We start from the raw sequence: 72,089 nt of genomic DNA on the forward strand, positions 1-72,089 counted from the left end.
TTAGGCTGAGCCCAGGCTGAGGCCTTTGCTGCGTCAAGGCTACTGTATCCTGTTGATGCCCAGCAATCTGGAATACCTCGGGAACGTGTCAAAGGTCAAAGGATGTGTGTCACTGTCACTTCCCCTCCCAGCAGCCCCCCAGACACTGTAGGAAGACACACAGCAAGGAACCACTACTACCACATGTACAAACAGCCATGCTCTCACACACATATCTGCATGTTCACAAGGCCGTACACAAGGCTGTGATGAACACACACATCCAGGGAACACTGTGATGGAGGATGAGAAGGAACAGAAACATAGATGTTACAGAAGAGCCAGTGACCACAGCCCACCATAGCCCACACTTTCTCCAAAACACTACTCAACACAACCATAATCAGTTTCTATGCTTATTCTCAGTCACCCTCACCACAAATCCCACCACTGACTGACCATATTGATGACCCAAAACATACAGTAATATAGAGTCACTTTTCCTTCGCCACTCATACACCCAAACCCATGCTGTAACTCCAGACTCAGCAAAACACAGTCTATCGTTGATATTCAATCCATATCAGTGTTGATAATTAACATTGTGTGGTGGCATTGCTGAGATCCCTAGACATCAGTGGTCCAGGGAGGGCAGCTTTTAAAGGGTGTGACTGTGAGAGGATGCTGAGAGGATACTGAGAGGATGCTGGTCGAGGGAACAAACAGAAACCTTGGGAAGGGTCTCAGGGCACTGAGGGCAGTCAGTGTCACAGCAAAGATCAATGGGGTCATCTGTCGTGTGTGTGTGTGTGTGTGTGTGTGTGTGTGTGTGTGTGTGTGTGTGTGTGTGTGTGTTCACGCCATTCTGTCACCACAGACAGAGATATGGTCACAATGTCGCCTCTGTCTGATGACCCCCTGGCCTACACTCATCTGACCATCTGCCTGTCTACATTAATTAGTGTACCCCTTGGGGAGAGGAAACCGAAGACACTAGAAATACAAGAGGCACAAGTCCCTTATTTGTTTTTGGAGAGGTGGGGGAGGCATGTGGTGTGTACGCGTGCCTCCCAGTTGTATATCCAGGGGAAACGTGGGGAAGCAGAGTGGGTTCCTCCGGTGTTTACCTTGGGAATGTTGGGAACGTCCGAGACAGGATGCATGGGTCCAGGAGGAAGCCCTGATACCCGGGCCAACCCAGAGTACATTGTGCCACAGCGATCTGGTGTGCAGGGACATCAATTATACTGCTGGGCCGGGTGTGGAAAGAGAGCCTGACACTGTAACTATCTATACATATCCTTCGCCTGCTAAGGGGAAATTCGCACTAGAGCACTGCACAGAAGCAGGAAACATCCTTGTACTTTGACTGTCTTGGCCTCGTTAGATAGCTGAGAAAAGAAGCATACATGTAAATCACTGTATGTGCTGCCAGTAAAATATTTTTTTTCTACTTTAGTTTTACTTTTCATTCTTTCTATAGAAAGTGTCCTATTCCTCTCACCGACGTTAAGGGGAGGAATTTGTACAAACGTGCGAGGGGTGAATTCATTGCTACGCCGTTAGAAGGACCGAGTAAGTGGACGGAGGACAGAGAGAGACAGAGAGAGAGGGATCGAGAAAGAGAGAAGGAAAGAGAGAGAGAGCGACCATGATGGAGCTGACGATCCAATTGATCCCTACAGGTGAGATCATCCTGTCCCCTGGGAAGAATGGAGAGAGCTACTGCCACAGCTGCACCAAGGTGAGTCCATCCAGTCAACCTGCTCCTCATACGCTTTAAATAACTAGATATCCAAGAGTAGGATTTCTTTAGCCTGGTCCTAGATCTGTTTGTGCTGTCTTGCTAACTTTTCCAACCTTGTCGAGACAACACAGACATATCTGGGACCAGGCTAGGATTTGCCTGTGGATTTGAAAGTAGAGCTGATGTATCATTTTAGAGGTTCACTGTGCATGGGAAAAAAGTTGTTTACCTTGGCCGCTCACTCTGGTTATCGCTTGACCACAGGAGGATGGTGGCACCTTAATTGGGGGAGAACAGGCTCATGGTAATAGCTGGAGCGGAATTAGTGGAATGGTTTCCACATGTTTGATGCCATTCCATTTGCTCCGTTCCAGCCATTATTATGAGCCGTCCTCCCCTCAGCAGCCTCCAAGCGGCTTGACTATGTACAGTAGATTTGTTTGTACCAAATAGTTGGCTTGATAGAGTGTAATCAATATCATCCTCATTCGATTTTTCCACTCAGTGCCCGCAGTCAGGAAACACGTGCTAGGCCATTGATGTTGATTATGCATACCGGTCCAGCAGAGTGCCAAGTGAAAAACGTTACATGTGGCTCATAATGTGCTGGCTACTTCAGTGTGTTTGGAGAGTGTGAAGAAGTGTGAAAACTTCATCCAATGTAAATGCAGATTCAGAAAAGTATACAACAGAAAATGAATGGTGGACTGGCACTATCTTAATTTCAAGATAGAGAACGTAATTTGAATAAACTAATTATAAACAATAAGAAAATCCAAACCAACTGAATGGTTGATTGCCACTTAAATAACTATATTAACATAACACATTATCAATTTAAAGAAGGGTTACATGTTTCTCTATGGAATGGGGAGAGCATTATTCTCTGCCAATAAAATTGTCTCGAATCACATTTTTGTTGCACAAGTTCCTGGTGAATGTGAGCGAGTGGTAATAGAGGGGGTGGGACTGGGTCTCCAGTTCACACAATCTAAAGAATGCAGGGTGTGGGGCTTTAAATCAGACAGCACATGGTGAAATAACAGGCTGTGCCATAGAAAGCAGTGCAGGTTAAAGGAATGTTGGACTAGTACACAAACCAACTTTGACCAACTTGGATCTTAAGAATAAAGTACAACCAGACATAATTAACATGATCTGATAAATCATAATTTATCAACTTTAGTTTGAGCCTTGTGTTAATTCAGTGAGCCGGAATGGCTAATGACGTGAATGGTATGGAATGTAGGTGAGTTAAATACAGAGAAATTCCTGAACAGCACATGCATTTCCCATGTATCCAAACATTCCGCCATGGTCACATCACCCTCCTGTGCCTCTGATTGTGTGTGTGTGTGTGTGTGTGTGTGTGATTGAACATGTGGACTTGTGAACTGAAGGCACGTGTAGTGTGCGAGTTAATGAGTAGGCATATGCATATTTTCTCATTCCTTATCGAGAAAGGAACAACGCCCTCATCCAGTTTCACACAGACTCTATGGTGAGAGACAGAGACACTCCCTGGAGTACAGTCTGTCTTTCCAATGAACAGGGCCTTGTCAACAGGATAGAACCTTTCCTCCCAGCATAGTTAAAGCAGGGTGAGGAGGGCTTGCACAGCTGGGTTGTGTGGGAGAGAGTGTTTGTGTATGTATGTATGTATGTGTGTGTGTTGTGTTTGAGAGAGAGAGAGAGAGAGAGAGAGAGAGAGAGAGAGAGAGAGAGAGAGAGAGAGAGAGAGAGAGAGAGAGAGAGAGAGAGAGAGAGAGAGAGAGAGAGAGAGAGAGAGAGACTATAGTACTGAATCAATCACTACCCCCTCTGGCAGGGGTGCCATATTGCAGTCCATTAGCACATACATATATGGCACCAATAAGGCAATGCTGACAGTGGACTTTTGTTACAGTGTACATGCCTCAGACATATAGCCTACTATGACAGTAGAATGTGTATAATAGACTAGAATAACATTAACATTTATAGCAATAGCAAATTGTTCATCTCGCTGCCACAGATCTGATGAAAAACGCGCATGTGGCCACACCCTTTCCAAGAACCATGCAATGCATGGCAGCACACGGCCAGAAGGTGTAGTGACAGGTCTATTGACAGTAGAGGGTAGAAGAACACTACTACAAAGTCAGCGAATGGAAAGTGAGTTGAATGCCGTCGGCGGTTTTTATTTTCTCGTTCAGGATCATTTTCAACTGCATGTTCTCACCAGTACAACAATATTTACAGACACTCTCAACCCTTGTTGTTCTTAGGGTAGGAGCTATAGGCATACATCCCTATAGGAATACAATCCATATAGGCAGACATTGAATAGGCTAATCAAAGCAAGGAAGTGTGCTCTCAAAGTGCAACATTAGGTTCACACAGGGTTGTCAAATGCAAACATTGCGTAGGCTACTCCCCATATAGCCTATTAAGTGTTACGCCTGTTGAAAACAGTTTTAAAAGAAAATAGTGAAGGCATGATGTAAAATAAATGATATCACTCCTTAAGTCTGTGGGATGGGTCTCGAGAACTTCCTGGTATCAATGCTGCGTTCATAACCAAGTGTGAAGGTAGTATTTACCATATACGATTGGGGAAAATCCACTTGAATGCCCCTTCAACCCATAAGTGAGGAAACTCGTCTTTTGACGCGTTCATGTGCTAGTCGGAACTAGGAAACTCCGAAATGTCTGACTTGCGGCACGTGCATAACTATAACCAGTTAGTAAGTCGGAAATGTCAGAGTTCCGACAAGCATTTGCTGCATATAATTTCTGCGCTTCGAGTTCACCCACTTGCTGACCTCTGTCGTCACCTTGTCACTAACTAAGGAAATTACCTCTTGATAACATAATTTTCAAGAGTTTAATGTAACAAAAGATATTCATAAAAAGTAATCTATTAATATGGTTTTCGAACACTATCATTTGTTTACAACCATTACTTTTTTATTATTAACAACAAATATGACACAATATACCAAACAACACAGACAAACTTTATACACAGGGGTATACACATTTAAACTAAAATACATAGGCTTCACGGGAATTTAGGATTCGCTTTCCTTTTACAAGCATGATAGCTGTTCTTTTAGTTTATATTTAATGCAGCAGCTTGTTGATCATTAGCCAATCGGCGTTTCTCAACGAGTTCAAAGCACGTGAATGCATCCAACTTGTATTTACGACTTCACAACTTGTAATGACCACCTTCCCAATTAGTTATGAACGCAGCATAAGGGCTGTTGCGTGTTTGAAAGAAGGAGAGGAAATTACTGACATTTGTTCCACGATTCACCGGGGGACTGAAATACTGAGTGTCTCAGAATAATATAATTCTATTTTTTTATGGCTTAAAATGACTGTTGTTGTATACTTGAAGTATATTTGCTAAACAACGTTACTCTTAAAAAAAGAAAAGAAAGTGTAAGAATTTAAAATAGATGAATAGTGGTGGATAGTCTATGCTACTAAGGCTGTCGAGAGTTAGCCTATTGCATTTGAGATAAGAAACCTTCACTGTAGAATTACAGCCGTCATATTGGAGTTGCTTGTGGGGTCAGTAACGAGGAACCGCTGACAGGACTGGTCACACAGAGACGGAGTTGAATCTGGGTTTTTCACTGTTTTGCTGGTCTAACGAGAGAGAGAACAGCTTGCTGTCTTTTTGTAGCCTACCGGTGAAGAGACATCAGGGCGAAGTAGCCTACTGTGTCGTATTGACTTCGGCTCATTGAAGGTAGGTATATCTTGAGGTACCTTGTTTCGCCTCCGTTTCCTAAACAGGCTGTTACAAGGTTATTTTATAGCCGGAGGAAGTTTGCGTGCGTCATATTTGTGGCAATGTAGCAAGTCCGTGACGAGGTGCACGCTTGTGTGTTGAAAGTCAAGTGCTCGTGCTGTATATGGAAACAAGTCTGTGAAAACAATCACTAACCTTTGATATCGGGTTTAGAGCTTATGTCTGATTAACAAAGGTTAATTAATTTAACTTAAGACACCTGGTGTAGCCTAACATAAAATAGTGGTTTAGTAGACAACTATGTTTTAATAGATAGGCCTACTCACACACCACCAGGCAGCTTAGACTAGGTAAGTTGTAAAGTATCACTAAATAGGCTATCTGGTTGTAACTACTACGATAAATATTTTAATTCGCCAATGTATGGGATCCTGAGGCTATTAGGAGCGGCTGTCAGTCAGGGAAGCAATACCATGCATTATGTAAATTAATTTACCACCTGAACAGCTGCCAATCCATGCCCTGCCCTGATTTATGTGAGCTAGCTGTGTGTATGTCTCTTCTTGGGTGACCTGGGGTTATGTCAACAAGACTGTGAGTGTCCACCTGTCCAACCCCAACTGTATATAGGGTTGAGATTTGTCATTGCTCTCCATCTTATGACTGTATATGTACAGATACAGTAATTAAAAAGATAAGCCTACAGCTTCATCTTGATGTTTTTTTAGGCAAGCACTAAAACCAATCGATGGTGTTGTCAATACTGTTTCCCACAACATAACTTTTGTCTGCTGTTTAACTGTAGCCGAGACTTAACATTAGACTAGCTCGGAGGGATGCTATGATTTCCCCCCCCCCCTAAAAAGAACTCATTGCTACTAGGATTCCAGTTTTAGTCCACGGCAGAACAATTTGGGTTGAGCTTTTTCCCAGCTGTCTGCACTCTACAGATAGCTAGGCATCTCCCAGCTCTGTCTCACACAGCTTGAGAGACTGACAGTGGCATTCACAGAGCCAAACATAACCCACTGCTTGAGCCCATCACGTTGTTAGCTTAATATCCTGTTTGCATGTATCGCTCTGCCATTGGGCAATTCTGTTCTGTTTTATGTTTTTTAAAGACCCCCCCCCCCCCATGCTTTTGTCATCTGCTGCTACATTTGACCAGCCAATACGTGTTGTGTGTGACATGGATGCTCTTGTCATAGAGCCAGCTGTCAATGCTGCAGAGCCTTACCCCAGGAGACTTCAAAGGATACACCTGCCTCAGTGCCTTGGCCTCTTCCACCTCTAACAGGAAACTCTCAGGGCTTACCACTCAAACTTGGCCAATATGGCTGCCTGGCTGGTTGCCCTAAACCATTTCGTCAACCTCTTGGACTTGGTCTCTGAAGACACCCCCACTAAACACTCACCACCAAAGTCACCAACACTGCAGTTTGTTGGATAACCTTGTTAGTTGGAACAGATGATGAACGGTTGGATTTGTACTAGAGACTAATGAACAAAGATTGAGAGGCGATGAGAAGGGAGATTATGTGAGTATTAGGATAGGAACATGCTAGGTCAAATAATATAAGGTCTGGACAACATTCGTCCAGGCCTTGTGAATTAGTGGACCTAGGGACAGCTTGCAAAAGTACTGTACATTCTCAGTTGCTATGGTTTCACAGGTGTGGCGTTTCACACACCCTGACCGTGACTATTTTGAACATGGTCTTGGTGCCCAGAGTTTGAAACCCAAGCAACAGAGATATGGGGCATGTCTGGGACAAGCTGCCCTGATAACAGCCACATTGATGTAGTTCTGTCCTTGAGCTGTTCTTGTCTATTCATGTTCTGTATTATTTCATGTTTTGTGTGGACCCCAGGAAGAGTAGCTGCTGCTTTCGCAACAGCTAATGTGGATCTTAATAAAATACCAAATACTGTGATGGATAGTGAGGCCAGACTGATGTTTCACACCCTGGTAGAAGTGGAACTGACAACATTCATGAATTAGTGGAGGAGGACATGGAATCTGGGATCCATAGCCTGCGTATATTTAGATACCAGAAGTATATGGTCATCTAGGAAGGGGGGTGGGACAGACAGACAGACCGAGACTACTTATTGATTTGGAAGCTCATGTGACAAGTCTGTGAGAGTGAGGGAGCAATAGGCCAAAGTGAGGAAGGAGAGAGCGAGAGAACATGTTTTGTGGGCATTTGCTTTATGTTTGTTTTGAGTCTCGCTCACGTGAACATACTATTGTTTAGTCTGCTGTGTTTTGTATGAGAGCAATTTGGAGAATGAAGGAGAGGTAGAGGCAGCGCTTGACTTGGGAAAGAGCTCACTGGAGCTGAGTACCGGCACCTCAACTGTTCTACTGCTTGAGCTCCTGTTCCTCTTATAGAATATTAGCTAAAAAGTATTGTGGAGATCCTGCATCTAAATATAAACAGTACCGGAACCCAAAATGATTTCCATCACCAATTTCAGTCCAAGTCAAGCATTGGGTAGAGGGGTGTATATAAGGAGTGAGTCAGTCTGGTAGAATGCGTGTCTGGTAGTGAGTCAATGTAGAGTGCTGCATCTAGGCCGGTGAGTCATGAATTGAGCTGGTTGGAGGATCTGGAGTTTGTCTCCTTTTAGCTGTGGCTTTTCCACCAGAAATGTCCCAGCCTTAGAAGAGTAGAGAGCCCCGCCCTGGTACCAAGTCCTGCTTTGTATCAGGAGCAAACTCCAATCAGACTGGAAAATCCAAACCTGGATTGTGTTCATTAAGGCACACCGTAACAAACTTTTCACAAATGATGTGGAACAGAAAATGAAAATGGGCTTTTGTTATTAGATGGTTTCAGATAGTACCTCCCTGTTTTGGTCAGTTTTCTTCCATTTCATGCCAAGTGAGCATGACTAGTAGAGTATGATGTGTCTCAGAATTCGAGACCTTCACAGTTGTCTGAAAATGTACATAACATTTTGTCTGTTGAGCTGCTCAGTCATCCATGTTTACCTGTTTAAGCCCAGGCACTGTGCTGACTAGGTATGTTTTAGATCTCAATCCCTCTTTGCCCCCCTCCCCCACCACCACACACACACACCGTGACTCACACATTCACACTGATCAGCCTGAAGCTGTGAGATATTTGGTTAATCCTCTCTCTCTCTCATTCCCCATGGCCTTCACCGTCAGGGCAGATGGACAGGGGTAGAGTGAATGTCTGTGGGAAAGGAAAGGGGGTGGAGCTTAGAGATCCTCTTTCCATCGCTAATCCTTCACTTTGTGGTAATTCTGCTCCATTAAACTAAACATAGGAATTGGTATTAGTTGACCTAGTAAGCCTAGCCTATAACATCCATGGGCATGATGCCATGATTTAATTGTGGTATTATTGCGATATAGGCGTTATAAAGCCTTGATGAATGAACATTTTGTTCATGGTTAACTCTCACCTCACCGACTGAAGTACATAGTAAAAGCATTTTAGTGATAGTTTGTGCATGCATCCTTGTATCACGATAACCACCACGTCTTCTCTAACAAATGGGCAACACTTGGACGCAATGCATTATCCAGACTGGAGACTCCTGTAGTTTCAGTACTGCTTTCCGTAACACTTTACTTAAAGCATGCACGTACAATGCTTTATAATTTGCTATAAGCATGTATGAGACTTTATAACTACTTCTCATTAACTTGTGCCTCGTTGTATTCCAGCCCTCCTGCTCCACTCAGATGAACGAGGTATGTGCTCACTAAGAAAATGGCCCCTTTCTGTGGTAGATAACCTGTAGCCTTATGGAACTATCTCTGTGGAACTGCACCTCTTTATAGGGCTGTGACGATACCATTATCGCAATATTTTGTCCATGGCAAAAATGAAAACACGATGCAGACAACTCTTTGGTCCTTTAAAGACCTGCTGTATGTATAATATTGTGTGCTATAGCTTGGAAAATAAATGTGACTCTGGATGACAACATAATGATGTTTGTTTCCAACATCAGGGCCGTTTTCCTAAAGAAGTTAAATCCTCTTTGTGTTTTGTTTCCCTGCAACGATTCTAACGAGTATCGCGATACTGGTCTCGTCCCGGCCTTATCTCTTTACCCAATGACTGTGACTCTACCACACCCATACCCTGAGACTGTGTCTGTAAATGGTCCATGTGCTCTCTCTCTGCTGGCACACCTACCTATTGTGACCCACTGTGTGTGTTTGTTCCCACACTCTGTGTACCAGCCAGAGCCCTACTTGTCCACCTTCCTGTTGTGTGTATTGTGGTCCTCTGAGAAGTTAACCTGGCATGGATATAGCCTGGTTCTAGATCTGTTTGTGTTGTTTTACCACCTCCTCATTGTCATGCCACGTTTGGTAAGACGGCACAAACTGATCTGGGACCAGGCTAGCATGGAAAGTTGGATACAGTGACTGTACATAAACTTTGTTCCTTTCAGTGGTTGTCAGTGCTGGGACCTTGGCCAGCAGCACTGTGCCTGCCTGCCCGCCCATCCCCCCTCTCTCTCTTCCTGATTGGCCAGCCTGCCAGCCCTGCACGTTAACCTTTACCCAGGTCCACTCCATGACTGCCTGGGCCATAAGCTGACAGCAATCCCAACGAGGTGTGTCCTTGTGTTGTCCCAACTCAACATGGTAGAGGAAGGGTAGAAGAGAAGAGGAGGGGAGGAGGGAGAGTATGGGTCATAGGATAAAAAAATATTCAGGCCGGATGGATTGGAACAGGGCTGCGTTCAGCAGGACACAACGTTGTGGAATGTTGCAGATAGAAAGGTCACAAATAAAGCTGACGTGATTCCATACACTACATGTCAGAGAGGCATGGTTGTAGCCTGATCAAGAGAACTGACCATTTCGTTGAGCTATTGCGCGATCAGGCTCGTTCCACCAGTGTAGCATGTTTGTTCTACGTCATATATATCTATATCTGAACGCCAGCCACCCACCCACCCACAGGTGGCGGTGTAGAGGGGGATAGTAGTAAAACTAGTAGGAAGTGTCTCCTCTGTCTGTCAGTTAATTGATTGATGAATGTCAATGCAATTACTGTAGAGCCTCTGGATTGGCAAACCCATTAGCCAAACAATCACAATGAGTTTACCACTGATAGGCTAAATTAAATGTAGGGCTCTGAATTAGACAAGGATATTGCATAGTTCCTATGTCAGCACATACAGACCTCCTCTATTCTGATACATGTATTGTCAGTTCAAACGAGACTTTCCAAAACCTCAGTTCCAGTGTTATATCACATACTCTATGAAATAGTTATTCCAACGGGCCAAGCTCTTATCAGCTGCAACCAATGTGGGAGTCTTTCGGTCTCAAACAGAGCAAGGCATGATAAGAGCTTGGCCCGTATGGGAGGCAAAGAGGGGGAGCGTGAAAGAATGCAAACACTGCCAAGGAGATTGGGTTGATAAAAGGAGGTGGAACAAAATGGAGTAACACCTGGCATCATCTCTATCAATCCCTCGCCCAATGGCCTATGTGTTGCTCCCACTACACAAATCTCTGTCTATACAGAACTCCCATGCAAACACATACTAGTCTCAGCTTACATGGGACACATAGCGGTACATTCATACCACACCCAAGTCTAAGTCCAGGTTGGGTTTAACTATGTGCTTGGATGGATAGCCTGCTTAGTGCACGGAGCAACTGTTCCATTAGTGTGGTCCACCCATACTGTGCTCCCTATAGGCCTGTATCTCTCCATAAGCTCCTGTCAGCTGTCATCTGATCCTCTAATAACTCTGTCCTGATTGGTCCCTTGGGAGAGGAGCGAGCTAAGCCCTGTGTATTCAGGCCCTCTGTCTCTCTCTGCCTCGGGGGCAGTGTGTGTGAGAGAGAGAGGGAGAGATATGGCATCCAGTAATTAGGGGGATGTGATGCGTAGAATGAGAGGGCGGGGAGGGCGCTTGTCTGTGTGCCATTGTGTTGTAATGATTACAGAGCTGTCTGGTCATTCGTGGGTAGTAATAATACCCAATGACCTGCCACAGAGAAGGGTGTGTGTGGAGAAATAACTGTGTGTGTGTCATTGCCTCAGCTGTTGCCGCCTGACCCCTGTCTCTGCTCTGGGAATGGTTAGGGACAAGATTCCAGAGAAGTTGCAACGTGAAGTGTGTTTGTCCCCAGACGGTTGAGCTCTTCCGTTGGGAAAGAGGCTGTGCTTGCTTATGCCTACTCTGTGCTCTGTGGGACCCCTGTTAGGCCCAGTTCCAAGCCTCAAGTTTCATCATTCCTAGATTGCTGAATTTGTTGCAAAGTCAAACCACACACAAACTCACATCATATGGTGGGTTTTATTTTAAGTCTCCCTCCTGTAAAGTATTGATCTAGTGTAGGCCAATGGTTGAACATGTGTCTGTTGTCATTGCTTTGGACAATATGTATACTCTAGTATTGAACCATATTCACAAAGTGTCTCAGAGTAGGAGTGCTGATCTAGGATCAGGTTAGCCTTTGAAATCATAATGAATGAGATTAGATGGGGACCTGATCCTAGGTCAGCACTCTTACTCTGATACACTGGATGAATACGGGCCCTGCTCTGTTAGGCTTCTGTTCCCTTGTCCATAAGCTCCTGTCCTAGATGTTCCTATGAGCAGCTGAGCACCATAAGGATAATCAGAGCCTGTGTGTCTGGGTGTGGCCTTGTGTGTGCTGCATGTCTGGCACGGTGTCTGCGGTTAGGAGTCAATGCGGTATGTTGTAACAATGTTTTGGTTAGAGAAGTGAGGAGAAATGGTTGATATATGGGATGGGAGAACTGGTTACATCATTTGATATGCTGTAGGATAGATAGATTTTTGGCAGCAGTATGCGAAATCCATTATTTAGTCCTTTGTGTCGGGCAGCAGCGCAGTTGTTATTATAATAATAATAATATGCCATTTAGCAGACGCTTTTATCCAAAGCGACTTACAGTCATGCATACATACATTTTTTGTGTATGGGTGGTCCTGGGGATCGAACCCACTACCTTGGCATTACAAGCGCCGTGCTCTTCCAGCTGAGCTACAGAGGACCAGCATAAGAGAAGCCATACTGAGAAAACAGGAAAGGCCGCGTTAGACATTTTGACAATTTGTGGAAGTGCTTCTGATTCAATCCATTTACAGTGGATCTGTGATAGTAAGCAAAGCATTAACATCTCCAAACAAAGTGACGCCACCCGCCGGCCGACAGCACACTACCTTTCATCAGAGCTGCTGGAGAAGAAGAATAAATGTCCTCACTCCTCACATATTGAGCTTGGGGAAGATCTAGGGACAAGGATAGTTTGTGGACAGTATTTTTCTACTATCTCTATAGAGGACATGGAGCTTATAGGACAAGAGATGGAGCATATATGACTGCAGTGGGAAGCCTCTGTAGACTGTACTGTATACCCCTCAGCCTGCTGCCTGTAGTGGGAGATGCCCATATAAGGCCTTGTGGGTATAAAGAAGCCTGAGTGGGCCCCTCTAGCATGGGGAGGAGAGACCAGGGAGGAGGGAGGACAGGCCCAGCTGCCCTATTTGTACTGTACTTGTACGAGTTCCAGCTGGATGGAGCCAGCCAGTGGTGTGCACAGCAGTCTCCCAGATATTGAGACAGGGACGAAAGAGAGGGTGAAGGGGTGTTGGGGGTGGGGATGAGGATGAGAGAAATGTTTGGAGTTCCTCCTACTGCAAGTCTCCGCTCGCCCCTGCTGACTCGAAAGGCTTGTTTGCTGCGTGTGTGAGAGAGAGTGTGTATTCCCTTTGTTGGGTGATTGCCATTGCCCTACAGCCCCATTCCTCACACGTCTTCACACTGGACCTGTTGCGCTGAGGGCAGGGTCAGGCTCACCTCAACTGAGATGATTGGTGTGGGAAAGGTGGTGATTAATCACTTGTCACTAAGGATCAGTTTAGCAGTGTAGCCTCTAATGATGAAGAGTAAGAAAAGCTGATCCCAGACCAGGGTGTAGCCTTGTTGTGAGGTAGATGGCTGCCCCCTTCACCTCGCCCACACAGAGGAATCTCCACTGATTGATTTAGAGACTCTGCTTGCGTTTGTGTGTGTGTTCAAACCACTTCCTCCTCCTCTTTCTTGCTGGGGTTATGGACACAGAGAGAGAGAGAGTAGGGCTAACCAGGGCTGGCTGGCTGGGATAATGTCTTTATGGAACACTGGAGACACTTTAGGAAATGCCTGCACGGCCCAAAGTGCTGGCTCCGCAGAAAAGAGGATTGTATGGCAGGGTGTCTCTCTGGGCAAGAATGAGAAGCAATCGTGTGTGTGTGTGTGTGTGTGTGTGAGAGAGAGAGTAAGAAAGAAAGTGCTCTATTTTGGTCTGTTTGCTTCCGTTACCCTAGCAAGCGAATTGCTGTAATATTGCTTTATTGAACTATCCTTGGTGACAAGATAAACATTGATGCTGTTGGCGGCAGTAGATTCCTCTGTAGATCGATACCTGGGGGCTGTAAATGGCCCAGAGATTGTAAATGACCCAATGTGTACTATAGTTACAGTATATTTGCTGATGCCACCAGGTCTGCAATACATGATGCCAAAAGCAAAGATGGACAAGGATGCTTTATTCTTTCCTGCAGATGAGCATTACACTACCTTGTGATCTTAGTGAATTATTTGTTTGTTTCCATGTTTTATCTGCTATATCCAATACTTTCCGTGTGCATAATGAGCTCCCTCAGAGGAGGCTGGTGGGAGGAGCTATATGATGACAGGCTCATTGTAATGGCTGGAATGGAATCAATGGAACGGAGTCAAATGCGCTGTTTCCATGTGTTAGGTGTGATTGGTACCATTCCAATAATTCCATTCCAGCCATTACAATGAGCCCATCCTCCTATAGCTCCTCCCACCAGCCTCCTCTGATCTCCCTGTTGTATTATGTGTACTTGACCTGCAATAATGTACGTCTTTGTGAGCTGTTAATGTATATTATATATTTTTTTTATTACAATTTGTATTGTTTTTACTTCACTTGGTCTCCCCACCCCCTCAATGGTCATGCTGCTCCTCCTATGGTCATTCCCTCACCCCCTCAAATCTTTACTCCTGTTGGGGCTCGATGCCTAAGATGTTCACTGTACCTTGCAATCACACCTGTGGGGACTTTACTACTCCAGGTTTTGCTCAAGTCAGATTAAAGTGAGCCTCCTACAGCAGATGCTCTGTACTATAGTCACTCAGGCCTACTAGCCTGTTTACTGTGGAAACATCTCCCTCTGCTGTGTATGGAAAAGTAGACGGCATCAGCACACTCACACCCCGGTGCTGCCACAATGATTCACAAAACCCAGAGAGGAAGAGGGCCACAGCAAGGGAGTCAGACGAGAGAGAGAGAGAGGGAAAACAGGTCAGTTTGAGTGTATTCGTGAATGGTTCGGGAAGCCCCGTGTCAATATAACACTGAGACAGCGTTGTTATGTCACAACAGAGTATGATCTCATCAGCATCCTCTTTGACCACACACTCAAGCTGTGTGACTGAGGCTACAGCTCTCTGCGTTTCCCCTCTTGCTCTCTCTCGCTCTCTGATTCTGTCTCTCTCTCTGTTGGTCTCCCCTGTCTCTGTCTGTCTCTCTCTCTGTTGCTCTCCCCTGTCTCGGTCTGTCTGTCTCTCTCTCTGTTGCTCTCCTCTGTCTGTTGTTCTCGCCTGCCTCTGTCTATCTCTTTCTCTCTCCTTTTCTGTATTCTTCCCTCTTTTTTTTCTCTCTCTTTTTTTAACTAGCTCTTTCCTGCCCACATGGCTTACATTCTTCTGACCTGACATCATAGTGGTCTTTCATCTTCTCCTCCCCTCTCCTCCATCATCCCCCTTTCCCTCCCAGTCAAGCCTCCTCACATTGGGTTCTTTAGCAAACTGAAGGTTACCGTCCCTCTAATATAGATGATTCACCTCCCTCTACCTTTCCCTGTTCTTTCAACTGATAGAGACGAGCATAAATGTTCACACACACACACACACACAAGCATACCACACACGCACAAATCCATACGTGCACAGACGCACGAACATACACATACATCCATGAGACAAGACCGAGACGGAGTGTGAGGGTGAGGGAAAGGCGAGTGAATAAGAGCCTGACAGTCAGACGGTCTGGTTAGTGTCATCGTGGAGGAAGGTGGCGCTGACTTCAGTACAGTTTTACTGCAGTCTAGAGCTAATGGATCTATTGTAGCATTGCAGAGGGCTGTGTTTGCAATTAAATGGAGTTGGATGTGTATCTAGTTAAATAGAAACTACAGTGGCAATGTCAACAGTGGCTATCACTAGAAAGATGGCAGAGAGTGGCTGTGATATGTTTCTGGCCAGGAGGGTCCTGGGTCTATTTATTCTCCTCTGTGTAGCAGAGCTGCATAACAACACAACAGACACTAATAGTCTGATCACACAGCCAGAGAATCTAAACAACCCTAGTGACCAGCCAGACGGACAGGAGGGAGGGAGGAAGAGACTGAGGGAAGAGAGATATAATAAGAGAGATGGGGAGATGAAACTACTTGAGAGTGTAAATATTCGCCTAGTGCTGCAATTCTTCATACGTGACTATTAGAATGTTTGATTTAAGAGGCCTGTCTTCCTGTTTTTCATTCCGAGGCTACAGAAGACACTGGTCGTGTTCCAGGCAGACTATACAATGCAGTCGCCTGCTAGATGTCATATCATAACTCCATTTGTAGCTGCATGCAGCTCGACTGCGTTTGCACCAGGCCCAGCTGAATAGAACATGGTGGATGGATGAAGCAAGCAAGGCCGTGTGCCTGTGTGTGTTTCCTCACAGAGCTGCAATACTCTAGCTCAGCGGAGGCGGAGGGTCATATGTACTGTATACACAGTACCAGATATCATCATCATCATCATCATCATCATATTAGCCTTCAACCATATGTTGATTTAAGCTGATAAGTCACCGGCAATAGTTGAGGGTTGTGTACTAGCGGTATGGGTTTGCCCCTACAACAGGGGTAGAGAGAGGAGGGTAGGGGAATCGTAGGTTTATGGGTTTGCCGCTACAGAGAGAGAGAGGGAGAAATAGTGGGCCTAGATGAGGGATAAAGGAATAGGGGAGGGGAAGAAAATACAGAGGGTTCCTCAGAGTGGGAGTAAACATAAGTTCTCATTGCTGATTTCCCACGGATGCTGGGTCCCATGACTTTGTCAGAGAGTGGGATTGTGTTTTTTTCCCCCCCCCTCAGCATTCTGTTTAGTTTGGTGTGTTTTCCCTAAAGTGGTGTGACCAGTGGTTGGAGACAAGAAGTGTTTCAACTCTGGGAACCAATGAGAGAGGAGCTGGACCATAGTCACCATGTGCGTCTACTGTCCTCCTCTCTCCCAGATGTGTGTCTGTACAGTATGTCCTGCTGTGTGTGTGTGTGTGTGTGTGTCGGTTCTGCTGCATTAGCTCCAGCCCTGGTTCTGGCAACGCTGTTGAACTGAGACAGTCTCGCACAGTGCTTGGCTGCTGTTAAACTTCATAATGACCCAAGTTGTCCTCACTTCAGACACCCTTGGTGCACATAGTCGATCTTTGGAATTGAATCTCTTTAATTCATCAACTCTTTAATTTCAGACTTGATCCAGCAGGAGTGCGAGTGAGAGGTGTAAGGGAGGAATATTGAATGACAGAATATTACAAAAGGAGGTGTAGTGTAACCAAAGGAAGATAAGAGGACACTACATAAGCCTGCATATCAGACTCAAATAGTGGCCTGACTCTTGACAACGTTGTTTGTTTGTTTGTTTGTTTGTTGATGCATTGCCAAGGTTATATTCGCTCTACAGTCCCTTGACAACAGTGCAATTTACAGCCGGGCCATAAAGGCTGAATTTGAATTAGTCCTAGAGAGCAGACCTGGGTTCAAATACTATTTGAAATCTTTCAAATACTTTTGAGTGTTTGCTTTAACCTGCCTGGAGTACCGGATGGTTGGAGTTTTGACTTCTATTGGTTCCATTGCACCAGACTAGCGCAATCAAGCACAGCTAAAGTATTTGAAATTATTTCAAATAGTAATTGAACCCATGTCTCTCTAGCGGCCATGAGGTCCTGACTGAGAGATGTGGGAGAGGAAAGAGTTAACAACTAGGACCAATGGATACTGGTGGTCAGAGATCCCTGCCCCCTCTCTGTTCAGCACAAATATGCTACATCAGCATGACCGTGCACAATGTACAGCCCCAATGTATGCCGATGAAGCGTTGAGCAATCTGACAACATACACTTGACATTGATTTAACTAACGCTAAAGTCAAGGCAAGTCTATCTAATGATTGTTTTCTCTTTCTCTTTCCTTCATTCTCTGTTCATTCTCATGCCCAGCGGTGCCCATGTGAGTGAGCGAGAGAGGGAGAGGGAAAGATGGAGAGAGTGAAAGGGAGCGAGAGAATGAGTGTGTGAGAGACCGAGAGCGACAGACAAAGAGAAACTCACACCGTCTGGAAAACATTACTCAGATTCCAGCAGGCGGGGGCTCTAATTATGTTGGCAGTGCCGAGAGTGATTCCTGAGCGTAGTTCTGTAGCATATATTGGAGATTACAGACCACTATAGAAAGTGAAGGTGAGGTGAAGTTCTCGTTTCTAACTGTCTCCTCTGTCATATGCCACTACTGCCAGCTGAGCAGTAGGCTTGTCCAATAGAGGGGCTGTAGTGCTGTGTCAGCAGGAGCAACAGGCAGGGGGAGGGCTGCAAGGCTCCAGACGACATGGCTGCAGACTACAGGATGAACATGGCCATGGCTTTACCTGAGCTGTATTAGGGGCTGGCCTGGGGAACGCTGGGACCTGTCTGCAGGGTGGGGCAGGAACAAGAGAGCCACCAACCCCCAACATCCTCACCTGGGTCCTGTTCAATAGGCATGAAACTGAGAAAAACGGACTGAAACAGAGAGGGAATACCTGGCTTTTCACACTACTGAGCCGAAATGGACAGAAATAAATCAAGCTGTACTGAGCTGGCCTGGTTAAACATCCACTAGAACTGTGTTGAAAAGGACAATGTGAAAAGGGTACATGTGGCTTGGCTGTCTGCTGCAGCCACCAGGCACCACTACTTCCACAGACAGGAAACACTGACTCCTGCTAATGATTATTATAAAGTTGGGATTTCCTGGGCCTTTGTAGTACACAGCCATCATACCCCTTAACTCTGGGGCTCACCACCACTGTCATGATTTCGGTGTTTCTGCAGTTCTCATTTTATTTGCCCTCTTTCACTCTTTGGGACAGACTTCTGGACACAGATTAAGCCTAATGAGCATCATGTTTGTTGTCCATGATTAGGCTTAATCTATGTAAACCGGCCCTTTGTTTAATCAGAGCTTGTTAAAGGGATATTACAAATATAGATGGTTTCCTTACCTTAAAAACTGCAATCCACAATGATCTTGTTATTCCACACTGATAGGTTTCTTTACCTATAAAAAAAAGTTATGTGATGTTGCTGAACTATCCCTAAAGCTGCAATATGTAACTTTTTGGGGGACCAGACCAAATTCACATAGAAATGTGTTATAGATCTGTCATTGTTATTGAAAGCAAGTCTAAGATGCGGTAAATCTGTTCTATGTTCGCTATTTCTATGCTTCCTGTTCTTAAGTTTAGGTTTTGTACACCAGCTGAAAATACAATATTTTTGCTTATGGAACATTTTATTTCACAGCGGTGTAGATGGTATAATGATTCTCTACACCAGGGTTTCCCAAACTCAGTCCTGGGGCCCCCCCGGTGCACGTTTAGGTTTTTGCCCTAGCACTACACATCGGATTCAAATAATCAAAGCTTGATGATGAGTTGGTTATTTGAATCAGCTGTGTGGTGCTAGGGAAAAAAAACAAAGCGTTCACCCAGGAGGGGCCCAGGACCGAGTTTGGGAAACCCTGCTTTACACTATACGTGCTTGTTTTTTCACGTAAACTGAAATTAAGTGAACAATTTAGAATTTTAGCAACCAGGAAATGGCGGCGCGATTTCTGCATAGTGCATCTTAAAATGTTCAAGCTAATATTATTGTGTGCTTATTTCTTTGATTCACAGTAAAGTGGCTAGTGTTGTGTTCAGTCTCTGACTGCCAGACAGCTCTGGACAAATGATGTACAGTGTCCCAAATGGCACCCTATTCCCTACATAGAGCACTACTTTTGACCAGAGACATATGGAATAGGATGGCATTTGGAACGCAGCCATGGTCATAATAATAGTTCTATCAGAGTAACGTTAATGATGGAATCCTACTTAGTGACTTCTCAGCTCAGCAACATGAATCATGGCAGTAGTGGACTGTTCCACTCCCTGCCTGCCTGGGTTTCTGTTAAATCACCATTGTCTCCTAAAAGAAGAGGCAGAGGAAGGAAACTATATGATTAAGCTATAGTTCATAAAACATTTAGTAAAGTACCGTTTGTCTTCCTGTGGGAGTCGTCCTGTATTCTCCCATAGCCCCCCACAGGTTCCCCCTCTCCTTGTACAGAGGGACACATTTTCAATTTCTTCATTTCTCTCTCTCCAGGGGTGGTTGAGTCCAGATGTGTGTGCTAGAGATGTTTTTGTGGGGGGGTTTTATGCCCCATCTGCCTTGTTTTAAGCGCAGAGGAGGCAGAGAGAGGAGAGGGACTGAGAGAAACTAGAACTACTTCAAGGCTAGTGTGTTTCACCTTCTACTGTAAGTCTCTTGTTGGGCCCTGTGCTGGAGGAGAGCAGGGGGGAGAAAAGGAGGATGGAATGTGTCACTCTGTAGAAAGAGGGAGGGAGAAGGAGTGAGCAAGAAAGGTAGAGAGAGAGTGACTGACTGAGAGGGATCAAATAAGTAACAGGAGAGGTGATGGGAGCTGAGTCACTCCTACACATGGCTTCGGAGAAGTTATAAAAACAAACGCTGCACGATCGCGCTGACGTGGATGACTCGCATTCTGGGAATATAAACGATTCTTAAAGCCAACCAATAAACAGGAAGGAGAGAGATGAAGTACAGAGCCATGGTAAGAAAAGAACTGCACGCTCACTCACTCATTCTCTTCAAAAGGAATTTGGAACTTGGAAGCAGCACTCAACAACACAACAGTACAAGTTTCATGTTGAGTCGTGTGTATTTGTAGATTGTGTGTGTGTGTGTGTGCGCTTCAGTTTAAATTGTGTTCATGTGGTGGTGCTTAAGGACATAAGTCTAAGGGCAGAAAATATATATGGCTGCTTTTCCTGTCTAGGGGCGAGGGATTCGGTCGGTGGAGGTTTCGCTAGGATAAACTTTATTAAGAAAGTGTACGTAGAGGGTGTATTACGTAACAGCTTTGACAGTCAGTACTCTTGAACTGCAAGGCCACAGGAGAGAGGGGAATGTAGCTGGGTTCTGACCACAAAGCACCAGTTTCTCCTGACACCAACCTAGCTATCCATCTATGACATGATCTAATCTTCATATCTAGCTCTCCATCCATCACTTTTAACCGGAGGAGTTTGACCACAAAGTCCTGACACTGAACCACCTATAATCCATCTAAATGAATCTCCCACGTTCTCTTCCTATCCAGGGTCGTATTCATTAGGCACCAAAACAGAAGAAAACGGACTGAAACAGGAAGGGACTACCCAAACTTGTCCAATAAGAAATTCTCGTTCTCCTTTTCCATTGCAAAACGTTTCGCAAAAGTGTTCTGTATTGAATACCACCCAGTTCTCATTTCTATGCGGTATCTGTTTGTGTTGGTGTGTTTGCGCCACCACAGTGTTGCAATGGCAGACCTGTGTTTTGAGGCTGGGCCTGGATTCTTTGGCGCTGAGTGAGAGTGATGATGTTAATGAAACTACTGTCAGTCTGTCACAGCACCGAGGCAGCGCTCCAAGCCTTCCCCAACCCCACTGCATATCTTCCTATCACTGTCACCTCCGCAGCCTGGGGACTCCATAGAGATAGATGGATGACTCATCATGGATATACCCAGTTTTAGCATGGACATTGCCACAGGACTTCCACCCTGCTTCTGCCATTTTTAAAGTAGTCAAAGTAGTCAACTGGGTGGGGATTCCTATGGGTTGTAGCCTCAACTCATGCTGCCACAGACGCTATAATGGCACAGATCTAAAGATGAGTCCTCTATCTTTGTGTGACTCTGACTCTCTGGGGGAGGGGACTGTGAGGGAAGACTGTGGGTGTGTCCCAATAATCTCTGTTTCTTCCTGAAGTGTGCACTCGTTCACTACTCCTCACAAATGTAAAACCATTGGCTTGGTGAAGGCATAGGCTAGGAAGTTTCCACCATTTACTTTTACCAGTAATTTCATTTCCTTCTCATCTTATTTTTTGGGATTGTACACCCCACTGTGTTTGGCTCCTAACAGCGTGTTGTCCTCAGCCTGCTTTAAAACCCCTTTGAGGGGTGTGGTCACTTGAAACAATTCCCATGGAAAACCATCGATTTGAGTGATATTTCCACTACCTAATTCAAAATCCCAATTCAACCCCTGGTTGTATGTCATAGTGTTTTATAGACCAAATATGATGATTTGTACAGTTTCATTGGTTTGTTTAGTTGACTTCAAGGACACAGCATGTTATCAAAGGAGTGCTAGTGTGTGTGAACCAATGATGCTGTGGATCTCCAGCTAACTGCACACTGAAAGAGCACTAATGAGGAAGACGTTGAGTAGCCCCTTTGAACAGGGTCGTATTCACTAGACCCCAAACGGAAGAAAACTGGGAGGGACTACCTGAACTTGTCCAATAAGAAATTCTCGTTTTTGGTTAGCAAAACCAGGTGCCCCATTCCCAGGGTCTCCCATCTTGTAAGGAGTACATTAGAAGTTGTCCATACTAGTTTAGGTGGAATTAATAAAATATTTTGACCAACAGCAATATGACCTGTCATTCCTGAGTCTTCCAGTCTCTCCTTGAAAGTAGCACTCTGAGACTGCAATGAAAGCTCCTCAGGCTATATGAGGCCCATTGTATACAATACTTTAGCCTGCAATAGATGACCCCACTATTGCCTCCCTCTCTCTCCCTGTCAGTAACTCCTGATTTAGAATCTCATTGGGAGGAAATGCTGCTTATTTTAGTGGCACACTGCAATGAGGGGCTGGAAGACAGAGATAGACACACTGATTACGGAGTGTCCCCTGAGAGACTAAATGTGCGGTCACCACTGCCTCTTATTGGGCGCACGGTTGCTTTTCTTTTTAATTGGCTGATCTGCTGTAGTGAGGAAAGGACTAGTTTGGCAGAAAGAAAGTAGAGAACCTGTTGACTTTTGTTCTTGAAATGCCCTCTGACCCTTTGGTTGGGTCTGTGTTTTGGGCCGGACATGAATCCTATACCTTGTCCTTTTTGAAGGGGAATATTTTTTCTAACACAGCTGCCCGTAATGAGTGGGAAATTGAGAATGTTTTCACCTGCTAACGTAGAGCTATAGTTGTCACACCTGTCCGTCCACTTTCCCCTATACACACACGTGCGTGCACACACACACACACATCTTCACATGTGTCCCTCTTTTCCAAGCCTTGAGGGGGGAATCCATGGCAGTCAATCACCATCAAAATGTTAATATAAACTTGAAGTTGGCCACTGATACATGTCATAGCAATGTCATGGAAAATAGTGGTCTTGTTGAAATAGCTCTTCCCACGTCTGTCATCGTAAACCCTTATTGATTTCACTTCAGTAGGTTCTCATAGTCTCAGTATGTTTCCATGATACATATTTCTACAGTAACACTTCCTATGAATACCTGCTTTGTAATGCATTATAAGCATTTATAACAAGCTATGCATTATAACGCATGATATATGCACTAATAGCAGTTCAATAGTTAAATATACCCGAAGGTTATGCTTTAGAAGTGAGAGTGCGCAGGATACCCTGTTGTGCTTTGATACATATCTTGACTGTTTTAATCATTTCGCTTCCTTGCTAAATGGCCACTTTTGACCTCACTTGCGGCCATGGAAAACCCAGAAGCTTCACAGTCAGTCTACAACCTTGAGAAAGCCCATGCCACTGTCACCTTTCAGTTCTGTAGTGAGTCACAATATGTTGTCACGTGTATGATCCCATAATGTCTGTGAAACCTAAAGGATCGATCTGTGCTCGCTCTCTTTCCCTCTCGGTATCCCTCCCTTTTTATTAACAAGACGAATAAGAGAATAGCGGAGGAGAGCCAGACAACTGATTCATAGTGGAAAAATGTTCAAAAGAGCAAAACTCTGAGTGGCTAACCGTGCTCTCCGTAGGAGCAGATTACACACATATTTGTTTTTAGTTACACTGGCTTAAACGGAACCGGTGAAAAGGCCTATATTCTCCACTTTCCAACAGACATAAATCCCTCCCTATTCTTACTCTTATGCTGAGTTTAGATAGGTAGACTGCAAACCGGATGCCATTGTTTTCATTGAGAGACGTACGATAAATGTCGTGAGGCTGGCGGTGAATGCCGTTAGCCGCCACGCGTAGACGGGACTTGCCGCCAGAGTTCAAATATTTCATATTTTGCGGTCTTCCGTAGTTGTTTTCTACCGGATGTTGATTTGCACTGTTTGTTTACTGAAATCACCATAGCAATGCGTGCTGGCTTGCTTTTGCCGTCAGTCTTTCTTGCTTTCTTGTGCGGCTATGCTGACTGGTATGACGTTTTTTGCGTCCCTCGTCTAAATGCAGCGTTAGTCTTACTCTTCTACTGAGATAATTTACCAGAGAAAATATGATCAAGAAGTGACCGTTTATAAAGAAGCCTTTTATTAATGTTTTAACTCTTCGACCCCCCCCCCTCCAGTCCAATCTGAAAAGGCTAATAACATGAAATTCTATTATGTAATAATATAGCAGGATACTATGGCTAAAGACCACTTACAGTTGATTCCGTATAGCAACATAACCACTTACACTTCACTCACTGTAACTGTAATGGATGATATGTTAATCTGTTATACATTACAGACTTAAAGATGCTGATAATGCAAATTGACCCATTCAGCTGCTTGGTCCATACGCCATTCATATGGCTTTTATATATCACAATTTAGACCTTTTAAGCAACCAAAGGGCAACGCTAAGGTCAGGCAAAGGGCAAGCATTGTTTTATGGTTATGCAGCAGACCCACTCATTCCCCTTAGCCACACCCGGTTGTTCACTACTCTGTGTAGATGAGAGAGAGAGAGAGTGGGTGGGTGAGGGAAGTGGCGAGAGAACACAGCAGTAGGCCTAGCCGGATTCCCAGCTCCTTTGTTTTCTCTATAGGATTTGGAAAAGGTGACAGCATGCTGGTAGCGGAATGTACTGTAGGTAGCGCAGGGGTGTTGGTGTGTTCAACAAGGACGTGTGTGGTGGGAAGGGGCAGAGGGTGGGGAGGCAGGAAAACACTGTAAAAGCCCCATTTGAAGAACAATGAAGTAATGGAGAGAGAGGTGGTGTTGGGAGAACTCTGAGAGAAGGGGAAACCGAAGCGGGAGAAAAGGGGTTCCTCTCCCTGTCATAGAGAGAACTCCCTCCCTGTGTTAAGAAGAAAGTTGGCCCTGTTCCATTGTTTCATGAAATTGTTTCCCCATAGAAATAGAATCAATAGAACGGTCGTCCCACCCATCATTAACTTAGATGGGGTGTCCATTCTAGGAATTCAATTTCTATGGCTTTCCCCTGGCTGTTGGAGTCTCAAATTACTGTTGCGAGTCAGAATAGTAGAATAGACAAGGTGCAATTTCAACATTTTCATTGTGCATCAGAAGTTTTTCTCTAATGTTAGTTACTGATAGTCAATCAATTAGCCCATGTCAGCTAAAATGTTTTAGATTGCTAAATGAACTTGTTATCGTGGTCGAATTACCAGTCGGGTGCCCCCCATTGATTTTGTAAGTCAGTCTCATGTATGTGGGTATGCAGACCCGCAAGCAACTGCACCCCCTCATGATGAGTTCAGATTTGTTGTGGCCCCCAACCCCTCAAAGTTACCCATCCCTTGATTAGATGGCCAGATAACAGGCTTCTCACTAACGAGCCCAACGAGCCCTGGGAGAAAGAGGGTTCCTAATTCTCTCCCTGTCAGAGAGAGAACTCCCTCCCTGTGTTAAAAAGAAAGAGAAGAATGTTTGTAGAATGGTCCACACATCGTGGCATCATTAGGGAAAGGGAAAGGCAGATACCTAGTCAGTTGTACATCTGAATGCATTCAACTGAAATGTGTCTTCCGCATTTAACCCAACCCCTCTGAATCAGAGAGGTGCGGGGGGCTGCCTCAATCAACATCCATGTCTTAGGCGCCCGGGGAACAGTGGGTTAACTGCCTTGCTCAGGGGCAGAACGACAAATGTACGTACATACCCCAACCAGAAGCCATGGATTACAGGCAACATCCGCACTGAGCTAAAGGGTAGAGCTGCCACTTTCAAGGAGCGGGACTCTAACCCGGAAGCTTATAAGAAATCCCGCTATGCCCTCCGACAAACCATCAAACTGGAAAACTATTACAGACTACAAAGGGAAGCACAGCTGCGAACTGCCCAGTGACACGAGCCTACCAGACGAGCTAAATTACTTCTATGCTTTCTTCGAGGCAAGCAACACTGAAACATGCATGAGAGCATCAGCTGTTCCGGACGACTGTGTGATCACGCTCTCCGTAGCCGGTGTGAGTAAGACCTTTTAAACAGGTCAACATTCACAAGGCTGCAGGGCCAGACGGATTACCAGGACGTGTACTCCGAGCATGCGCTGACCAACTGGCAAGTGTCTTCACTGACATTTTCAACCTCTCCCTGTCTGAGTCTGTAATACCAACATGTTTCAAGCAGACCACCATAGTCCCTGTGCCCAAGAACACTAAGGTAACCTGCCTTAGTCCCCTGTAGCTCAGTTGGTAGATTATGGCGCTTGCAACGCCAGGGTTGTGGGTTCGTTTCCCACCGGGGGCCTGTATGAAAATGTATGCACTCACTTAACTGTAAGTCACTCTGGATAAGAGCGTCTGCTAAATGACTAAAATGTAAATGTAAATGACTACCGACCCGTAGCACTCGCATCTGTAGCCATGAAGTGCTTTGAAAGGCTGGTCATGGCTCATATCAACACCATTATCCCAGAAACCCTAGACCCACTCCAATTTGCATACAGCCCCAACAGATCCACAGATGATGCAATCTCTATTGTGCTCCACACTGCCCTTTCACACCTGGACAAAAGGAACACTTATGTGAGAATGCTATTCATTGACTACAGCTCAGCATTCAACACCATAGTGCCCTCAAAGCTCATCACTAAGCTAAGGACCCTGGGACTAAACACCTCTCTCTGCAACTGGATCCTGGACTTCCTGATGGGCCGCCCCCAGGTGGTAAGGGTAGGTAAAAACACATCTGCCACGCTGATCCTCAACACGGGGGCCCCTCAGGGGTGCGTGCTCAGTCCCCTCCTGTACTCCTTGTTCACTCATGACTGCATGGCCAGGCACGACTCCAACACCATCATTAAGTTTGCAGATGACACAACAGTGGTAGGCCTGATCAGACAGCCTATAGGGAGGAGATCAGAGACCTGGCCGTGTGGTGCTAGGACAACAACCTCTCCCTCAACGTGATCAAGACAAAGGAGATGATTGTGGACTACAGGAAAAAGAAGAGAACCGAGCATGCCCCCAGGCTGTAGTGGAACAGGTTGAGAGCTTCAAGTTCCTTGGTGTCCACATCACCAACAAACTAACGTGGTCCAAGCACACCAAGACAGTCTTGAAGAGGGCACGACAAAAGCTATTCCCCCTAAGGAGACTGAAAAGATTTGGCATGGGTCCTCAGATCCTCAAAAGGTTCTACAACTGCACCATCGAGAGCATCCTGACTGGTTGCATCACTGCCTGGTATGGCAACTGCTCGGCCACTGACCGCAAGGCACTACAGAGGGTAGTGCGCACGGCCCAGTACATCACTGGGGCCAAGCTTCCTGCCATCCAGGACCTCTATACCAGGCGGTGTCAGAGGAAGGCCCTCAAAATTGTCAAAGACTCCAGCAACCCTAGTCATAGACTGTTCTCTCTGCTACCGCACGGCAAGCGGTACCGGAGCGCCAAGTCTAGGTCCAAGAGACTTCTAAGCAGCTTCTACCCCCAAGCCATAAGTCTCCCGATCATCTAATCAAATGGCTACCCAGACTATTTGCATTGCCCCCCTTTACGCTGCTGCTACTCTCTGTTTATTATCAATGCATAGTCACTTTAACAACTCTACCTACATGTACATATTACCTCAATTACCTCGACTAACCGGTGCCCCCACACATTGACTCGGTACCGGTACCCCCTGTATATAGCCTCGCTATTGTTATTTTTACTGCTGCTCTTAATTATCTGTTACTTTTATTTCCTGCCACATCCGACGAGCGTCAGAGCCGGTGTAGTACGATTCAATCTTAGTCCTGTACTGACTCTTTGCCTGTTTGATGGTTCGTCGGAGGGCATAGCAGGATATCTTATAAGCGTCCGGGTTAGAGTCCCGCTCCTTGAAAGCGGCAGCTCTACCCTTTAGCTCAGTGCGGATGTTGCCTGTAATCCATGGCTTCTGGTTAAGGGTATGTATGTAAGGTCACTGTGTGAACGACGTCATCGATGCACTTATTGATGAAGCCGGTGACTGATGTGGTGTACTCCTCAATGCTATCTGAAGAATCCCGGAACATGTTCCAGTCTGTGCTAGCAAAACAGTCCTGTAGCTTAGCATCTGCGTCATCTGACCACATTTTTATTAACCAAGTCACTGGTGCTTCCTGCTTTAGTTTTTGCTTATAAGCAGGAATCAGGAGGATAGAGATATGGTCAGATTTGCCAAATGGAGGGAGAGCTTTGTATGCGTCTCTGTGTGTGGAGTAAAGGTGGTCTATAGTTTTTTTTTTTTTTTCTCTGGTTGCACATTTAACATGCTGATAGAAATTAGGCAGAACGGATTTAAGTTTCCCTGCATTAAAGTCCCCGGCCACTAGGAGCGCTGCCTCTGGATGAGTGTTTTCCTGTTCACTTATGGCCTTATACAGCTCATTCAGTGCAATCTTAATGCCAGCATTGGTTTGTGGTGGTAAATAGACAGCTATGAAAAATATAGATGAAAACTCTCTTGGTAAATAGTGTGGTCTACAGCTTATCATGAGATACTCTACCTCAGGCGAGCAAAACCTTGAGACTTCCTTAGTATTTGATTTTGTGCACCAGCTGTTGTCTTACCGGAGTCAGCCGTTCTATCCTGCCGATGTAGCGTATAGCCCGCTAGCTGTATGTTGTCCATGTCGTCGTTCAGCCACGACTTGGTGAAACATAATATATTACCGTTTTTAATGTCCCGTTGGTAGGATAACCGTAATCTTAGGTCATCTAATTTATTCTCAAATGATTGAACATTGGCTAATAGGATTGATGGAAGAGGCAGTTTACTCGCTCGCCGTCGGATCCTTACAAGGCACCCCGACCTACGTCCACGATATCTCTGTCTCTTTCTCATGCGAATGACGGGGATTTGGGCCTTGTCGGGTGTCTGTAGGATATCCTTCGCATCCGACTTGTTAAAGAAAAAATCTTCGTCCAATACGAGGTGAGTAATCGCTGTCCTGATATCCAGAAGCTCTTTTTGGTTATAAGAGACGATGGCATAAACATTATGTACAGAATAAATTACAAATAACGTGGAAAAACACACATAATAGTACAATTGGTTAGAGGGCTGTAAAACGGCAGCCATCTTCTCCGGCGCCACTTTGTATAACTGTTGCGAAAAGCAGACAGACGGAGGCTGGATGGATGGAGAGAGAGTGGGAGGATGTAAAGAAGGAGGGATGGAGAAGAATGAGGAGGAAGGGGGAGTAGGGTGGGGTACTGTGAAGCAGGGAGTTGTTTTTGGAATGTTAGGGAGTACAGTGATGATGATGATGATGATGATGATGATGATGATGATGGATAAGGAATGGAATCACTTCCTGGCACCACACACACACATCCCTCCCCTCGTTCCTCTCCAGTCTCCTCTCCTCCTCAGCTACACTTGCACGTACTGTCCGTTTCATCCCTCCTCTCTCTCTGTTTTTCTCCTCTATGATACAAGCCGTATTGTCAACAGCTGCCTCACCTAGCCCTTAATTAGGAGGAGAAGCACCTCTCTCCCTCTCTCTATCCCCTGGGCCGGGGCTCTACTGTGTCAATAACACAACAACATATGCAGCTGCGCTGTAGAATGTGTGTGTGGTAATGAACATGGACAATAAACGTGCGTGCGTTCAGTGCGTATATGTGTGGACCCGTGTGTGCTGGCATAATCAACTGTGCGTTCCCTGCTATGTTGATGCATCCACAGCCTAGTGACAGATCTGTGTGGTACTGTATAGTGAGCCATGGATCTGGGTAACATTCGTGATCTGATGCGTAAAACTCAAGCCTCCATCGTAGAAAACCAGTTTCTGGGCAAACGCATTGACGAGCTGAAGGATGTAAGTGTTTGAATGAACTATTATTTTTAGATTGGGGATTTTAGCCTGGGTGGAGCCTGTAAGACTTTGGTCGAAGTGCAAACTTTTTGGGGGGTTGGGTTTTCCTCCACTTCTAGTTCTAGCTTGCACAAGATTACAAAGTGAGTTGTTTTCTAAGGAGTGCTCTTTGGTATGGAACACTGCAAAACTCCAGTTTCTACAATAACTTTCTGTCTGTGTATGTTATTGATTGTGAGGGAGAATGCTCTTGTGCTAACTATTCTTTGTTATAGTTTTTAATGGAAATGGGTACCTTTTGTGAAGCGTGAAGTGTCTTGAGGTACGTAGCTAGATTCCCGGGCTGTTATGAGCGCTTACTTGTCAGGCATAAATTAACACATTGAGAGATACTCACACGCAACGTTGATTCAACTTAACCAGGGTCTGCTTAGAATGTCTCTTTTGGTATTTTTTTGGTTCTCTCTCCTGCCTTATTTTTATACCGATATATACACGGTTCCTATTGCTGACCTCCCTCTCCTCCCTCTAGGCGGTGGGTAGTGACGGGGTGCGGATCACGATGGAGAGTGCCCTGACGGCCAGGGACCGGGTGGGGGTGCAGGACTTTGTCCTGCTGGAGAACTACACCAGCGAGGCGGCCTTCATCGAGAACCTCCGCAAGCGCTTCAAGGAGAACCTCATCTATGTAAGACGCCTACCCATTTACTCTCACCTCCATATTCATTAGATAGCAAAACGGGAAGGACTACCTGAACTTGTCCAATAAACAACGCTCGTTTTTGTATTCCGTTGCATAACATGTTGCTGTGTATGTAGATGCATCCCACCATTCCCCCACTGTGTTGTCACCTCAAAGACACCATGAACTCTCTCTTTCTCGCTCTCTCAGACATACATCGGCTCAGTCCTGGTGTCGGTGAACCCCTACAAGGATCTGGAGATCTACACCAAGAACCACATGGAGCGCTACCGAGGTGTCAACTTCTACGAGGTTTCTCCCCACATGTGAGTAACCTGACCCCGGGTATCCCAACCCACCATCTCTCCCCCTTCACTTCTCCCATCCCAGTTGACTCAGTCATGAACTAACAGTTAAGTAACAGGGGGTTTTCAGAGTATCTGCTCGGCATACATTACATTGGGCCTTTTTGTTTGATGAGATGCTAGGCGAAGAGGGAATTCCTTGCTCTGACTCTCTCACCACGCCATGCGCTCAACATTCCCGGCTTCGCTGCTCCTCGACTCCTTGTTTTTTCCGTTCTACTCGACCATGTAGCCAAATGTTTTCTGTCTGAGGGGGAAAAGACAAATGTGTTTTGGAAGGGAGGGAATACGGAGGAGAGATGGAGAGATGAATTGGCGACGGGGTGAAGGTATGAGGGGTGGGGGGGATGGTGCTTGGTGGTACCAGAGGGGTGTTCCTCCTAGGAGGAGATTTCCCTGCCCCAGGCCTGACCCCCTTTATCCCTCTTTCGGGGATAGGGGTCTTGTGGAGGGGTTGACGTTGGCGCTAACGTTATCTCAATTCTATGTTTCAGGGAAAGGGGATACCTAGTCAGTTGCACAACTGAATGCATTCAACTGAAATGTGTCTTCCGCATTTAACCCAACCTCTCTGAATCAGACGCCTGTCATGTGGCAAAACCGGCTGAATAAACATAGAGCCCCTCTGATATTACATGGCGAAAATGAGTCATCATAACAGGCTGAATAAACATATTACATGGTGAAAATGAGTCATCATAACAGGCTGAATAAACATATTACATGGTGAAAATGAGTCATCATAACAGGCTGAATAAACACATTACATGGTGAAAATGAGTCATCGAAGCAGGATCATCATATCTCACTTACTGTATGGTATAAAATGGGATGTTATTTAAAAGGGTAGAATCAGAATCAACTTTATTCACCAAGTACATTTGCATGGACCAGGAATTTGACCTGGTGAAATGGTGCGGACAATAAAAACAATATACAGACAAAATATAGACGAAATAATTTATATGTAATCTAATCCAAACTTTGTATCAGCACACATTTGCATTGGAAATTGTTGAAAGTAGTCCTTATGCATAGAGTTTTTGTGGAATTGTCCATATACAAGATGGATACAGTAAAAACAGAACAACTACACATAATAAGAAAGTATATAATAAACAAATGAGCAGTTGAGGATATACAATATGAAGTGTGGAAATATCCCATCCACTCCGCTGTATCCCATCCACTCCGCTGTATCCCATCCACTCCACTGTATCCCATCCACTCCACTGTATCCCATCCACTTCAAAATGAAGGTCATCAAATCAAACTGTATTTGTCACATGCGCCACATACAACAGGTGTAGACCTTACAGTGAAATGCTTACTTACAAGCCCTTAACTTTCTTTTTTTCCAGCTACGCGGTGTCTGACAACTCCTACCGGTCCATGCGGACGGAGCGTAAGGACCAGTGCATCCTCATTTCGGGGGAGAGTGGTGCCGGCAAGACGGAGGCGTCAAAGAAGATCCTGCAGTACTACGCCGTGACCTGTCCCGCCAGCGACCAGGTCGAGACGGTCAAGGATCGCCTGCTGCAGTCCAACCCTGTCCTAGAGGTGAACACTATGGGGGGTGGGGGTGGAAATCCATGTCATCTGTCGCTTGTTCCTGGCTTGGTCCAGTCTAAAACAAGACATCATATTTGTGTGTGTGTGTGTGTATGCGGGCTCTCCTAGTGTGTACTGTATTGAGCTGTGATGTGTTTTGGCTGTGCTGGATGGGCTGTAGACTAGTTGGATTCCAGACAGATGGGGATCACAGCAGAGCAGATCAGTACAGACAGACTGCCCTGTAATCTAGCCCCGTGTCACAGCCACAGCCCAACACACCATCTAACTGTCTGACACCACTTTAACACATCTGTCTACCTCTCCCCCTCTCCTCTCCCCCTCTCCCCCTCTCCTCTCCCCCTCTCCCCCTCTCCTCTCCCCCTCTCTGTCCTCTCTCCTGTCTCCTACTCTTTTCTCTCTTCTTGCTTTGTGGACCTCCCCTCTTTCATCCTCTCCCCCTTGTGTCTCCCTCCCCTCGTGTCTCCCTCCCCTTGTGTCTCCCTCCCCTTGTGTCTCCCTCCCCTTGTGTCTCCCTCCCCTTGTGTCTCCCTCCCCTTGTGTCTCCCTCCCCTTGTGTCTCCCTCCCCTTGTGTCTCCCTCCCCTTGTGTCTCCCTCCCCTTGTGTCTCCCTCCCCTTGTGTCTCCCTCCCCTCGTGTCTCCCTCCCCTTGTGTCTCCCTCCCCTTGTGTCTCCCTCCCCTTGTGTCTCCCTCCCCTTGTGTCTCCCTCCCCTTGTGTCTCCCTCCCCTTGTGTCTCCCTCCCCTTGTGTCTCCCTCTCTTTGTGTCTCCCTCCCCTCGTGTCTCCCTCCCCTTGTGTCTCCCTCCCCTTGTCTCCCACCCCTTGTGTCTCCCTCCCCTCGTGTCTCCCTCCCCTTGTGTCTCCCTCCCCTTGTGTCTCCCTCCCTCGTGTCTCCCTCCCCTTGTGTCTCCCTCCCCTTGTGTCTCCCTCCCTTGTGTCTCCCTCCCTTGTGTCTCCCTCCCCTTGTGTCTCCCTCCCCTTGTGTCTCCCTCTCTTTGTGTCTCCCTCCCCTCGTGTCTCCCTACCCTTGTGTCTCCCACCCCTTGTGTCTCCCTTCCCTTGTCTCCCACCCCTTGTGTCTCCCTCCCCTTGTGTCTCCCTCCCCTCGTGTCTCCCTCCCCTTGTGTCTCCCTCCCCTTGTGTCTCCCTCCCCTTGTGTCTCCCTCCCCTTGTGTCTCCCTCCCCTTGTGTCTCCCTCCCCTTGTCTCCCACCCCTTGTGTCTCCCTCCCCTTGTGTCTCCCTCCCCTTGTGTCTCCCACCCCTTGTGTCTCCCACCCCTTGTGTCTCCCTCCCCTTGTGTCTCCCTCCCCTTGTGTCTCCCTCCCTTGTGTCTCCCACCCCTTGTGTCTCCCTCCCCTTGTGTCTCCCTCCCCTTGTGTCTCCCTCCCCTTGTGTCTCCCTCCCCTTGTGTCTCCCTCCCCTCGTGTCTCCCTCCCCTTGTGTCTCCCTCCCTTGTGTCTCCCTCCCCTTGTGTCTCCCTCCCCTTGTCTCCCACCCCTTGTGTCTCCCTCCCTTGTGTCTCCCTCCCTTGTGTCTCCCTCCCCTTGTCTCCCACCCCTTGTGTCTCCCTCCCCTTGTGTCTCCCTCCCCTTGTGTCTCCCTCCCCTTGTGTCTCCCTCCCCTTGTGTCTCCCTCCCCTCGTGTCTCCCTCCCCTTGTGTCTCCCTCCCCTTGTGTCTCCCTCTCTTTGTCCCTATGTGTGTGACCCCCAGGCTTTTGGAAATGCCAAAACGTTGCGCAACGATAACTCCAGCCGCTTCGGCAAATACATGGACATCCAGTTTGACTTCAAGGTGAGTGGTCACACACACACTCTAACAGAGTATGTTCCTTTAAGGGGGATACCAGTACATAAACACTGCCAGTCCTTCCATATTAACTTGTACAATATGTTTGTTTTTCCACTCCGACGTTACTGTATTCTCCATGGGGCGCGTTCGTTTCATGGGGCGTATACACCTGCATGTGGTTTTGTGTCCTTGTGTGGCCCTGTGTCTGTCTCAGTATCCCTGCATCACCACCCTCTCCCCCTTTCCCCGGTTCCCTCTCTCCCGGCGGCAGGGTGCTCCAGTGGGGGGCCACATCCTCAACTACCTGCTGGAGAAGTCGCGGGTGGTGCACCAGAACCATGGAGAGAGGAACTTCCACATCTTCTACCAGCTGATTGAGGGGGGTGAGGAGGACCTGCTGCGGCGCCTGGGCCTGGAGAAGAACCCCCAGCAGTACCAGTACCTCGTCAAGGTGGGACACACCAGTTTCACTATATGGTTGGGTCTCGAATGGGACACTGTTCCCTAGTGCTCAACTTTGGACCAGAGCCTGTGTCTAGCTGTTTGGGTCTCAAGTAGGGTTATCTACCCCCCCACCTTGTCACAACACAACTGATTGGCTCAAATGCATTAAGAAGGGAAGCAATTCCACAAATTAACTTTTAACAAGGCACACCTGTTAATTGAAATGCATTCCAGGTGACTACCTCATGAAGCTGGATGAGAGAAGGCTAAGAGTGTGCAAAGCTGTCATCAAGACAAAGGGTGGCTATTTGAAGAATCTCAATTATAAAATATATTTTGATTTGTTTAACACTTTTTTGGTTACTACATGATTCCATATGTGTTATTTCATAGTTTTGATGTCTTCACTATTATTCTACAATGTAGAAAATAGTAAAAATAAAGAAAAACCCTTGAATGAGTAGGTGTGTCCAAACTTTTGACTGGTACTGTACATGTATGGCCTGTTGAGATAAACATGCCTATTTTTCAAAAACGTCTGAAATCTCTTCATAGAGCAGCTTGGTAGAGGTTTTGTTTAACTAACACCTTACTTTTGTAATTGTCTTACTAACACAAGCATTTGTTGTCTCTTACTAGCGCTGATTTAGCTGTTGGCTTCTTTGTTGAGGATTTTTTAAACTTGCAATGTAGAATGATGGTGTTTTGTCTCTAACAGTGTTTTGTCTGCGTTGGTCTCTCAGGGGAACTGTCCCAAGGTGAGCTCCATCAACGACCGCAGCGACTGGAAGGTGGTGAGGAAAGCTCTGTCAGTCATCGGCTTCAACGAGGACGAGGTGGAGGTAAGGACCTGTTATTACAACACAGAGACACACGGACATGATGTCAGCCACTGAGGTAGTGTGTTAAATACTACCACTGAATACTTATTCCATTTGACTGTCTGACCAATCATGTCGGTGCTTTGGGTGCCACCCTCTGTTTTGTTATTGTAGTTGTACAGTAGCATTCTGTATGCCCTTTTGTTCCGCAGTCTTGTGTATATAGTCAGGTTGTGTGAGACTGTCTATATTGACTAATAATGTGATCTTATCTTATATGTGAGTGTGTTGGGATAGGGGGTGAAGAGCGGGTGTGTTTGTGTGTGATGAGAGCGCTAATTTATGTGGGTGTCTCTTGCGTTTCATGACTGTAGCCTGGGCTTGGGGCAAGAGCTCAGTGTCAGTTCAGAGAGGGAAGGGGGAGAGAGCAGGTGGTTTTCTATAGTATGCAGTACTCACACACACACAAAAGAGGCCAACTTCACTATATGTTGTCTATGCCTGCATGTAGGGGGACGATGGTTGGCCCCCTTTTAGTTTAATTATATTTTATAACTCTCCAAGTCCAAGATAGCCTAATCTAATACTTGCAGTCATCAAGATAGCTTTCTCTTTAGCACATCACAATAAAATGTGTATAATCTTATCATGTCTAATCTTCACATGGCTTCTCTCTCTCTCTCCCTCTCTCCTTCTCTCTCTCTCTCTCCGTCTCTCTCCTCTATCTCTCTCTCTCTCTCTCTGTCTTTCTCTCTCCCCCATCTCTCTCTCTCTCTGTGTAGGAGCTGTTAAACATTATTGCCAGTGTTCTTCACTTGGGGAACATTCAGTATGGAGGAGAGGACAGCGGCAATGCCTACATCACTACAGACACACAGATCAAATACCTGGCGAGGGTATGACCTCTCCCCCTTACTACAGTGTCCCCATGGGGACACTACTCATACTATATTATACTCAGTCAATCATGTACCCTGTCAATACTCAATCATAACACATTACTCTCTTCATAACTCGATAATGTCACCATTCAGTGGCTCAATAGGATAAATAACACTGATACTGGTGTTGAATGAATTTGGATGTCTGTTAATGTTTTGTTGTTCATTTGGAAGTGTGTTAATGTTTTGTTGTTGTTGACGTTGCAGTTACTAGGTGTGGATGGTTTGGTCCTGAAAGAAGCTCTAACACACAAAAAGATCATCGCCAAAGGGGAAGAGGTAGGCAGGAACCTTCTCTAAATGAATGCTCTTTATAATGCGCTCTGTGAGAACGGTTCCCACATTCTATATTCAACATATAATGGCTCCTCAGTACCTCGGCAAGTGAGGAATTGTAGAATAACTATTTCCATTCTTCTCTCTGTGTGTGTGTGTGTGCGTGTCTGTCTGTGTGTCCATGTCTGATCTGTCTGTGTCCGTCCTCCAGCTGAAGAGCCCTCTGAACCTGGAGCAGGCAGCGTCGGCGCGGGACGCTTTGTCTAAGGCCGTGTACGGCCGCACCTTCACCTGGCTCGTCAACAAGATCAACGTCTCCCTGGCTTACAAGGTAACACACACACACACACACACACACACATTAACTAATGCCCCGTTAACTCCCCTCTTACCGCTGATCCCCTACATTGGCTGATATCCCTTTATCTATCCCAGTCTTCTGCCACTTCTGTCTCAGCCTGCACTTTTGACCTCTTAGCTGGCCATTTATAGTCAGTGGTAGTAGTACTCCCCCTTGTGGATGTGTTGTAATACTACATGTCAGACAGAGCAGTGCTGCTCATTCTGCAGCACTGCATTTCTGTATAGACTATTGTCTGATAGGGATTAGGTTAGTGTATATTTCAGCTGTGAGATACGCTCTAGTCGTAATGGCTCTAGTCCATGTCTGTGGTGAGGTCATCATTAGGCAGTGCTTATCATGCTTTATTAGGTATAAATGTTACCAAATAATGAACTACTCATTTATTCTTAGTCTGTTGGCTTACACTATTTATAAACAGTTTATGAATGCTCCTTCATGAAAGCTATTATAAAGAGTTAACTGTTTTCTTCTTCTAGGATGATACCTATAAGAATGCTTCAGTTATTGGTCTCCTGGATATCTATGGTTTTGAAGTCTTCCAGCACAACAGGTACCAGAGGAATATACAGTGGGGAAAAAAGTATTTAGTCATCCACCAATTGTGCAACTTCTCCCACTTAAAAAGATGAGAGAGGCCTGTCATTTTCATCATAGGTACACGTCAACTATGACAGACAAATTGAGAATTTTTTTCTCCAGAAAATCACATTTTAGGATTTTTAATGAATTTATTTGCAAATTATGGTGGAAAATAAGTATTTGGTCACCTACAAACAAGCAAGATTTCTGGCTCTCACAGACCTGTAACTTCTTCTTTAAGAGGCTCCTCTGTCCTCCACTCGTTACCTGTATCAATGGCACCTGTTTGAACTTGTTATCAGTATAAAAGACACCTGTCCACAACCTCAAACAGTCACACTCCAAACTCCACTATGGCCAAGACCAAAGAGCTGTCAAAGGACACCAGAAACAAAATTGTAGACCTGCACCAGGCTGGGAAGACTGAATCTGCAATAGGTAAGCAGCTTGGTTTGAAGAAATCAACTGTGGGAGCAATTATTAGGAAATGGAAGACATACAAGACCACTGATAATCTCCCTCGATCTGGGGCTCCACGCAAGATCTCACCCCGTGGGGTCAAAATGATCACAAGAACGGTGAGCAAAAATCCCAGAACCACACGAGGGGGCCCTAGTGAATGACCTGCAGAGAGCTGGGACCAAAGTAACACACTACGCCGCCAGGGACTCAAATCCTGCAGTGAAAGACGTGTCCCCCTGCTTAAGCCAGTACATGTCCAGGCCCGTCTGAAGTTTGCTAGAGTGCATTTGGATGATCCAGAAGAGGATTGGGAGAATGTCATATGGTCAGATGAAGCCAAAATATAACTTTTTGGTAAAAACTCAACTCGTCGTGTTTGGAGGACAAATCATGCTGAGTTGCATCCAAAGAACACCATACCTACTGTGAAGCATGGGGGTGGAAACATCATGCTTTGGGGCTGTTTTTCTGCAAAGGGACCAGGACAACTGATCCGTGTAAAGGAAAGAATGAATGGGGCCATGTATCGTGAGATTTTGAGTGAAAACCTCCTTCCATCAGCAAGGGCATTGAAGATGAAACGTGGCTGGGTCTTTCAGCATGACAATGATCCCAAACACACCGCCCGGGCAACGAAGGAGTGGCTTCGTAAGAAGCATTTCAAGGTCCTGGAGTGGCCTAGCCAGTCTCCAGATCTCAACCCCATAGAAAATCTTTGGAGGGAGTTGAAAGTCCGTGTTGCCTAGCGACAACCCCAAAACATCACTGCTCTAGAGGAGATCTGCATGGAGGAATGGGCCAAAATAGCAGCAACAGTGTGTGAAAACCTTGTGAAGACTTACAGAAAACGTTTGACCTGTGTCATTGCCAACAAAGGGTATATAACAAAGTATTGAGAAACTTTTGTTATTGACCAAATACTTATTTTCCACCATAATTTTCTAATAAATTAATGAAAAATCCTACAATGTGATTTTCTGGATATTTCTTTCTCAATTTGTCTGTCATAGTTGACGTGTACCTATGATGAAAATTACAGGCCTCTCATCTTTTTAAGTGGGAGAACTTAAACAATTGGTGGCTGACTAAATACTTTTTTTCCCCACTGTAGAACTCATTTCCCCATAATCCTTTGTTGTTGACAGCGTTGACCATTTACTGTCATTACGATTCAGTGTATATTAATGTCAAGTTTGCGTTGAATATCATTGCCACGTGAAAATATCATCTGTAATCATTGGTGTGTGTGTGTGTTTCAGTTTTGAGCAGTTCTGCATTAACTACTGTAACGAGAAGCTGCAGCAGCTCTTCATCGAGCTCACCCTCAAGTCTGAGCAGGATGAGTACGAAGCAGAGGGAATCACGGTGAGACTCTCTCTTTGTTTTATCGCTCTATCTTCTCCTCCTTCATCCTCTCTTCTCTCTGCCTCCCCTCTCAGCCCTCCGCCTCTACTGCTCTCCTCCATCTCTCTCTGTTCCAACTTCTCCATCTTTTCATTCTCCTTCTCTCTCCTCTTCCACCTCTACCTCTCTTCTCTGTCTCGTCCTGTCCTTCTCGCCATCGGCTCTGTATGACTGTCTACACAATGATTGGTGGCCCACTCCACTATGATTCAGGGCCCATATTGGCAAGGAATCTCAGAAGAGGAGTGCTGCTGATCTAGGATCGGTTTAGGCTTTTAGATCATAATGACTGAGATTATATGAAAAGGGGGGGGACCTGATCCTACATCAGCACTCTTACTCTGAGACGCTTTGTGAATACGAGCCCATGAGGGAGCTGAGTGCAGAGGGCCGTGGGAGAGAGATTCATGTCCAGTTAGTCACCCGTCAAAGGGGACATTATTGTACAACATGTGTAACGTGGGCTGTGTTCTGTGGTGTTTGTGATAACAATGTGGTGGTAAACCCATTAATAATGTGGCGGTAAACTGTGTGTGTGTGTGTGTGTGTGTGTGTGATCATGTGTGTGCGACAGCAAACGGCCATGAAGGTTTGAGTATGACCGTATGCATAGTGTGGGTTCAGAATGGCCTCCTTGTCCCGGATTCTCAACATTCTGTAAATATTTTGTTTTACAACCGTTAAAACAAGCGATTTAAAGATGCAGTTATGTTCCTTGCTGTCTCGCAGTGGGAGCCTGTGCAGTATTTCAACAACAAGATCATCTGTGATCTGGTGGAGGAGAAGTTCAAAGGCATCATCTCCATTCTGGTGAGAATCCGTTTCAAGCTTTAATGTAACCCTGAGCTTTTCAAGTTGACCTTTCACCTTTCTCTCTCCTCTTGGCCCCTCTGCATCTGGTATATCCTACTGTCACAGTCAACTGTCGATCTAATGTATTAATCTCTCTCTCTTTCATTCTTTCTCTCTGTCAGGATGAGGAGTGCCTGAGGCCAGGTGACGCTAGTGACATCACCTTCCTGGAGAAGTTGGAGAATACTGTGGGAGGCCACGCCCACTTGACAACGTGTGTCTATGCACATACAAACGCACACACACACACACCTCCCTCTGCTAACAGAGCAATAGGAGTTGTCATGAGAGCTGGCTGTCAGCCCAGTGAACACGGTTGACTTTGTCAGGACACAGAAGCACATAGACTACATGAATCAACAAAGTTGTAATGCTTTGTCTGCAGTAGTGCATAACTATTAAAAACAAATATCTATTGGGAACAAAATGCATAATAATAATAATAATATAATATGCCATTTAGCAGATGCTTTTATCCAAAGCGACTTAGTCATGTGTGCATACATTTTTACGCATGGGTGGTCCCGGGGATCGAACCCACTACCCTGGCGTTACAACCGCCATGCTCTACCAATTGAGCTACAGAGGAGTTAAAGGAAAACTCCACCCAAAAACTATCTTTTGGTATTTGTTTCATAGTCCCAAAATGTTTTGCTTGTCAGCAATCAAGTTTTGAAGATGTGTAACTTTCAAATTACAGAAAGAAAATACAAAATGCATCATACAGGGATGATTTCTCTATTTTGAATGTTACATATCTTGAAAACTTGATTCCTGACAAGCAAAACATTTTGGGACTATGTCAACAATGGACTAATAGTTTTTGGGTGGAGTTTTCCTTTTAAGCTGTACACAACAGAAAATATGTAAACATATGTAGTGTTCATTAGGTACCAAATGGAAGAACGTGTTTAATAAGAAATGCTTGTTTTCGTTTTCCATTGCAAAATGTTTTGCTACAGTGTACCCTAATGAATAGTAACTTATTGTTTGTGTGTTCCTCGTAGTCACAAGCTGGCCGATGGAAAGACCCGGAAGGTGATGGGCCGAGAGGAGTTCAGACTGCTACACTATGCTGGAGATGTCAACTACAACGTTAACGGTGTGTGTGTGTGTGTGTGTGTGTGTAACAGCATGGTCAATTGTTAGGGGGAAGCGAGAGTGAGATAACCAGAGGGAGAGAAAGGATGTTCTGTGCTTCGGTCATTAAGTTTGTCCTTAGATGTTCCTGTACTTCTTGAAGTTGTCTGTTTTACTGTGTGTGTAATAATTTTTTGCCCCAACCATATTTGGAGTGCATGTGCTCTAACACTCTCTCTTCCCCCTCTAGGCTTTCTGGACAAGAACAATGATCTCCTCTTCAGGAACTTAAAAGAGGTGTGTGTGTGTGAGAGAGAGAGTGTGTTCAGGACAAAGGGGAAATGATTTAGATAGGAGATGGATGATATGATAGGAAAATAGACTAGACTCTAAAGTGTATGTAGTGTCACTGTGGTAGACTGTCTCTGTCTTTGTCTCTCTCTGTGTGTATGTGAAGAGCAGTGTGGTAGTTCTAGTTATAGTGAGTTGTACTCATTATGTGTGTGTTGTCCATCCATAGGTCATGTGTATGTCTGAGAATAAGATTCTGACCCAGTGCTTTGACCGGGCGGAGCTGAAGGACAGCAAGAGACCTGAGACGGTGAGAACAGCCAGTAGTACCATTCAGAGGGCAAAGGTCATAGATACACCCAATGGGCATGCACCAATACATACATGCAATGTACCCCAAAGCATACACTGATACACAATCACAGACCCATGTCCTGTCTCATACACACTTACAAACAACCACTTGTTTATGTTCTGTGGATCTTCCTCCATCCACACTGAAGCCGTGGGGAAGAGTGAGTGACAGGGGAATCTCTGCTCCCCGCTCACACACTCAGGAATGCCCTGACACTTGGCCCATTGGTCGAGGGTGCGTGGGTCGCTGGTGTCGAGTCCGTTGACTGTTTGTTTGCATTGTTGACGAGACGCATTCTCTCTCTCCGTCCCTGCCCCCAACTCTGTCACTGCCTGGGCGGTGTGACCTGCACACTGGGACCTGTGTCCTGTCCAGCCTCAGCCTCAGTCGGGCCAGCAGCAGTCCTCTATGCTTCTCTCCTCTCTCCTCCTCTACATCTCTCGCTCGGTGCTCACTCTTTCTTCTTCCTTTCTGTCTCTGCCTCCAGGCAGCGACCCAGTTCAAGACCAGCCTGGCGAAGTTAATGGAGATCCTGATGTCCAAGGAGCCGTCGTACGTGCGCTGCATCAAGCCCAACGATGCCAAGCAAGCAGGTAGGAAGGAACCGATGCCTTGTTCGTGCTGTCAACAGGGTCGTATTCATTGGGGCACACCGGAGCAAAATGTTTCCAAACATTGTTCAACGGAAAACAAAATGTACTTTTTTGATTGGTCGTGGTAGTCCCGCCCTGTTTCAGTACCTTTGCTTCCATTTGGTGCCTAATGAATACAGTGTTTCCCCTATATGCATTTAGCAGTGGCGCACCGCTGCTGCTAAATCGTGGCTGCCACTGCAGAAATATTTATTTATTTATTTTTCGGGATGGTAAACTTAAACAACTAAAACCAGATATAAAGTATGTCGAAAATATAATGGAGCAATATCTTTTAAAATAAAATAATCTCTGAGAACTAACAATCACCAAAATAAAAACTAGACAGTCAGGGAGAATCAATATATTATTTAAATGGCATGGCGTGGGGCCCCCATTGATTTTGTTATGGTTAAGTAATTCAGATAGCATAAGAACACAGCATAAGCCATTGCAGGAAATTAGCTTTGAAACTGTGAAAAATGGTCTCTCAGCCGCTATGCCATCTGCTATCACACTTGGGTTTTCTGTGCCAGTTCTATATCATTTTTTATAATATCTTGTCTGTCTTGTATCTACAGTTCTTAAATCTGACCTTGCGTTTTGATTGTTTTCAGTAACATCAATGGTAGCACTGTACTTCACACTGCGGTTCTTAGTATATCGAGCTGCCCTTTGTCAATAGAGGGCCTTTTGTCTTTCCTACTGTTGCTCTTTCTCTTCTCACTCCTATTCTCCTTATTGTCCATTGTCTGCTTTTCTGGGACTAAGTCGGATCAATTGTGTTTTAATTGCATAAGCATCACGCGTTACTGCTCCAGTATGCTAACAACTGTAACAACAAACCATTCAACAGAAACAAAAATGGAAAATGGAAATAACAATGTATTGCAATCTGATCAGTTAGGTACTACTGTAACTCAGGCTAATGTGGTTTCTCTCTCTCTCCCACCTCTCTCTCAGGACGGTTCGACGAGGTTCTCATCAGGCATCAGGTGAAGTACCTGGGTCTGATGGAGAACCTCCGTGTGAGGAGAGCTGGCTTTGCCTACCGCCGCCACTATGAGACCTTCCTCCAGAGGTGACTATGGCTCTGAGCTAGTCCTGCCTGGCTCTGAGCTAGACCTGCCTGGCTCAGAACTAGTCCTGCCTGGCTCTGAGCTAGACCTGCCTGGCTCAGAACTAGTCCTGCCTGGCTAAGAGCTAGACCTGCCTGGCTCAGAGCTAGACCTGCCTGGCTCAGAGCTAGACCTGCCTGGCTCAGAGCTAGACCTGCCTGGCTCAGAGCTAGACCTGCCTGGCTCTGAGCTAGACCTGCCTGGCTCTGAGCTAGACCTGCCTGGCTCTGAGCTATACCTGCCTGGCTCTGAGCTAGACCTGCCTGGCTCTGAGCTAGACCTGCCTGGCTCTGAGCTAGACCTGCCTGGCTCTGAGCTAGACCTGCCTCCATCAGGCTTAAATGTAGTTCACTGGCATTATAGGTTTATTCAATGGCAGATTCATGAATTCTGTTAGCAAATTAATACACTTGCAAGTGATTGACTAATCTCCACAACTATTCAAAGTTAGTGATATAACCTAAATTGAATATTTTGCATATAATATACCAGTGTGTGTGTATATTGTTTTGTCCGTCCCTGGCAGGTATAAGTCCCTGTGCCCGGAGACCTGGCCTAGCTGGCAGGGCAAGCTGGCTGATGGAGTCTCCACACTGGTCAAACACCTCGGCTACAAACCTGAGGAGTACAAACTGGGCAGGTGAGAGCATTATCCAATGAAAACAGTCATGGCGGTACACACACACACACACACGTGCTAATTCTAGTGACATACATGTATCTCCCATTTGTTTATCTACATCCTATCTCCCTAACGAGTTCAGTGCCCACTTACTGTTGAGCTAATCCCATAACTCTGTCTTCTCTCTGGGAAAGGCCAAAGTCAATTATCTCGTCAGGGCTGAACACGCCCCTGTGTGTTGTATAAAGGCACACTGCCAGCTTAGTGGAACTCCGTTTGCTTTCCAGATCCAAAATCTTCATCCGTTTTCCAAAGACTCTGTTCGCCACAGAGGACGCACTAGAAACGAGGAAACACAGCCTTGGTGAGAGAGAGAGAGTCATGTATCACACGGTCTAAGTTGACGCCCATCACCTTCTGTTTGTCTGGACTGTAATCTCTCATCTAAGATACAGTAAGTAGAATATCTGAACCCTCTGAACATCTTTGTCTCTCTCTCTTCAGCCAGCAAACTGCAGTCATCCTGGAAGGGCTACCGCCAGAAGACCAAATACCGCAAACTCAGATCATCAGGTAGGAGGGCTACTCTTAACTTCTACGTCTATAGGCCTATGTGTCAGCAAGCATTGACATAGCTCCTCTATACTCACTGTGCATGTCTATTTGATTACTCTTGTCTTGTTCAGTTGGATGTTGTATTAAGTGTCTCAGAGTAGGAGTGCTGACTTCGGATCAGTTTTTATCACAATGAATAAGATTGCATGGACTGAAGGGACCTGATCCTAGATCAGCACTGCTACTCTGAGACGCTTGATACATATGAGCCCAGGTCTTGATTCTCTCGTCACTGGATCTCAATGAACTTGGTTAAATAATAAGTACATTCATTAATTGTGTGTCCCTCTCCAGCGGTGGTGGTCCAGGCGTGGTGGAGGGGCATCCTGGCCTGTAGGAGGGCACAGCGCAGGAGGCAGGCCGCCAACACCATACGCAGGTGGGGCTCTACTGGGCACAAGTTTTATTTAACTAGGATGGTGAAAAGGTTCATTCATATTTATTAGCTTGCCCTATTGTGACACTGCTCTTGGCTCAATGGGCTCCCTTGGGTGAGTTCTACTCATATGGCGAAACATGGAAAGCATTTACCCAGACAAAATCCACACATGTTTTGGACCACTATGATATTTGCTGTTGTGTGTATGTATAGAAGTTCTTATCAATTTGTTGATGAATGTGTGCAGGAATGTTTACAATGCTCTCTGTCTGTCTGTCTCGCTCTCTGTCTGTCTGTCTCGCTCTCTCGCTGTCTCGCTGTCTGTCTGTCTCGCTCTCTGTCTGTCTCGCTCTCTGTCTGTCTCGCTCTCTGTCTGTCTCGCTCTCTGTCTGTCTCGCTCTCTGTCTGTCTCGCTCTCTGTCTGTCTCGCTCTCTGTCTGTCTCGCTCTCTGTCTGTCTGTCTGTCTCGCTCTCTGTCTGTCTCTCAGGTTCATCAAGGGCTTCATCTACCGCCATAATGAGCGTTGTCCTGAGAATGAGTATTTCCTGGACTATGTGCGATACTCCTTCCTGATGAAGCTGCGCAGGAACCTCCCCAAGTCAGTCCTGGACAAGAGCTGGCCCACGCCCCCGACTGCCCTCATCGAGGTAAAACTACTTTACACAAGACACGGAACTAGTCAGTAAACATGTCTAATGTGTATTCATGTGATATTTGAGTGACTCAAATATTACAACAAAATCTATGGGCTAAAAACCTAGCAAAAAACATTAGCTGACATGGGCTAGTTGATCTGGACATTTCTTATAAGTTATAAATAGCTCTCTAATGTATGCACTGACTGACATGACGAGGAAAACTGATGATGCACTACTCAATTTCGAAATTGCACCTTGTGCATTCTACTATTACAAGTTGAAAGCCGGACTGACTTCCTGTAAAAAAATAAATAGAAGTGTGTGTATATATATATGTATATATATACACGTGTGTGTGTGTGTGTGTGTGTGTGTGTGTGTGTATGTGTGTATATATATATGTATGTATGTATGTATGTATGTGTGTATATATATATATATATATATATATATATATATGTATGTGTATATATGTGTGTGTGTGTGTGTGTGTGTGTGTGTTGTATGGTGTAGCGTTAAGATTTCCCTTCACTGGAATTAACGGACCTAGCCCATGAAAAACAGCCCCAGACCATTATTCCTCCTCCACCAAACTTTACAGTTGGCACGATGCATTGGGGCAGGAAGCGTTCTCCTGGCATCCGCCAAACCCAGATTTGTCCGTTGGACTGCCAGATGGTGAAGCGTGATTCATCACTCCAGAGAACGCGTTTCCATTGCTCCAGAGTCCAATGGCCGCAAGCTTTACACCACTCCAGCCGACGCTTGGCATTGCGCACGGTGATCTTAGGCTTGTGTGCGGCTGCTCGGCCATGGAAACTCATTTTATGATGCTCCCGACGAACAGTTCTTGTGCTGACGTTGCTTCCAGTGGCAGTTTGGAACTCGGTAGTGAGTGTTGCAACCGAGGACAGACGATTTTTACGCGCTACGTGCTTCAGCATTCGTCGGTCCCGTTCTGTGAGCTTATGTGGACTACCACTTCGCGGCTGAGCCATTGTTGCTCCCATACATTTCCATTTCACAATAACAGCACTTACAGTTGACCGGGGCAGCTCTAGCAGGGCAGAAATTTGACGAATTTACTTGTTGGAAAGGTGGCACGTTGAAAGTCACTGAGCTCTTCAGTAAGGCCAATCCACTGCCAATGTTTGTCTATGGAGATTGCATGGCGGTGTGCTCGATTTTATACCCCTGTCAGCAACGGGTGTGGCTGAAATAGCCGAATCCACTCATTTGAAGAGGTGTCCCCCCCCGCCGACCCCTCGCGCCCCCCATTTTGGAACCAGTGATGTAGGCTACATTGAAATAATTTTGTCTAAATGGAGGCATTTTTCTTGATGACATGTTTGAGTTGTTAAAATAGTACGTGACAAGTCATTCTCCGTCCAATAGGCGTCAGAACAGCTACGTAAACTGTACATGCAGAACATGGTGTGGGGCTACTGCAAGAGGATCAACCCAGAGTGGAAACACCAGGTATATAGCATACAATATTATAGCATATTATAGAATATGATTTGTTAGTATAGTAGTACATTTTGATATCTTACAAATGGATGTGTATTACATCTCAGAACTTCAAAAACTGTCAATGTGGAGTGGTCTCCTGCTACTTCACCAATGTAACTTTTCTCAAAACTGTTTGTCCATTCTCTCTCTGTCAATGAAGTTGGAGCAGAAAATGGTGGCCAGTGAGATCTTCAAAAACAAGAAGGACAACTACCCCCAAAGTGTCCCAAAGCTCTTTCTGGGCACAAGACTCAGTATGTGCCTTGATAAACACAGACACACACGCATGCATGCACTCACGTGCACACACAAATACACACACACACCTAACACTCTTCCTGTGCGTCTCTCTCCTCAGATGGAGAGGAGATTAACCCCAAGGTGTTGCAGTCACTTGGCAGTGAGAAGATGAAGGTTAGTACAGTACTAGTGTGTTTAATATGGTCATTCAATTCTCTACTTGGGATTTACGTAGGGTTGCATACTTGTCTTAATATACTCAATACAGTATATTAAAGTGTTATTGATTCTTAACTCTGATCATGTTTGTGGCATGGCTGGTCTAGCCTAACAGTTAGTGTCGCTGCCTATAGCTCCAATGTTTGAATCCAGCCCACTGCCTTTGTGACACACCCTCTGTCTATCTTTCCCACGATCTCTCCTCTGTCCAATAAAATACAAAATCCTTTTAAAAATGTATATTTAAATCCCTAACAATGTCCCCCTCCCACTCCTCAGTATGCAGTCCCAGTGACCAAGTACGACAGGAAGGGCTACAAGGCGCGACCAAGGCAGCTGCTGCTCACCTCCAACAGTGCCGTCATCGTGGAGGAGGCTAAGCTCAAGCAGCGCATCGACTACGCTGCCCTCAAAGGTCAGCGGTCACATGGTTCGGGGGAGAGGATGGATTGGGGTCAATGCCATTTCTGTTTACTTCCTAAATTGACTGAATTGAAATGGGAATTGACCCCCGCCCCGGTTACTGTTGTCTGGGGTACTTACGGACGCCACGCTGAATTGGTCTGAGTGATGCTCATAGTTCTCCCATTGACCATTTCTCTCCCCTGTCTCTCCGTCCTCAGGTATCTCAGTCAGCTCTCTCAGTGATGGCGTCTTTGTACTACACGTGCCCACTGAAGACAAAAAACAAAAGGTGAGGCAGAGCAGTCGACCTCCGCTCTATCTTACACGGTCATAACATGGTCATAACCCCATTACACACAGGTTATTACATACTTAACCGATAACTCTGTTAGGTGTAGTAGTGAAGTAGCCTGATCCCAGATCTGTTTGTGCTGTCTTGCCAACACCTATTGTCATTGTCACGCCGAACACAACCAGATCTGGGAGTGGCTAGTAGTGAAGCTGTAGCGTTGTAACTCCTCTCCTGTCTCCTCTGGTCTGTAGGGAGATGTGGTGCTTCAGAGTGACCACATCATCGAGACCCTGACCAAAGTGGCCATTTGTGCTGACAAGGTCAACAGCATCAACATCAACCAGGGAAGGTGAGTTGTTGCACTGTCACAGGCCGTGGTCGGATAGTCGATGGATGGCATGTCATTCTGTCTGTGGTATTGCTCTCACTTTATTTGGATAGTCCATCTGTAGATACTGATACCTGGAACTAGATAAGCCATATACTGTGTTTATCAGCGGCATGTCAGTTTTCATAGAAAAAGAGCTGTACGTTTCTAACATTTACTGTTCAGATTTTATTCATATAAATATAAACTATGCACTTTTGCACAGGCAGTGGTGGAAAAAGTACCCAATTGTCATTCTTGAGTAAAAGTAAAGATACCTTAAAAGAAAATGACTCAAGTGAAAGTCCCTCAGTAAAATACTACTAGAGTAAAAGTATTTGGTTTTCAATGTACTTAAGTATCAAAAGTAAATGTAATCGCTAAAATATACTCCAGTATCAAAAGTAAAAGAAGAAATCATTTCAAATTCCTTATATTAAGCAAACCAGACGGCACAATTTTTTTTTGGGGGGATAGCCAGGGGCACACTTCAACCCTCAGACATCCTTTACAAATGAAGGATTTGTGTTTAGTGAGTCCGCCAGATCAGAGGCAGTAGGGATGACCAGGGATGTTCTCTTGATAAGTGCGTGAATTTGACTATTTTCCTATCCTGCTAAGCATTCAAAATATAACGAGTACTTTTGGGTGTCATGGAAAATGTATGGAGTAAAAAGTACATTATTTTATTTAGGAATGTAGTGGAGTAAAAGTTGTCAAAAATATAAATAGTCAGGTAAAGTACAGATACCCCAAAATACGACTTAAGTAAGAATACTTGAAAGTACTACTTAAGTACTTTACACCACTGCACACCAGTGCATCAATTGACGTTAGGGGGTTAAATTGCTTACATGGAATTCTACCACCAGCTGACAGGACTTGAATTCATAGACACCAGTGATACATCACCATCTGATATAATTTAATTTGATAGAAAACAATTATCTTTTGACTGTAAATGAACTGCACCTCATCTCTTCCTTCTCCATCTCTCTTTCTCTCTCTCTCTCCCAGTATAACTTTCACAGTGGGCCAAGGTAAAGAAGGGATCATAGACTTCACCTCTGGCTCTGAGCTGCTGGTTGCCAAGGCGAAGAATGGCCACCTCTCAGTGGTGAGTCGGAATAACGGGAGGATGTAAACCATCAGTCCTCCACTACAGGACTAATACAGTAGGTTGGAACATCAATACTGCATGATTGGAGTCAGAGTTGATTTGATTATTGGAGTCCTGCACTAGTGTTTATAAAGGCTAACTGTACTGTACTTTTTAAGCTGATTTGTTTTGTTAACGTCCCCTGTAAAACTGTACATTGATTTTCATTGTAGGGGTATCTCAGGTAGAGACCATTTTGTTCTGCATGTTTACATTGTAAAGATAACTTTAATCAATCGTTGATTGATTGGTTAAGATAACTTATTTTGTAATGGTTACCTCTGATGTCTTCCCTGAACTGTTTCAGACTGCCCCTCGACTGAACTCAAGATGATAGACATGACTGATCATCTGACCACGCCAAGGAAGTACTTCATGGAATACGCTCCTATTCACCAATCACAATCGCAGACCATTCTCTGCCTAAGCCAATCAAATGCCAGCTCTCGCTACAGGAATGGCATGTGCTTCCAATTAAGAAAAAGTCCAGCGATTAATTAATTGATATTTATATATTTTGGGGATTAATACTTGTTGTTATTTGAATATTACGATTTTATATATGAAGCCAAGGAATAACAATGTTTTGGTGCATTTTTCCTGCACTACTTATGTTTGTCTTGCTTAATTTGGGAACATGACCAAGCAGTCAATGAGGTTGTAATGGGTCTTCTTTGCTTTTTCTTTCCGTCATTCTTTTTTCACAATATTTTCTCTGTTCAGCAATTTAGACTTTGCACCCTCTCTGATACTACTCTTTAACTGTTTGGGAGAGAAGCTTTTGTTAAAGTGGAGATGCAGTACATGGCTGATGGTATGTAGGCTAGGTTTGTTATAAACTAATGAGGAGCAGGGAGTTTGAGAGAGAAGTTCATAAGGAAGAATTATGTTTTCAAACTTGTGTTGACTAGGACACAATACTCTGAGGTTTTTGATCCGAAGGGATATCAACAGAGAAGTCATGTGGGTGTGTGACCTTTTACCCAGAGCATACTGGCCAGAATGTAGAGTACATTTGGTCTGTGCAGTGCCATAGATCACTAAATCATTCTTTGATGTATATATCATGGAGCCCAAATGAAAGCGTAAACCAAAGCATTTTGGTGAGCAGAAATTATTTATAATTGATTTATAATGGAAACACCATAGTGAATGGTCTTAACAAAATATATATATATATAACAGAGATAAAGGAAAAAGGAGGTGAGGAAGAAATAAGGAAAAAGGCAAGAGAAAGAAAATGGCGGGGGAAAGAATAGAAAACCGTTTTGTCTTTGCATTTATCTCTTGTTTGAACCCAACAATTGTGCCTTTCTCCTTTACTAAGTTATTGTTAATGGATTATTTATATGTTGATACACCAATTAAACAATGACACGTTGGGGATGACATTGAGTCCACTGTTGTTAGAGCCAGATATGTCTTGTGTACCCTCAGGATGGCCTAGAAGAAGACGATTCAGAGAGAAAGACAAATGCATACTGTACACACACATATTTCACTCCAAGTTAAACCTGTAGAGTTGAAGCTTTTGGGAAACATGCTATGATCCATTTGCTTTTCTTTGTGTCAAGTTTCCAGGCTGTCATTTTCTCTGGATATGTGTAGCAGCTCTTGTCAGGCTATAGTAGTAGTCAGAACAAGGTTCACTACTTCTTTTACCACATTTAACATTACTTTCCTGATGAGGATTTTTGTGCTAGCTTTGTGACAGGGACAATGGTATAGACAAATGCACTAAAGATTGATATATAATCTATCCACAGTGTTAGGCTATAATACAGCCAAAATTATACTGGTGTATCTACAACATACAGCCCAGCCCTCTCAACATGCTATTATTTTTTTTATTGGCACTTCCAAACCCAGGTCTTCAAGAGAGATGCACTGCATTAAAGTGCAGTTAATGCAGCCAAGTCTTTTCCTGGTGTTTAATACCTACATCATAGGACATACACATAGCCAAAAGTGTTATTCACAGAAAGAACATGGATCAACGGTAACATCCTTAGGAACACGTAGCAATCTTTGTAACAAGCTAGAGGTGTATTGGTATGACCCACGTGACACTACAGTTCATAGATTTTAGTTTTAATCTACACACCTCTCCCCAGCTGACTTTCTGAGCTACGTTTCACTCTTCACATTTCTGCGCTACTTCTTCTTTGCTTTCCTCCCTCTACGACCCAGCCTCTGAACAGTATACAGCTGACAACCCAATGAATGAACGGTAAGACAGGTGCAATATGCCTAAATAAAGGTGTGCTACTGCACTGACACTAGCTAAAGAAGCAATAGTGGATGTAATGTCTGTTGTATGATTATATGTCAATTAAAGCATTTTTTTTTTTCCTGGTGGGAGATGTGTGTTTGGTTAGCCTGGTCCCAGATCGGTTTGTGCTGTCATGCTAATGCCAGACAGCACCAACAGATCTGGGACCAGACTATTGTGTTCTGTGCTCTAAGAAGAGATTTGAGCCAAGTGAGGATTTGTGAAAGTGTAACATGCATTTTGTCTTGTTCAAAAACTGTATGTTGCTAATGTGCCTTGAGTTTGTTAGAAATACAACCAATTTTGTATGGAATTCAGTGACAAATACCTCCTTGACGATGTCACTTATTCCAGAGTAAAAAAAAATATATATATATACCAAAAATCTGATTATTCCTTTAAAATGTCATAGAACCTTCTCTGTAAAGCCTGTCTCAAACCAAATCCTATGTTTAATAATTTACAATACACATGTTATCAGTCCTGAGTTACTGTATGCACCATCATGTAGAATTAGACCAACACACTAAAGATTAAATACTAAAATGTCAAAATAAACTTAAATGATTCTGTCTGGGTCCTTCATTACAAACTTCCTTCCTTGATAATTTGATGCATTTTAAAAGGGATAGTTCACCCAAATTACAAAAGGACATATTGGTTTCTTTACCATGTAAGCAGTCAATGGACAAGGTATAACAGCAAACCATGCTTTGGTTTTGCTAATATGGGTACCAGTTACTTGCATTGGTTCAATATTTTGATTAAATCCAAACTCTGGACAGAATATGCAGTCTTTTCTGGCACATCAGAAATGTACCCTAACTAGATTATTCAAGTAAAGTTAGGCTTACTCTGAATTTTACTGTACAGTCTTTATAGTCCCAAGCCAGAACAGCTAAAAAGTACCATCTTGCAACATGTTGAAATGGGGTTTTGATCTCAAGGGACTGTACGAAGTGATGCAATCCTCTGCTGTGATGAGGAACTTGACATTATCTGTAGTCTTTGAGTTTGAATAGTCTCTCTGCTCAATAGGTGTATAAAAACCAACACACCAGGCTTTAATAATAGTTTTGAACTGTTATTTAGAAATATGGCATTGGCGGTTAATCAATGTTCACTTACAGTGAGGGAAAAAAGTATTTGATCCCCTGCTGATTTTGTACGTTTGCCCACTGACAAAGACATGATCAGTCTATAATTTTAATGGTAGGTTTATTTGAACAGTGAGAGACAGAAGAACAACAACAAATTCCAGAAAAACACATGTCAAAAATGTTATGAATTAATTTGCATTTTAATGAGGGAAATAAGTATTTGACCCCTCTGCAAAACATGACTTAGTACTTGGTGGCAAAACCCTTGTTGGCAATCACACAGGTCAGAAGTTTCTTGTAGTTGGCCACCAGGTTTGCACACATCTCAGGAGGGATTTTGTCCCACTCCACTTTGCAGATCTTTACCAAGTCATTAAGGTTTCGAGGCTGACGTTTGGCAACTCAAACTTTCAGCTCCCTCCACAGATTTTCTATGGGATTAAGGTCTGGAGACTGGCGAGGCCACTCCAGGATCTTAATGTGCTTCTTCTTGAGCCACTCCTTTGTTGCCTTGGCCGTGTGTTTTGGGTCATTGTCATGCTGGAATACCCATCCACGACCCATTTTCAATGCCCTGGCATTGGGAGGTTCTCACCCACGATTTGACGGTACATGGCCCCGTCCATCATCCCTTTGATGCGGTGAAGTTGTCCTGTCCCCTTAGCAGAAAAACACCCCCAAAGCATAATGTTTCCACCTCCATGTTTGACGGTGGGGATGGTGTTCTTGGGGTCATAGGCAGCATTCCTCCTCCTCCAAACACGGCGAGTTGAGTTGATGGCAAAGAGATCGATTTTGGTCTCATCTGACCACAACACTTTCACCCAGTTCTCCTCTGAATCATTCAGATGTTCATTGGCAAACTTCAGACGGGCCTGTATATGTGCTTTCTTGAGCAGGGGGACCTTGCGGGCGCTGCAGGATTTCAGTCCTTCATGGCGTAGTGTGTTACCAATTGTTTTCTTGGTGACTATGGTCCCAGCTGCCTTGAGATCATTGACAAGATCCTCCTGTGTAGTTCTGGGCTGATTCCTCACCGTTCTCATGATCATTGCAACTCCACGAGGTGAGATCTTGCATGGAGCCCCAGGCTGAGGGAGATTGACAGTTATTTTGTGTTTCTTCCATTTGCGAATAACCACACCAACTGTTGTCACCTTCTCACCAAGCTGCTTGGCGATGGTCTTGTAGCCCATTCCAGCCTTGTGTAGGTCTACAATCTTGTCCCTGACATCCTTGGAGAGCTCTTTGGTCTTGGCCATGGTGGAGAGTTTGGAATCTGATTGATTGATTGCTTCTGTGGACAGGTGTCTTATACAGGTAACACGCTGAGATTAGGAGCACTCCCTTTAAGAGTGTGCTCCTAATCTCAGCTCGTTACCTGTATAAAAGAAAACTGGGAGCCAGAAGTCTTTCTGATTGAGAGGGGGTCAAATACTTATTTCCCTCATTAAAATGCAAATCAATTTATAACATTTTTGACATGCGTTTTTCTGTTTTTTTTTGTTGTTATTCTGTCTCTCACTGTTCAAATCATAAATTTAAATTATAGATTGATCAATTCTTTGTCAGTGGGCAAACGTACAAAATCAGCAGGGGATCAAATACTTTTTTCCCTCACTGTATAGCCTCGCTATATCAGTGGTTCATCATTTGGGAAAGTTTTTAAGTCTTTACTTGTTAGTTCCTCTTTCAAAAAGGGTAAGTTGCTTTTTAGTAATCATTCTACGTTGATGTTCTGACTTTTTTTTTACACTAATTTCACACTTTTTGACACAATGTCACTGATGCCTTTTATTGTAATAATCATGTAATTACACCTGTTATAAGTTATCTTGCAATCTTAGTGGCAACATAGGTTATTATGGAATCTTGCAAACTCTGGATTAAAGTCTGTATATATATATATTTTTTTTATATATATATATTTTTTTTCTATTTATGTTGACTTAATAATTACAATTCAATAACATACAATTTAATAACATACAATAACATTTATAGTTGACAAGTTTGTTTTATAGCCTAAGCTACAATGTCACACTAATATTATCATGCCATAAGATTCTTTTTAGGCCTACATCAGGTTTTGAAGTCATAATAATTGAATGTATTAATGATATTTCCTGTTTTTAGTCATGGCTGAAATGACAATTGCTACTACAGTGAGGGAAAAAAGTATTTGATCCCCTGCTGATTTTGTACGTTTGCCCACTGACAAAGGCATGATCAGTCTACAATTTTAATGGTAGGTTTATTTGAACAGTGAGAGACAGAATAACAACAAAAAAATCCAGAAAAACGCATGTCAAAAATGTTATAAATTGATTTGCATTTTAATGAGGGAAATAAGTATTTGACCCCTCTACAAAACATGTTGGCAATCACAGAGGTCAGACGTTTCTTGTCGTTGGCCACCAGGTTTGCACACATCTCAGGAGGGATTTTGTCCTACTCCTCTTTGCAGATCTTCTCCAAGTCATTAAGGTTTCGAGCCTGATGTTTGGCAACTCGTACCTTCAGCTCCATCCACAGATTTTCTATGGGATTAAGGTCTGGAGACTGGCTAGGCCACTCCAGGACCTTAATGTGCTTCTTCTTGAGCCACTCCTTTGTTGCATTGGCCGTGTGTTTTGGGTCATTGTCATGCTGGAATACCCATCCATGACCCATTTTCAATGCCCTGGCTGAGGGAAGGAGGTTCTCACCCAATATTTGACGGTACATGGCCCCGTCCATCGTCCCTTTGATGCTGTGAAGTTGTCCCCTTAGCAGAAAAACACCCCTAAAGCATTATGTTTCCACCTCCATGTTTGACGGTGGAGATGGTGTTCTTGGGGTCATAGGCAGCATTCCTCCTCCTCCAAACACGGCGAGTTGAGTTGATGCCAAAGAGCTCGATTTTGGTCTCATCTGACCACAACACTTTAACCCAGTTCTCCTCTGAATCATTCAGATGTTCATTGGCAAACTTCAGATGGGCCTGTATATGTGCTTTCTTGAGCAGGGGAACCTTGCGGGCGCTGCAGGATTTCAGTCCTTCACGGCAGAGTGTGTTACCAATTGTTTTCTTGGTGACTATGGTACCAGCTGCCTTGAGATCATTGACAAGATCCTCCCATGTAGTTCTGGGCTGATTCCTCACCGTTCTCATGATCATTGCAACTCCACGAGGTGAGATCTTGCATGGAGCCCCAGGCCGAGGGAGATTGACAGTTCTTTTGTGTTTCTCTCATTTGCGAATAATCGCACCAACTGTTGTCACCTTCTCACCAAGCTGCTTGGCGATGGTCTTGTAGCCCATTCCAGCCTTGTGTAGGTCTACAATCTTGTCCCTGACATCCTTGGAGAGCTCTTTGGTCTTGGCCACGGTGGAGAGTTTGGAATCTGATTGATTGATTGCTTCTGTGGACAGATGTCTTTTATACAGGTAAAAAGCTGAGATTAGGAGCACTCCCTTTAAGAGTGTGCTCCTAATCTCAGCTCGTTACCTGTATAAAAGACTCCTGGGAGCCAGAAATCTTTCTGATTGAGAGGGGGTCAAATACTTATTTCCCTCATTAAAATGCAAATCAATTTATAACATTTTTGACATGCATTTTTCAGGATTTTTGTTGTTGTTATTCTGTCTCTCACTGTTCAAATAAACCTACCATTAAAATTATAGACTGATCGTTTCTTTGTCAGTGGGCAAACGTACAAAATCAGCAGGGGATCAAATACTTTTTTCCCTCACCTGTATTGTTCCATTTTATGCTGAAAACAATGCCTCAATTTACAGAAAGGAAAGAGGAAGATCTTTACCCACGTATTAAAACCACTTCCATATTCAAACCACTTCGCTTGCAAGTCTTGTATGTTGTTGAATAAGCGGACAATAGACAAATATCGTCTGTTAAACCAGTCACCGCAAGAGTGAGTCTCCCCACAATGGCAGTGGGGCGATGCAGTATAGCACTACAGGAGCGTCGTGTGCAACTAGTGGAGAGCTGCAGCCAAAATGTCACCCACCTCCAGGAGCTTCTTTACCAGGTAGGGGCTCTTACTGAGGAGGACCTCAGCCTGGTGAGAGGGGGAGGTCGCCTGGGGGAGAGGGACTGTATGAGGACTCTGCTGGATGTGCTACATGGGCGTGGAGAGGAAGCCTGTCGAGCCTTCTTTCATGTACTACAGTCACAGAGAGCCAACACGGAGTCTGAGTCTATGCTGGCAGCTATCCCACCTGAGGGCTCTGGACCCAGCAGCAGTGGCTCTAGTCCAACCAACATGCAGGAGCACTTGAGGAAACACAAGAACATATTAGGCAGGCAGCACAGTCCCATTGATTACCTTAGTATCAGGACTAGTAGATGTAGTAGCTCAGAGAGTGTTGATGAGCCTGGTTCCTTTACAGATATCATGTGGTCCAGGTGCGTGGGCTACACTGTTCCCTTGCAGTACCACCAGCACGAGGCAGCCATGGTGGGTGACGCCTTCCGGAGCCAGGACCAGGTCTGTACCTTTCAAGATGTCTGCCAGAGTCTGCTGTCTGTTCCAGGAGACGACATGACTCTGCTCTCGGGGGTGGCCGGTAGTGGGAAGACCACCGTGGTGAGACGGCTGGTTCATGAGTGGGCCAGGGACTCTGACTCCCAGAAGATAGTCCTGTCCCTATCCTTCAGAGAGCTCAATCTGCTCAGTGAGCCTCAGAGCCTGCAGGAGCTTCTCCTGGTGTACTACAGCCACCTCAAACCTGTTCTGGCCCGGATCGTTGACTCCCAACCTGGACGGATCCTGCTCATCTTGGACGGGCTCGATGAGTTCCGCTTCCCCCTGGACTTTGAGCGGAGCCCCAAGTGCTCAGACCCGGAGCGGAGGCTGGGCATGGGGGAGATGGTGGTGAACCTGATTAAGGGTCACCTCCTCCCCGGTATCTCCATCCTGGTCACATCACGGCCCCACTCCGTCTCCAAGGTCCCTCCCCTGCTGGTGACCCAGCTCTACAGCATCCTGGGCTTCTCCACAGACCAGCAGAGGCACTACTTTGAGCAGAGCTGCAGCTCTCCCCTGGTGGCCTCTGACGTGTGGGGCTATGTTTCTTCCTACCAGCCCCTCCAGCTCATGTGCCGTATACCGGCCTTCTGCTGGATTGTCTCCACTGCCCTGCGTGATGGAACCCCCTGCTGCCTTAGACAAGTCACCACCACCACTCTGCCCAGTACAGCTAGGACAAGGCCAGCAGGCTCCAGTGATACCACCACCAACAACAACAGGGCTGAAGAAGCCACTCCAACCCCTTCCACCTTCTCCTCCACTGTTCCCAGGGTGATGTTAATGAGCGGCCATGTCAAGCCCATCACCATCACAGAGATCTACTGCTGCTTCCTCAAGTCCATCCTGGTGTTCCACGGAGAGGGCCGCAGTCAGGAAGGCTGCAGCCCGCAGCGTCTCCAGGAGGCTCCGCGGGTCCTACAGGAGATGCGGCCCACGCTGAGAAACCTGGGAGCCCTGGCCTTCAAGGGCTTTCTAGAGCGACGCTTCCTCTTCAACCAGGCTGATCTGAGCTCTTTCTCCCTGGACTGCAGCGGCCTGTCCAAGGCCTTCCTGGTGGAGATCCTCAGAGAGGACCGGGCCTCGCTCAGCTACCAGAGGAGCTTCCACTTCATCCACACTAGTGTACAGGAGTTCCTGGCTGCTCTGTACTACATCCTGCAGGCCCTCTCCGGCTCAGACCCATTCTCAGGGCTCAAGTCAGCCGGTGGTGTAGCCCTGTTTTCAGTCGCCCTGCACAAAGTGTTAACCTCCACTGCTAATAAGCTGCTGAGGCCCAGACGACTCCTGCGCAGATACGTCAAGAAGGCTTTCTCCTGGGGTGGACACCATCAGTCTGGTCACATGGACCTCTTTTGCAGGTCAAATAATATGTACATACAAATACATATACAAATACATAGATAAAAGTAGTATTGTGTTTTGTCATTCACTTCATCCCATTTAACGTTCAGAAAATGTCTCTTTGTTAACTTGTTTCTCTCTCCATTAATTGAACATTATTTCGCATTTCTCTCCTTGGGTAGATTTGTATCTGGCCTATTGGTACCTCAAACCCGTGTAATCCTGGATGGACTATTCCGAGGCAGATCACAAATACTCCCATCTCTCTCCTCCTCCTCTCTGTCCCTGCCCTCTCCTCCTCCTCCTCCTCCCACCCCTCCCTTTCTCCTGAGCCTGCTCCACTCCCAGCTCCAATGTGGCAGACTGAGTCCAGAGAGGCAGGTCAACGTGTTCCACTGCCTGTACGAGGCCCAGGACCCAGGCCTGGCCCAGCGTCTACAAGGCTGGCTGCAGGTCCTGGCCCAGCAACAGGTCCCAGACCAGTCTGGCCCAGCCAAGAGGGACTGGAGCGAACTGGCCTTCCTGCTGCAGCTGATCCCAGACCTGCAGGATCTAAATCTGGAGGCCCAGGGGCTGGACACGGAGGGCCTGCGTAGACTGCTGCCTGTACTCCCTCTCTTCAACACCCTCAGGTGGGCTAAGTCATGTGTAACACCTTAAATCAGGCTTGATCCAAACACAAAAATGAAGTTATCTATATTTTTCTCCAAACTGTATTTGTTTCATGATACATGAGAATGAAAACCATGTGTATTTATCTCCTGTATTTTTTCCTCATAAAGGCTAGGTCAGAATCCACTGGGTCCTGAGGGGGCAGTTGTGTTAGCCTGTGCTGTGCAGAGCCCAGACTGCCGTGTTGAGAGACTGTGGTGAGTACAGTATAAGGGCTAATTGAAGCAGAGAGAATAATTGGATAGGATAACTGACATCACCACCTTGGAGGGACTACATGGACTTAAAAAAACCCACTAATTTTCCTTTTCTGTTGCAAAGCGGTTTCAAACGTTTTCCATGGCATGCCCTAATGAACATGACCCTGTGTAATTGTTCTGGTTCCAGGGTGGTAGGGACAGGACTGGGTTGCGAGGGACTCAAGGTGCTTACAGAAGGACTGAAAGACAACCACACAGTGGTCGACCTCAGGTAACACAGGATATTAATGCTCTGATAGGCTACAGCTAGTCAATAAAATTCATTATAAAGCAGTCTCTCACCAATCATTGTCTGCCATCATTCCATGGTTTAAGGATGGCCATCAATCACATTGGCGACGTGGGAGCGGGCTGTCTGGCGGATCTACTGCAGACCAATCATACACTTAAAGATATCAGGTGAAGATGAGAAACCACTGCTATCAAAGATATCATCCTTTGCGGTTAAAAACAGCCTAGTCACACATCTGTGGTCAAGTTCTCTCATATTCTTATGTTAGTTCACACTAGGTAATTACAAGAATAAGGCCTGGATTCAAACAAACACAGATGTGCACTATTGCTGTACCTAGGTTGTTGATCTGTCTTGGATTGATCCTCGAACATAGGCTTTTGGTCAGGTAAATCAATATTAGCAACAGACATGTTTTTGTGTTTGTCACGGTTTCTGCCGAGGCTGCTTCTCCTCCTTGTTCGGGCAGGCTTCGGCGGTCGTCGTCTCCGGAGTACTAGCTGCCACCGTTCTATGTTTCGATGTTCGTTTGGTTTGGTCTGTTTGTACACCTGTTCTTTGTTAGTGTTGATTATGTGCCCTATAAGTTCTCTTAGGTTTTGTCATGTGTTGTGTGTAATTGTTACGTGTCAGCTATGCGTCAGTTTGTTCTCTCTCGTTCTGTTTGTTTTGAGAGAGTGTCCGCACTGTGTGCGCAGTTTGAGTTACGCACTGTTCCCTGTGTGCGTAATTGTTTCGCTTGCCCTCCGGCTGGGATTTTGCCGTGAGTCTTTTGTATTATTTTGATCCTCACTAAAGACTGTTGAAGAGCCTCTGTTGTCCTGCGCTTGATTTCTGCACCACATCTACGCTCAGCCCTTGACAGAATTACACACCACCATGGAATCAGCAGGAGCCGCGTCATCTGTCGAGGCAATCGAGGAGCGCCTTCGCGGACAGGATCAAAAGATCAGTTGGATTGGGAACTCTCTCGAGGGGGTGGTGGAGACCCTCCGTAGATGGGAGACCGGCGGGGCTCCCACGCATCCACCCCTCGCACCATCGCCATCAGCCAGTCCGCCTGTTCAACTTCCGGAACCCAGTGGGATTCGGCTCTTGCTCCCGAGGGCGTATGATGGTACCGCTGCCGGGTGTCAGGGTTTCCTTCTACAAGTCGAACTTTACCTAGCCACTGTACACCCGGTGCCCTCGGGATACGAGAGTGTTTCCGCCCTCATCTCCTGTCTCACCGGCAAGGCATTGGAATGGGCCAACGCCGAATGGAGGAGGATAGACGCCGCTACTATCACATATGCTGAATTCTCCCGCCGCTTCCGGACTGTGTTCGACCATCCACCGGAGGGGAAAGCGGCGGGGGAGCGTCTGTTCTACCTCCGGCAGGGGATGAGGAGTGCCCAAGATTTTGCACTGGAGTTCCGTACTCTAGCGGCTGATGCAGGGTGGAATGAGCGGGCCCTCATAGACCACTTTCGCTGCAGCCTCAGGGAGGACGTCCGTAGAGAGTTGGCCTGCAGGGACACCACTCTCACCTTTGACCAACTGGTGGACATGGCAATTCGCCTAGACACCCTGCTGGCCACCCGCGGACACCCTGGGGGGGGGTCGCCCATTCCACCCTCCAGCACCTCCGAGTCGAGTCCCATGGAGCTCGGAGGGGCTGGCGCTAGAGAACGGAGGAGAGGGAGTTCGAGGAGGGCCGTCCCCTGCACCAACTGTGGCCGTGGAGGACACACTGCGGCCAGGTGCTGGGGAGGGTCTCCTGAGGGACGAGACGGCAGGCCACGCGCTGGGGAGTCCTTCCTGGTGAGTAGGCGCCCCACTTACCCAGAGCTCTCTGTCGTGCACATAACCATACCTGTTTGTTTTTTACAGGTTGCACCTCGTTCCCAGCATAAGGCGCTAGTAGATTCAGGCGCGGCTGGGAATTTTGTAGATCGTAAGTTTTGTAAAGAGTTAGGGATTCCTCTCCTTCCTGTTAAAGATCCCTTCCCTGTACATGCCCTAGATAGCCGTCCGTTGGGATCGGGGTTGATTAGGGAGGTCACAGCGCCACTTAGGATGGAGACGCAGGGGGGTCATGAGGAGACGATTCAGCTATATCTGATTGACTCTCCTGCGTAACCGGTGGTGCTGGGGCTTCCCTGGTTGATTACTCATGATCCCACTATTTCGTGGCGAGAGAGGGCTCTTAAGGGGTGGTCTGCCCAGTGTGTGGGGCGATGTCTGGGTGTTTCCGTGGGGGCGACCTCGGTGGAGAGTCCAAACCAAGTGCCCGCATTGCACATTCCCCCCGAGTATGAGGATCTGGCAGTCGTGTTTAGCAAGGCGAGGGCGGCGCGATTGCCACCTCATAGACAGGGGGATTGTGCGATAGATCTCCAGGCAGGAGCTGCGCTCGCGCAGAGACATGTGTATCCGTTGTCGCAAGAGGAGAAGAGAGCTATGGAGACATACATAGCTGAGTCTCTGAGACAGGGATACATACGGCCCTCCACTTCCCCTGCGTCCTCGAGCTTCTTTTTTGTGAAGAAGAAAGATGGAGGTTTGCGCCCGTGTATTGATTACCGTGGTCTCAATCAGATTACTGTAAAATACAGTTATCCACTCCCTCTGATTGCGACTATGACGGAGTCATTACACGGGGCAAGGTTCTTCACAAAATTGGACCTCAGGAGCGCCTACAACTTGGTGCGCATTAGGGAGGGCGATGAATGGAAGACAGCATTTAGTACCACCTCGGGTCATTACGAGTATCTCGTCATGCCATACGGTCTAATGAATGCTCCGTCAGTCTTCCAATCCTTTGTGGATTAGATTTTCCGGGACATGCAGGGACAGGGGGTGGTCGTGTATATCGACGATATTCTGGTGTACAGTTCTACCCGAGCCGAGCATGTAGCCCTGGTGCGCCGAGTATTGAGGAGACTGTTGGAGCACGACCTGTATGTCAAGGCAGAGAAATGTCTGTTTTTCCAGGAGTCGGTCTCCTTTTTGGGTTATCAGTTGTCTGCGTCAGGGGTGAAGATGGAGGTTGACCGTGTGTCGGCCGTGCGTAATTGGCAAACCCCAACCACAGTTAAAGAGGTGCAGCAGTTCTTGGGCTTTGCGAATTACTACTGGAGGTTTATCCGGGGTTTTGGACAGGTGGCAGCTCCCATCACGTCCCTTCTGAAGGGGGGTCCGGTGCGCTTGCGGTGGTCAGTTGAAGCGGACAGGGCTTTTGGGAGACTGAAGGACCTGTTTACTTCGGCGCCGGCGCTGGCGCACCCGGATCCCGCTTTACCATTCCAAGTGGAGGTGGACGCGTCAGAAGCCGGTATCGGAGCCGTTCTCTCGCAACGGTCCGGCACGCCACCTAAACTCCGCCCCTGTGCCTTTTACTCGAAAAAGCTCAGTCCGGCGGAGCGAAATTATGACGTAGGGGACAGGGAGCTGTTAGCCGTGGTACAGGCCCTAAAGGTGTGGAGGCATTGGCTTGAGGGGGCTCAACACCCTTTTCTCATTTTGACTGACCACCGTAATCTGGAATACATTCGGGCAGCTAGGAGACTGAATCCTCGCCAGGCGCGGTGGACTATGTTTCTAGCCAGGTTCGTGTTTACGATCACTTACATCCCTGGGTCCCAGAACGGAAAGGCAGACGCCCTGTCTCGGCGGTATGACACAGAGGAGTGGTCCGTTGAGCCCACTCCCATACCACCGAAGTCTTGTTTGGTGGCACCGGTGGTGTGGGAGGTCGATGCTGAAATCGAGCGGGCGTTACGTACCGACCCTAGTCCTCCCCAGTGTCCGGTGGGTCGGACGTACGTTCCGCTCGAGGTTCGGGATCGACTCATTTATTGGGCTCACACGTCACCCTCCTCTGGCCATCCAGGTATTGGCCGGACAGTGCACTGCCTTAGCACGAAGTACTGGTGGCCAACGTTAGCCAGGGATGTGAGGGTTTATGTTTCCTCCTGCTCGGTGTGTGCCCAGTGTAAGGCGCCCAGACATTTGCCCAGGGGTGGTTACAACCCCTGCCCGTTCCCAACGACCCTGGTCGCACCTCTCGGTGGATTTTGTTACAGACCTTCCCCCCTCACAGGGGAATACCACCATTCTGGTCGTTGTGGACCGGTTCTCAAAGGCCTGTCGTCTCCTTCCCATGCCGGGTCTCCCTACTGCCCTACAGACCGCTGAGGCACTATTCACCCACGTCTTCCGGCATTACGGGGTACCCGAGGATATAGTGTCTGATCGAGGCCCCCAATTTACCTCCAGAGTCTGGAGAGCTTTCATGGAGCGCTTGGGGGTTTCGGTTAGCCTTACCTCGGGGTACCACCCGGAGAGCAATGGGCAGGTCGAACGTGTGAACCAGGATGTGGGTAGGTTTCTGAGGTCATATTGCCAGGGCCGGCCGGAGGAGTGGGAAAGGTATGTTCCCTGGGCCGAGATGGCACAGAACTCTCTCTGCCACTCCTCCACCAAACTAACTCCGTTCCAGTGTGTTTTAGGATACCAGCCGGCTCTGGCACCTTGGCATCAGAGCCAGATCGAGGCCCCTGCGGTGGATGAGTGGGTGCGGCGCTCGGAGGAGACGTGGTACGCTGCTCACGTCCACCTACAATCCAAGCTAGATGCCCTCAACCTCACGCAAATTATCAACGAACCTACCAGGTACAACCCTAAATCCTTAAACATGGGTACCCTCATAGATATCATCCTGACTAACATACCCTCTAAATACACCTCAGCTGTCTTCAACCAGGATCTCAGCGATCACTGCCTTATTGCCTGCGTCCGTAACGGGTCCGCGGTCAAACAACCACCCCTCATCACTGTCAAACGCTCCCTAAAACACTTTAGCGAGGAGGCCTTCCTAATTGACCTGGCCCAGGCATCCTGGATGGATATAGATCTCATTCCGTCAGTAGAGGATGCCTGGTTGTTCCTAAAAGTAATTTCCTCTCAATCTTAAATAAACATGCCCCATTCAAAAATACAGAACTAAGAACCGATATAGCCCCTGGTTCTCCTCAGACTTGACTGCCCTTGACCAGCACAAAAACATCCTGTGGCGTACAGCATTAGCATCAAATAGCCCCCGCGATATGCAACTTTTCAGGGAAGTTAGGAACCAATATACACAAGCAGTCAGGAAAGCAAAGGCTAACTTTTTCAAACAGAAATTTGCATCCTGTAGCACTAACTCCAAAAAGTTTTGGGACACTGTAAAGTCCATGGAGAATAAGAGCACTTCCTCCCAGCTGCCCACTGCACTGAGGCTAGGAAACACTATCACCACCGATAAATCTACAATAATCGAGAATTTCAACAAGCATTTTGCTACAGCTGGCCATGCTTTCCATCTGGCTTCCACTAACCCGGCCACCAACTCTGCACCCTCTGCTGCAACTTGCCCATGCCCCCCCGCTTCTCCTTCACACAAATTCAGACAGCTGATGTTTTGAAAGCGCTGCAAAATCTGGACCCCTACAAATCAGCTGGGCTAGACAATCTGGACCCTTTCTTCCTAAAACTAGCCGCCGAAATTGTCGCAACCCCTATTACTAGTCTGTTCAACCTCTCTTTCATAACGTCTGAGATCCCCAGAGATTGGAAAGCTGCCGCGGTCATCCCCCTCTTCAAAGGGGGTGACACTCTAGATCCAAACTGCTACAGACCTATATCCATCCTGCCCTGCCTTTCGAAAGTATTCGAAAGCCAAGTTAATAAACAGATCATCGACCATTTCGAATACCACCGTACCTTCTCCGCTATGCAATCCGGTTTCGAGCTGGTCACGGGTGCACTTCAGCCACGCTCAAGGTCCTAAACGATATTATAACCGCGATTGATAATAGACAGTACTGTGCAGCCGTCTTCATCGACCTGGCCAAGGCTTTCGACTCTGTCAACCACCGCATTCTTATTGGCAGACTAAATAGCCTTGGTTTCTCAAATGACTGCCTCGCCTGGTTCACCAACTACTTCTCAGATAGAGTTCAGTGTGTCAAATCGGAGGGCCTGTTGTCTGGACCTATGGCAGTCTCTATGGGGGTGCCACAGGGTTCAATTCTTGGGCCGACACTTTTCTCCGTGTATATCAATGATGTCGCTCTTGCTGCTGGTGACTCTCAGATCCACCTCTACGAGACGACACCATTTTGTATACATCTGGCCCTTCATTGGACACTGTGTTAACAAACCTCCAAACGAGCTTCAATGCCATACAACAATCCTTCAGTAGCCTTCAACTGCTCTTAAACACTAGTAAAACTAAATGCATGCTTTTCAATCGAACGCTGCTAGCACCCGCCCACCCGACTAGAATCACCACTCTCGACGGGTCTGACCTAGAGTATGTGGACAACTACAAATATCTAGGTGTCTGGTTAGACTGTAAACTCAACTTCCAGACTCACATAAAGAATCTCCAATCCAAAGTTAAATCTAGAATCGGCTTCCTATTTCGCAACAAAGCCTCCTTCACTCATGCTGCCAAACATGCCCTCGTAAAACTGACTATCCTACCGATCCTTGACTTCGGCGATGTCATTTATAAAATAGCCTCCAACACTCTACTCAGCAAATTGGATGTAGTCTATCACAGTGCCATCCGTTTTGTCTCCAAAGCCCCATACACTACCCACCACTGTGACCTGTACGCTCTTGTTGGCTGGTCCTCACTACATGTTCGTCGTCAAACCCACTGGCTCCAGGCCATCTATAAATCACTGCTAGGCAAATCCCCGCCTTATCTTAGCTCATTGGTCACCATAGCAGCACCCACCCGTAGTCTGCGCTCCAGCAGGTATATCTCACTGGTCATTCCCAAAGCCAACACCTCCTTTGGCCGCCATTCCTTCCAGTTCTCTGCTGCCAATGACTGGAACAATTGCAAAAATCTCTGAAGCTGGAGACTCTTATCTCCCTCAATAACTTTAAGCATCAGTTGTCAGAGCACCTTACCGATCACTGCACCTGTACACAGCCCATCTGAAATTAGCCCACCCAACTACCTCATCCCTATATTGCTATTTAATTTGCTCTTTTGCACCCCAGTATCTCTATTTGCACATAATCTCTTGCACATCTAGCATTCCAGTGTTAATACTATTGTAATTATTCTGCACTATAGCCTATTTATTGCCTTACCTCCATAACTTAATACATTTGCACACACTGTATATATATTTTCTGTTGTATTTCTGACTTTATGTTTTTTTTACCCCATATGTAACTCTGTGTTGTTTTTGTTGCACTACTTTGCTTTGTCTTGGCCAGGTCGCAGTTGTAAATGAGAACCTGTTCTCAACTGGCTTACCTGGTTAAATAAAGGTGAAATAAAATAAAAATAAAAATCTGCAGCGGGCCATCCGTCAACAGAAGACGAGCGCCGATCTCCACCGCAGTGAGGGACCGGTGTACGCACCGGGAGATCGGGTCTGGCTCTCGACCAGAAACCTGCCCCTCCGCCTGCCCTGCCGGAAGCTGGGTCGGCGGTTTGTGGGGCCTTTTAAAGTCCTGAGGAGGTTGAACGAGGTGTGTTACAGGTTACAATTGCCTATTGATTACAAGAATATTAACCCCTTGTTCCATGTGTCTCTCCTCAGGCCGGTGGTAGCTGGTCCACTCCAGGACTTTGAGATAGAGGAGACTCCTCCGCCCCCGCTGGACATCGAGGGGGCTCCGGCGTACACTGTTCGGTCCATCCTGGATTCGAGACGCCGGAAGCGGGGGCTCCAATATCTCGTGGAGTGGGAGGGGTACGGCCCGGAGGAGCGGTGCTGGGTGCCGAGGAGGGACATCTTAGACCCGTCTCTTCTGACCGAGTTCCATCGTGGTCATCCTACGCGCCCTGCTCCGCGTCCGCCTGGTCGTCCTCGAGGCCGGGGTCGGCGCACGGCTGGATCCGCGCGTCAAGGGGGGTACTGTCACGGTTTCTGCCGAGGCTGCTTCTCCTCCTTGTTCGGGCAGGCTTCGGCGGTTGTCGTCTCTGGAGTACTACCTGCCACCGTTCTATGTTTCGATGTTCGTTTGGTTTGGTCTGTTTGTACACCTGTTCTTTGTTAGTGTTGATTATGTGCTCTATAAGTTCTCTTAGGTTTTGTCATGTGTTGTGTGTAATTGTTACGTGTCAGCTATGCGTCAGTTTGTTCTTTCTCGTTCTGTTTGTTTTGAGAGAGTGTCCGCACTGTGTGCGCAGTTTGAGTTACGCACTGTTCCCTGTGTGCGTAATTGTTTCGCTTGCCCTCCGGCTGGGATTTTGCCGTGAGTCTTTTGTATTATTTTGATCCTCACTAAAGACTGTTGAAGAGCCTCTGTTGTCCTGCGCTTGATTTCTGCACCACATCTACGCTCAGCCCTTGACAGTGTTCCTCAGGCTCCGTGACAACCAGATTACTGATAAGGGAGCAGAACTCCTCATGGAAGCACTGACTGAGAATACCACTCTGGAACATCTCTGGTGAGCAGTGACACACTCTCGGTTTACCATGTACACTACCGTTCAAAAGTTTGGGGTCACTTAGAAATGTCCTTGTTTTCAAAAGAAAAGCAATTTTTTTGTCCATTAAAATAACATCAAATTGAGCAGAAATACAGTGTAGACATTGTTAATGTTGTAAATGGCTATTGTAGCTGGAAACGGCAGATTTTTTATGGAATATCTACATAGGCGTACAGAGGCCCATTATAGCAACCATCAGTCCTGTGTTCCAATGGCACGTTGTGTTTGCTAATCCAAGTTTATCATTTTAAAAGGCTAATTGATAATTAGAAAACCCTTTTGCAATTATGTTAGCACAGCTGAAAACTGTTGTGCTGATTAAAGAAGCAATAAAACTGGCCTTCTTGAGACTAGTTGAGTATCTGGATCATCAGCAATTGTGGGTTCAATTACAGGCTCAAAATGGCCAGAAACAAATAACTTTCTTCTTAAACTCGTCAGTCTATTCTTGTTCTGAGAAATGAAGGCTATTCCATGCGAGAAATTGTCAAGAAACTGAAGATCTCATACAACGCTGTGTACTACTCCCTTCTCAGAACAGCGTAAACTGGCTCTAACCAGAATAGAAAGAGAAGTGGCGCAGTGCTCTAAGGCACTGCATCGCAGTGCTAGCTGTGCCACTAGAGATCCTGGTTCGAATCCAGGCTCTGTCGTAGCCGGCCGCGACCGGGAGACCCATGGGGCGGCGCACAATTGTCCCAGCGTCGTCCAGGGTAGGGGAGGGAATGGCTGGCAGGGATGTAGCTCAGTTGGTAGAGCATGGCGTTTGCAACGGCAGGGTTGTGGGTTCGATTCCCACGGGGGACCAAAAAATATATAATGTATGCACTCACTAACTGTAAGTCGCTCTGGATAAGAGCGTCTGCTAAATGACGTAAATGTAAAAATGTAAATGAGTGGGAGTCCCCGGTGCACAACTGAGCAAGAGGACAAATACATTAGAGTGTCTAGTTTGAGAAACAGACGCCTCACAGGTCCTCAACTGGCAGCTTCATTAAATAGTACCCGCAAAACAGCCGTCTCAACGTCAACAGTGAAAAGGCGACTCCGGGATGCTGACCTTCTAGGCAGAGTTACAAAGAAAAAGCCATATCTCTGACTGCCCATCTTAATCTTTTCTTTTTCAACTCTGCCTAGAAGGTCAGCATCCCAGAGTCGCCTTTTCACTGTTGACGTTGAGACTGGTGTTTTCGAAAACAAGGACAATTCTAAGTGACCCCAAACTTTTGAACGGTAGTGTATATGCTCTAATTAATACATTTCTTATAAAACATTGAGGAATTTGAATTCCAATCTGCAGGTATGGGTCTGCAACCTTAACATCTTTACATTAGTTTACTTAGCATTGATACTGTTATCTGCTCAATTTCCTACTATTTGAACAAGATAATATTTTACATATGTTGACATTTCATTGTGACTGTCTCTTTTCTCAGGATGTTTGACAACAAGTTATCAAAGGAGGGAGTCAGGAAGCTGAAGGAGTTCACCAGGAGCATGTCTCATCTGGACATCAAAGTGTGCATCTGATTTCATCTGCCTTTCCTATTGCTGATGATAGACTCCAAGTACTTCATCATTGGTGGATGGTGTGGTTGTTTATTTGTAAATAAGAATTTGGTCTTAACTGACTTGCCTAGTTAAACAAAGGTTAAATAAAAAATAAAATAAATAGATATGGTACTTTTGCACATATACATGGTATGAAAGATGTTATTAGTATTTAATTATTACTAACTGAGTTTACATTTGGATGTCAGGTTGTAATAAGTCAATGAATGTAGCCATAGGTCAATGAAATCGTCTGCAATAGGTCTACACGTTTTTCCAATAGTTTGCATTCTTATGTTGTGTCAGAAACGCATCGAAGTAAAGAAGCGCGTAACGTTTAAACAGCACTTCCATGTATGGCCAGCAGAGAGCAATAGACCTGCATACGCATTACCTGTTGGAACTCTAGGGTCATAGTCTACTATGTGGAAATTAGATGATCATGTTCCCTCTCTAACAAAGTTGGGCATTAATGGTTTAACAATAATTTGTTGGTAGCCAACTAAATTTCACTACTGAATATTGAAATGTATTAAGTTGAGGGTGACAAAACGAAGTTGACAGTATTTATTTATTCTACCACAAGATGTCAGCATCAATTTAAACTTTTGATAATAATATGCCATTTAGCAGACGCTTTTATCCAAAGCGATTTACAGTCATGTGTGCATACATTTTTACGTATGGGTGGTCCCGGTGATCGAACCCACTACCCTGGCGTTACATGCGCCATGCTCTACCAATTGAGCTACAGAGGACCTTTCTACAGTGTCTTTGTTTGGCTCCTTCCTAGTCTGGTCCATGGGGACATGCCATTATCCTTAGTTTCAATTTCCATAGAAAAACGAAAATATGTCAAGTTACCTGAATAATAAGGTCATTTTTTCTGATGCCCACTCTTTGATTTGATTTAATGAGGGACAGTGCTACTATTACTACACATCTAATTCTATATTTTCTCACCTGTGAAGGTAGAAACTCATATTCCCTTTGTTATGCACTTTGGAAAAAGTTTGTCTGTTTGCCCATTTACCTCAACCATAAACAAGTTTGCTATTTTTGTTTTATCTATAAATAGACTAGGCAATGTGCAAATCTCGAAATGTAATTGAAAATAAAACAATGCCTGCAACGGTCCTTTTTTAAGTTAATCTTTGCCATAACTCCCTCCTGTCTTTTGTGTCAAAACATTAGCTGGCTGTTTTCACCAATTAATTATTTATTTAATCATTTAAGCGCTC

At 45.8% G+C, this 72,089-nt stretch overlaps 1 protein-coding gene and 1 long non-coding RNA gene across 7 annotated transcripts; both read left to right on the top strand.

The window, feature by feature from the left end:
• Positions 1–1,250: 1,250 nt before the first annotated feature.
• Positions 1,251–53,240, top strand: LOC121567464 (unconventional myosin-Ic). Of its 6 annotated transcripts, XM_041877522.2 has the most exons (34): positions 4,985–5,468; positions 9,175–9,201; positions 9,915–10,079; positions 30,451–30,606; positions 30,811–30,926; positions 32,327–32,525; positions 34,251–34,331; positions 34,600–34,779; positions 35,516–35,614; positions 36,376–36,489; positions 36,742–36,813; positions 37,022–37,141; positions 37,651–37,724; positions 39,475–39,580; positions 40,349–40,429; positions 40,594–40,685; positions 41,479–41,573; positions 41,802–41,848; positions 42,072–42,152; positions 42,685–42,790; positions 43,793–43,910; positions 44,474–44,587; positions 44,857–44,933; positions 45,074–45,142; positions 45,479–45,563; positions 46,052–46,211; positions 47,598–47,681; positions 47,875–47,968; positions 48,073–48,128; positions 48,453–48,588; positions 48,797–48,867; positions 49,122–49,219; positions 50,255–50,412; positions 50,704–53,240. In XM_041877522.2, the coding sequence occupies exons 4-33, from the start codon at positions 30,481–30,483 to the stop codon at positions 50,379–50,381; spliced, it is 3,078 nt and encodes a 1,025-aa protein (XP_041733456.1). In that variant the 5' UTR covers positions 4,985–5,468; positions 9,175–9,201; positions 9,915–10,079; positions 30,451–30,480; the 3' UTR covers positions 50,382–50,412; positions 50,704–53,240. The 6 variants fall into 6 exon arrangements, with proteins under 6 accessions (XP_041733451.1, XP_041733450.1, XP_041733456.1 ...); XM_041877520.2 differs by lacking the exon at positions 9,915–10,079; XM_041877517.2 differs by lacking the exons at positions 4,985–5,468; positions 9,175–9,201; positions 9,915–10,079 and adding an exon at positions 1,251–1,723 and having other exon boundaries at positions 50,255–50,354.
• A 7,706-nt stretch (positions 53,241–60,946) lies between these two features.
• On the top strand, positions 60,947–70,788 carry LOC123491080. The gene is made up of 3 exons (XR_006661149.1): positions 60,947–60,973; positions 69,172–69,255; positions 70,734–70,788. It is a non-coding gene; the product is annotated as an uncharacterized LOC123491080 (long non-coding RNA).
• The last annotated feature ends 1,301 nt before the right edge of the window (positions 70,789–72,089 follow it).

Source organism: Coregonus clupeaformis, chromosome 6 (genome assembly GCF_020615455.1).
Source record: "Coregonus clupeaformis isolate EN_2021a chromosome 6, ASM2061545v1, whole genome shotgun sequence".
Lineage (NCBI taxonomy): Eukaryota > Metazoa > Chordata > Actinopteri > Salmoniformes > Salmonidae > Coregonus > Coregonus clupeaformis.

Coding starts and splice junctions, on each gene's coding strand:
- LOC121567464 (XM_041877517.2), top strand. CDS start 1,631: ATGATGGAGCTGACGATCCAATTGATCCCTACAGGTGAGATCATCCTG. Junction 40,430..40,593: donor AAGGCATCATCTCCATTCTG/GTGAGAATCCGT, acceptor TCTCTCTGTCAG/GATGAGGAGTGCCTGAGGCC. Junction 50,355..50,703: donor AGAATGGCCACCTCTCAGTG/GTGAGTCGGAAT, acceptor GAACTGTTTCAG/ACTGCCCCTCGACTGAACTC.